Source organism: Urocitellus parryii, chromosome 12 (assembly GCF_045843805.1).
Source record: "Urocitellus parryii isolate mUroPar1 chromosome 12, mUroPar1.hap1, whole genome shotgun sequence".
NCBI lineage: Eukaryota > Metazoa > Chordata > Mammalia > Rodentia > Sciuridae > Urocitellus > Urocitellus parryii.
The window spans coordinates 92,830,878-92,902,966 of record NC_135542.1 but is presented as its reverse complement, the minus strand read 5'-3'; the positions used below and the strand labels follow the sequence as shown (position 1 = coordinate 92,902,966).

Genomic DNA, 72,089 nt, shown 5'->3' with positions numbered 1-72,089 from the left:
AGGACTCCCGATAGGAGAGGCCTTTTAAAATCTGCTTTGTTTCTGTCTCTGTTGATCCTCAGAACCCCGAAATGGCAGTGGAGCTCAGTCTCATCTTTCTAGCCCTATGGGGCCCAGAAGAGAATAGCCCTATTGATAAAGCCATGTGGCTAAGCAATAAGACCATTAGGCAATTTACAGCTGGCTGAGTTTCTGGCACTGAAAGGTGTTAGTTAATGGTGGATATCAACCTGGAGGTGGCAACATGCCTCAGAGCTTTACTCTAAATCTTTCCCCAGGTGACATTTTTATAAATGAGTTGAATGAAAACAGAGAGTACCAGCTGATTGAATTTCTGGATAAAACAGAACTAGGGGAGAGAGTAATATTAAATAGTTTGGATGGAAGAATCAAAATCCAAGAAGATTCAAAAAAGCAGAGAAAATGAGTTAATCAAAGAAGATGAAATGCAGTGGGGTAAGTAAGAGGTTCTACATGTGAGTCTCAATGACCAAACTATGAAAGCTCTTGTTTAGCACCTGTGAGCAGGACCTGGTGTCTTATGGAGTGCCAGCAATGCTATGACCAGGATTAATTGACTAATTTTACATTGCTGAGGAACCTAGGGCCTTGCACAAGCTTGGGCAAGCACTCTACCATGGAGCTATATTTCTCCTACCCTGTGTCCATTTTTCGGGCCCACTTTTACTGGTCAGGGTATGGAGAAGTGAGTTTATAATCACTGCTATTGAGGGTCCTATTGGCCTGCTTTTCTGAAGGGGAATTTTAAAATACTTATGAAAATCCTTAAAAACATACATAAATTTTGGTTGGACAAAAAACACTTCTAAAAATCCCTTCTTATGAACCATCACATGTCTCCTATCACAGTTTTTTTTTTTTTAAAGAGAGAGTGAGAGAGGAGAGAGAGAGAGAGAGAATTTTTAATATTTATTTTTTAGTTCTCGGCGGACACAACATCTTTGTTGGTATGTGGTGCTGAGGATCGAACCCGGGCCGCACGCATGCCAGGCGAGCGCGCTACCGCTTGAGCCACATCCCCAGCCCTCACAGTTTTTTTTTTTTTTAATATTTATTTTTTAGTTGTAGTCGAACACAATACCTTTATTTTATTTATTTATTTTTATTTGGTTCTAAGGACTGAACCCAGGGCTTCGCACATGCTAGGCAAGCACTCTACTACTGAGCCACAACCCCAGCACACAGTTTTTTTGAAATAGTCAAAATTGGAAACAACCCTAATGTTGAAAAGTTACTGAATAAGTAAGTAAGTTTATTAACAGGAACCCACGTACAATAGCAATATATTTAATGCAATGAAAAAGGTGCAAGTTGCTTTGTTAGGTGAAACACCACAGTGTACTCAGTGTTTCCACGTTTGGTGAAATGTGTTTTAAGTTTACGAAATGGGGTATTCTTCATGTATACAGCATCATCTATTTAATCCACACAATGCCCCTGAAATAAGCAATTTTAAATCCTATCTCATAGACTTGGAAACCACGTTGCACAGAAGTTAAAAGAACTTGTCCAGGACCTCCCAGGCCTGGCATCACCCCAGGACAGGTCTGAAGCCTGAGGGTGTGTTGTCCACACCACTTTGGTGAAATTGTCCTAACTTCTCCATGTTTGGTGTTTTGCTTCTGCCTGCCTGTTCCTCTAGAGCTGTTGGCAGCAAAAGCAGTAAAACAAAAGGGTCTGTGTTCTTTCCTCTCTGTGAACCTCTGAGCTCCTCCTCTGTCAGCACCATATCTGAGTTGACATTTATAGCCCCAGCATCTAATTCACAGGTTAGTGCAGAGTAGATGCTCAATAAATGTCGGGTGACAATCTCATCACTTGGTGGACCCATTCCAGTCCTAATCTGCTGTGCCCCTTGGATCCTCAAGTACTTGATTTGAAACCACATGGACACAGTTTTCTCTTCACCAGCTGGCCAATTCCAACCAGTGGTCCACCCTGAAGGGAAGACAGCGTCCAAAACCAAAGGGTGGCAGGGAGGTAAAGCTGTAGCTCTATGACTGTCTTGCTCCAGAGCCCCCTCAGTCCTTCTCTCAGGTGTGATTTATAGTTCCAGTCCCTCTGGCTTTTCAGTTAACCCTTTGCCTCCCTCCTGATGTTCCACATACACAGACAGAATCAGAGCCTCCGACTTTGTTTCCAGGCAGTGTGGCTGCTGAGACAAACCACAAAGCAACTTAAAACTGTCAACAGGACCATTCTGCAGCACTTCAGGTGCTTTAAATCTGTTTCTGTTAAACCAAAGAAGAAGTGAGGGTGGTGACAGCAGGGTGAGGGTTGGTGGCCTAGAGCGGAGCCTCTGTGGGACCCCACAGCACCCCGGGAAGAAAGGCTCTACCCTGGAGTCAGACTCCTGGAATGTCTCTGCCAGGGAAATTCTAACCCTTCCTCAGCTGCTTTCTGGTAATCTGTGGCTAGTCTGGAGCATGTCAGCTGAATCAGAGCCAAAGTCACTGTGGTTTCCTGGGGTCACAACCACTTTGTGCTCGAGGGAAGCTGAGCGGATTGTTCTGGCTCTTTCAGCACACGATACATCTGGACTTCATTGAGGCTTGCATGGAGTTAGAAATGCAGCTTTAATTTATTATTTTCCCCCAAAGGTGGCCAAAAACCCAAACTTAATGAGTGCAAATAATCTCCTCACTCACCCATCTCCCTGGTCAACCCTGACTCAGAGGTGTGAAAATCCCCCCTCCCTACCAGTCTGAAGGAACAAGTTTGACCACAGAACTCTCACATCTTCTTTCTTTGCCCTTATCCTCCCTCCTGGGACACCCTCCCAACACCCTCGTCCATGTGTCCGTCCTGGCCTCCAGTTTCCTGCTCTGGAAATGATAACATCTGTCTCACAAGATGATGAATCCAATGAACTAACACGAATGAAAGTGCTGTATAAATTGTAAACCAAGGTAGGCTGTTTTTGTACAGCCCACAAGCTAAGAATTTTTTTTCCATATTTTTGAACTGCTGGAAAAAGATCAATAGAGTACTGTTCCATTTTACATAAAATTCAATTTCAATGTCTACAAATAAAGTTTTATTGGGACACAGAAATGCCCACTCATTTCCATATTATCTATGACTGCTTTTGTTACAATGGCAGAGTTGAGAGTAGTTAAGACAGAACTTCAGGCTCACAAAGCCTAAAAATATTCACTATCTGGAATACTACATAAAAAGCATATAAACCCCCATTGTAAAGGGCACACAAAATAATAATTCTTATTAATTTCTCTTATTCTTCTCTATCAAAATTTACTCCTGGCAAATTCCTTGCATGTATTATTTTGTCAAATGAACCCCAATATTGTCTAAATATAATGCTCCAATAAAAAAAGAATTCCTAGGATGGAGCTTGTCATATTGGAAAAGATTAAGGTTTGAATTTAAGCCAGTTTCAAAATACATTTTCATTTTAGTGGACAATTTTGGCCCCCAAAGGAAGGTTTCTTGATGGTGGAATTTCACACCATAGTTGGGTATATATTTGGGGTGAGGGCTTCAAATGATTATTGTCTGCCCCTTCCCTAACATATATAAATACTGCAATAGTTTGGATTTTTTAAAAAAATAGCTTGCTAGTTTCTCCCCTGCCACACACACATTTTTAATTGGTGCATTATAGTTGTACAGAGTGGTGAAATTTGTTGTTACATATTCACACATGAACACAATGAAACAATATAATTTGGCCAATAGTTTGGATGTTGAATATCCCCCAAAGGCCTATGTGCTAAACATTTGTTCCCCAGAGTGGCATGTTGGGAGATGGTAGAACCTTCAGAAGGTGGGGCCTAGTGGGAGGTCATTGGGTCATTGGGTCATGCCCTTGAATGGGACTGTGGGACTCCAGCCTCTTTTTCTCAGTTTCCCAGGCCTTGTATAGAATTGCACTGCTCATGGCACATTCTCTAGCACCTAACCATCTCCATCACGGGAGGCTCTGCCTCTTTCTAGCCCAAGGTCTAGTCTGAAAGTGAAACCCACATTTAGATAGTAAAAGTGGGTGCTCAGAGCCTCCCCATGCAAAGTATGGTCCCAGACCAGCAGTCTTAGCATCATCTAGGAGCTGCTTGGGCATACAAATCATCAGTCCCACCCCTAGCCTACTAAATCAGAATCTGGGGTAACTGTGGGGTGATCTGTTTTAATAAGCCTTCTAGGGGATTCTTATAGTCTGAAGACTTATGACCAGGCCCTGACCATGTTAGTCTGAGTGCTGCACTTTATATATTTAGTCCTTACTACAGAGCTAATTAGTATATTGTTACCATTACCCCATTTTATAGGTAAGAAAACTGAGGTTACTCACTAACTTTGGCTACCAGTCTGCCTCCAAGGCCCTGTACCATGACACCAACCTGCCTCAGCTGTTAAAAAAGATGTTAGTGGATTCAGACCACAGAAATGGAATTGGCCTCTCTATCTCACTTCCTTTTGATTCTTTGTGCATGTGTGTGTGTGTGTGTGTGTGTGTGTGTGTGTGTGTGTGTGTGTGTTTGGGGCACCACGGCCTTCACAGGTTATTTTGCAGATGAGTGTGTGTGAGTCTTTCAGATGAGTTGCTTAGCCTCTCTGGACTTCAGTATTCTCATTAGAGGAGAATGAATTAATTGGCTTCAAAGTGCCTTCCAGCCCTGAAACCAAGGACACAGGACACTTGTCCCTACCTTACCCTTGACTTTTCCTCATCTACAATGAACCTAGAACTTTCAGAGATTGAGAAAATTCTCTACATCAGCCATCAGCCAAGCAAGCACAAACCAAAGAACAGAAAGACTTACTTGGAGAATGAAAGAAAATAACTTTGTATTCCCAACATAGACATCTTATGGACACCAGGACCATCAAATACCCTGAGAAGATACTGTTTTTCTGCAAAATATCTGCTTTCCTAAAACACCCTCCCAGACATTCTGACCCATGACAAACGACATCTGAGTGAGCCGGGCAAATAGAGACTACAGGCGCCACATCCCAGCAGCCTCCTGGCCTAAGAGCAGGGAACATGGTTCCAAGCTGCCCCTGCCCCAGGATGCTCCCTGGCCAGAAATGGCTTTTCCTGGCAGGCAGCAATGTGCTTGCAGGCACTGCTGCCACCAAGAGCCTTGATGTTTGTGACCTGGGCCAGCGTCATGGAAGCCAGGCCAATCTGGAGGCTCCTCCTGCACCCAGAGGCCAGGCAGCCCCAGAAAGGAAGAGGCTGCAGAAGCTGTGTGGTACTCACCGAGGGTGTGAGAGGTCCTTCTCCCAGTGACTGAGGGCTGCTGTGTCTTTGGCAGAAATACCAGAGCAATATAAAACCCCAGAGGCGGATCTTCTTTAAACAGAGTCCCTAAAAAGGCCAGCTGACGGTGTGTTAGCAATATTACCATATAAGGTGGTTTTTTCAATAAATTGGCCTTGGGGGGGGTGTAGAGGAGGGGTTGGTAGAGTGAATTATCATTTGAAAAATGTATGCAAAAGGATTCGAATGGCAACAGCCCCAGTGCTGGTGGATTTGTTCCTTTTAGGCTACACTTGCATAAACAAAACTCACACCAGGCCTTATAAGCTGCCCAGAGCAAGGCCAGATGCCGCTCTGCTCCCGGAGAGAGAACCATACCAAGAATGGCAGTGGGCCTCTCCTGTCCACACCTCCCTCCTCAGGCCTGCTACCCACTGCCCTGGGGTCTGCCCAGGACACTCTTTCAGTGTCCCCAAAATGGGCACTGTTGTGCCTTATCTGAAGCAAGCCCAGAAAGCTAAAAGGAAATACCATCTTTACTGGGGAAGGGATCTCATGTGCCCTATTTGCTTGCTGCCCTGGACTTTCATTCTCTCCTGTTCCTTGCTGGATTACCTCTACTTGTCCCCAAATTGCAGGCCAAGGAACCTGCTTCAGGGTTGAGGCATACCTAACAAGACTCTTAAGTCTCAGAAACTTCCAGAATTCTGTGGTTCTTCCTCCTCTTTTTTTTTTTAAAAAAACTTGTGTACTCTCCCTGGGGAGTTGTTTCATGTCCCTCAACATCAGCTATCAGTTCTGTAGCAATTCCAACTCCATGATGCCACAGTCCCAACACCTCACACCTGATCCAGAAGGAAGGCACCAACTGCCTATTTATTGGAGAGCTCCATCCTGGTGACTCTACTCTTCAAGCTCAGCTATCCAAAACTGACTGAGTTTCCCGTATCCACAAAGCCACTGTGTCTCCCCGGGTTACCTCCTTCTGAGTTCTTCCTCACAGTCCTTCAATCTAGAAGCCTCTTTCTCCCTCATGCCCCACAATCACCTGGGTACTTTTCTTGGTGGTCCTGAAGTGTGTTTCCATGGTGTCCTCCTTTTCTCCCTTCTTTAGGCTCTGCACCTGTCTGGCCTGAAGTGGGCCATAGCTTTTTTTTTTTTTTTTTTTTTCCGTATGGGGCATTGAACTCAGGGGTGCTTATCACTGAGCCACATTCCCAGCCCCTTTTAAATTTATTTAGCCAGGCACAGTGGGGCATGCCTGTAATCCCAGTGGCTCAGAAGGCTGAGGCAGGAGGATCGTGAGTTCAAAGCCAGACTCAGAAATTTAGCGAGGCACTTAGCAGCTCAGTGAGACCCTGTCTCTAAATAAAATATCAAAAAGGTCTGGGGATGTGGCTCAGTGGGTTCAATCCCTGGTACCACCACCACCATTTTTCTTTCTTTCTTTCTTTCTTTCTTTCTTTCTTTCTTTCTTTCTTTCTTTCTTTCTTTCTTTCTTTCTTTCCTTTTTTAATTTAGAGACAGGGTCTCAGTGAGTTGCTTAGAGTCTTGCTAAATTGTTGAGGCTGGCTTTGAACTTGTGATCCTAATGCCTCAGCCTCCTGAGCCACTGGGATTACAGGTATGCACCACCGCACCCAGCAGTCCATAGCTTTTTTTTTTTTTTTTTAGTTGTAAATGTACCTTTATTTTATTTATATGTGATGCCGAGAATCGTACCCAGTGCCTCACACATGCTAGGCAAGTGCTCCACCACTGAGCTACTACCCCAGCCCCACCCAGGCCATAGCTTCTTGATTGGCTTTCCTGACCCTGCTCCATTTTTAAACCCAGTTGTTACCTAATTGTGGAGCCACCAACATGTAGCACTAGCATGACATTGGCATTTGTCTAAACTGCCGTTCCTCAGGGTTTACCCAGACCTATTAAATCAGAAGTTGTGGGAAGCTCAGTCATCTGTGTTTTACAAGCCTCATCCCCAAACCCAGGTGTCCAGGAAAACTACCCTTCGATAGAGGCACACACTGGAGGCCCTGGGCAGGGAGTTCTAGGTAGTGGCCTAGTGCAGGTCTAGCTTTCCCATTAGCTGAGAACTCAGGCAAGGGTGAAGTGGAAAAGGAGTGTCCTCTGCTAAAAGACCAGAGGAGGATTAGGGGAGGCTTTACCTGATGGCCTTTAGTCATCATTAGGGACACTGGTCATCATTAGGAATACACTCATTTTTTAAAAAAATATTTTTCTTTTAGTTGTAAATGAACACAATAACTTTATTTAATTTATTTATTTTTATATGGTGCTGAGAATCAAACCCAGTGCCTCACACGTGTTAGGTGAGCACTCTACCACTGAGCCACAACCCCAGCCCCACTTAACTCATCTTTGATCACTGGTCTCAGTGCTTAATGGCCTAAGTCTAAATTCCAGGCCCTGTGGAAGCTTTCCCCAGGGGATGAATCCTGGAGGAAGAGGGCTTCCTGAAGCCTGTTGCATAGCAGAGGCTGAGTGAGATGTGAGCTGTCTAAGCAGGGACAGGGTGCCTTGGCTTCTGACTGCTGGAGGCAGGCAGCTTGACACTAAGTGCTAGGGCCATAAACTCCCCCTTCTCCTGAGTCTTCCTTCCTAGGCAAGGATGAGGACAAGGCAGGGACAAGACACGAGTCTCCCTTGACTTGATCAGGGATCTAAAGGGTTTTAACAGTGTCAGGATTGGCTCAGTTTCCTTCAAATCATTCAGCACCGTGGTCAGGGTTCAGATAGGGACACCAGTTTTTGTGGATATTCACACCTATGTGGGCACAATCTGCTAATAAACAATAAAAAGCATATGTCAATTTAAAAAAATTAATTAAAAAAATAAAAAATAAAATAAAAAAAAAGAAGACAACACATTAAAGAGGAAAAAAACAAAAACAAAAACAGGGAAGTCTGTTGACCCAGGGTTTAAACAGCCCAGAGACCAGAAAGGGGGATGAGCTGAAGAAACTGGAGCTCTCAGGAAGTGCTTAGGGAAGCTGGGGTATGCCAGGAATTGGATAAGAGAAAGGAGGGGGGAGGGCAAACCAGGTGGCAGAGGCTTTCTATGCACTGAGCTCCACCCTCAGGCCTTTTTAAAATTTTTATTTTGAGACAGGGCCTTGCTAACTGCCCAGGCCTTAAACTTGCTATCCTCCTGCCTCAGCCTCCCAAGTTGCTGGGATTACAGGAGTGCACCACTGTGCCTGGCTGACATTTGCCTTTTGATATTGTCCACTGAAATTTGTCTCACTGAAGTTTAATCAAATGTCTTTCCTTTTTGTAGTTTGTCCTTCGTAACATCCTTAAGAAGGCTAAGTACTTCTTTCAATTTTTTTTAAATAAAAAAACTTTAATTGTGGTAAAATACACATAAGAAAACAAAATTTTATCATCTTAACCATTTTTACATGCACAGTTCCATTGTGTTAAGTATTTTCATATTGTTGTTGAATCAATCACCAGAACATTGTCATTTTCCAAAACTGAACTCTAGATCTTTTGAACAATACTGCTCCCTTCCCACCAGTCCCTGGCATCACCATTATATTTTTGGCCTCTATAAATCTGACAACTCTGAGTACCTCCTATCTATGGAATCATACAGCATTTTTTTTGCAACTGGATTATTTCATGTGTATCAAAATGTCCACAAGCTTTACCCATGCCGTAGCTTAAATCAGAATTTCTTTCCTTTTTAAGGTTGAATCATATGTCATTGTATGTATGATCAACATTCAAAAAACAGGGGTGGGGTAATCTACAATAAGGAAACTTTTATTTGGGAATCAAACATGAAAATGAAATTTCAATTTGAGAGACACACACTGTCCTGGATAGCCTCAGGTATGATCAGAGAACAGAGGAAGGTTATTGGGAAAGAGAAAAACTATGTAAATTGTTTTGAAAGTTCATTGGTGCAGGTTGTCACTAAGTAAAACTTATAATCTTAAAAAGTCATAGGAGGCTGTTTTGTTGGCTTGTGAGACAGCATGTTAGGCAAGTGTTCTTGAATAGATAGCTGTCCTTGTAATATTTCCTGTTATCAGGCAAATCATGTGTGAGAGCTCTCACCCACCCCCTCAATGGCCTTCCCTTGCTCTAGTTCTCAAAGGTGACTCCATTTTGAATCTATCAACTTTCACAGTATATACCACATTCTTTTTATGCATCCATCTATTGGAGGACACTGGGGTTCCTTCCTTCTTGGGTATTGTGAATAATGCTGTTCTGAAGGTGTGCATCCAAATAGCCTTTGAACCTTACTTTCATCCTACCTTTGACTTTATACCCAGATGCAGAGTTGCTGGATCATATGGTCATTCTATTTTTAATGTTTTTGAAGAACTGCTGTACTGTTTGTTTTTAAAAATAGCCATCACACCATTTTATATTCCCCTAACAGAGAACAAGTGTTCCAATTTGCCCACATTCATAGGCAAATTAAAAGGACTATATATATATATATATATATATATATATATATATATATATATTTTTTTTTAGAGTAGCTACATGTTCACAGAAACAGTGAGAAGAAACTACAAAGATTTTCCATATAGTCCTAATCAACACAGGTATCCTGTCCCCCATCAACATCCCACATTAGAGTGTACATTTGTTAACAATCAATGAATTTACACTGGCCCATTATCGCCCAGAGTCCTTAGTTTACATTAGGGTTTGCTCTTGGTGGTGTACATTCTATTGTTTTTGACAAATGAGTAATGATATGCATCCATCCTTATGGTATAATAATTTTTAGGGTAGTTTCACTGCCCTAAAAACCCTCGCCTATTTTTTCCTTCTTGACCCCTGATCCCCAACCCCCAGCAGCCATAGACTGCCTTTTCCAGATTGTCAAATAGTTGTATCACACATTATGTAGCCTTTCAGGTTAATTTTTCTTTTTTAGTAATAGGCATTATGTTGCCTTCGATAGCTCATTTTTTTTTAATGCTAAATAATATTCCATTGACTGGATGTACTGTGGTTTGTCAGTTCACCCACCGGAGTACATCTTGATGCTTCCAAGGTTTGATAATTATGACTAAAGCTGCAGTAAATATCCCCGTGCAGGTTTCTGGTTTCTAGTTCTCAACACTAAGAAGTGCAACTTCTGGATCTATTGGTAAGAATATGGGTAGTTTTGTAAGAAACGTCCAAATTTGTCTTCCAAAGTGGCTGTCCCATTTGACATTCCCACCAGTGAGGAGCAAGAATTTCTGTTGCTCTAATTTTTCTTTTTAACATGAAAAGGTTTCTTCCACTTAATCTTCCAATATCTTTAAGGGAAGAAAATAGCTAATATTTATTTCAATCCGCTTTAAAATAATTTTTTTTTATCATTTTATCTTTGTCAAGGTAAAAATGCATTATTTCTTCTGATTCAAAATGAGTAAATAGTCAGAACATTTCAGCAATACCAAAGTGTGAAGTACAAAAGAAAAATCCCCACCATCCAGATAACCACTATGAACTGAAATCTTCCTTGACATTTTCAATACATACACACATTGAGAAAAATGATACCATACCCTAAACACTGTTTAATATGCCACATCATTTATTTTGCTTTTATTATCTTTCACTTGCCACTAGGATGCCAGCTCCAGGAAGACAGTGATTTCTTTGCTTTCTCACTCACGGCTGTATCCCTGTGACTAAGGAGAGTGTGACATATGTAGGCACTCAGTAAATACCAGTTAAATGAAGAAATAAACAAATCCTACTTTTATCACATAACAGAATGTCTCATAATCTCTCTTTTCTGTGTCCATAAATAAAGATTTTCACCCCCATCTGTTTCATTAGTTTCATATGTTTTTTGAGTCAGTCTTTTACCAATTGGCTAAGTGGTTTCCAATTTGTCATTACTATAAACAACAGTGTGATGATGCGCTTTAAAAGTATATATATATATATATATATATATATATATATATATATATATATTTGTAGTTGGACACAATACCTTTATTTTATTTGTTTATTTTTTTTTTAAAAAGGAAGTCTCAGGGTTGGGGAGATAGCTCAGTGGTAGAGCATTTACCTAACATGCATGAGGTCCTGGGTTCAATCCCCAGCAACATTTTGGGGAAAAAGAAAGTCTCTTGTTAAATAGAATACACATTTTAATTGTAAATTATTTTACTAAGCCAGAACTTCATGTATGAGAGTGCTCATTTCCATTTTCTACAACCTAGCTAGAAAGCATCAAAGCTTTTAATCTTTGTAACCTGATAGGTAAAAAATAATGCTGCTCCAGGTTTTAATTTGCCTTTATTTGGTTATTAGTGAGTTACACATGTTTTCTCATTTGCTGTTAATTTGTGTATCTTTTTTTTTTGGAATCTCCAGTTTGAGTGTTTTGAGTTTTATTAGGTTGCTTAATCCCTTCTAATTGATTTATAATGACTATTCAGTTAAAGATATTAATTAGTCTTTTGTATGCACTAATATTGCAAATATTCCTACTTTTGTTAATTCTTCCTGAATTATTTTAGAATAATTTTGAAGAAACTCTTAGTTTACCTCTTTTTCACTTAAGGGAAAACATACATGCAGTAAAATATTCCCATTTTCAGTGCTCAGTGAGTCTAATTGTTAAAAATAAATTTCAGGGCATATATTTGAGGTTTACAACTTGATATTTTGTGGTACTTGTAGATAGTAAAATGGTTACTACAGTGCAGTGGATTTTGAAGTACCATCATTTCACATAGTTACTTTTTGTGATGGACCAGATCAGCGAATCTACAAGTCCTAATACAGTTGCATTAGCCATGGTCCTCATGATGTAGTTAGATCTCCTACTTGTTGACCCTATGTATCTGCTACAGTGAGTCCTTTGACACACATCTTCCCCTTTTCTCTCCTCCTTCCTGCCCCTCCAACCCCTGATAACCACTATCATAACCAAATCAGGCTTCCGTGAAACTCTCCAGACAATCACCCTCCCTAGATAAACAATGCTGTAACTCCTGATGTACTGTCTTATCCTTTATGGTTTCTATTTTGGGGCTGTTTTGGGGAAAGCATTCCCTAACTCATAGTCCTGCAAGTGCTCACAGTGTTTTATTGTGTCATGTTCATTTTTTATTTTATTATATGAAAATCTTTAACCCAACTTTATTCTAACGTAAACTATGAGATAAGATTCAAATTCCCTTGGCTCCTCTAGTCCCCCACGGTTACTACCCAACATCACTCAGTAACTAGTCAACACCATTTATTAACTATTGCTACCTCATGTTTTAAACAGTCCCTCTTTCTATACTTGGTTCTTTCTCTTTGTATTTCTATTTATTCATTTCATTGTTGTAAGTAGAACTTTGGGTTTTAATATCCGCTGAAGTAAATACTGCATCTTTACTCTCTTTCAATTTGTTTTTGGTTATTATTACTCATTTATTCTCCCAGAAAATCTTTTAAATATTTTTTTGAAAGTCTCTTACTTTATCCTCTAAAAGTTTTGAGATTCTAATTGGAATTACATTGAATTTATATATTAATTCAGAAAAATTTTAGATCTTTAAACTGTTGGACATGATATGTCTCCATTTATCCAAAACTTTAGGTTCTTTGTTAACATCTTAAAGTTTTCATCATATAGATTCTTCTACAGAGACCAGACCTTATAAAAACTGCAGTTATGGGTAATCCCAGCTACTTGGAGGCCGAGACAGAAGACTGCCAAGTTCAAGGTCAGCCTGGACAACTTAGTGAGATCCTGTCTCAAAATAAAAAATAAAAAAGGTGGGGATATAGATCAATGGTATAGCACCCTTGGGTTCAGTCCCCAGTACTGGAGAAAAAATTTATCAAGAATATCAGGAAATAGGATTGCGAGAGAAAAAATAGAAACAGACTATAACCAATCTCTATTTTAGAAAAAATGGACATAGACTTTCAAATAATTTAGTTTCAAATAGCCATGATTAATATAGTTAAGAAAACAGGGGAGATCTCACTCTAGTTAGAATGGCAATTATCAAGAATACAAATAACAGTAAATGTTGGTGAGGATGTGGGGAAAAAGGTACACTCATACATTGCTGGTGGGACTGCAAATTGGTGCAACCACTATGGAAAGCAGTATGGAGATTCCTCAGAAAACTTAGAATGGAACCACCAGTTGACCCAGTTATCCCACTCCTTGATATGTACCCAAAGGACTTAAAATCAGCATGCTATAGTGATGGGGCTACATCAATGTTTACAGCAGCTCAATTCGCAATAGCTAAGTTATGGAACCAACCTAGGTGCTCTTCAACAGATGAAGGATAAAGAAAATGTGGTATATATACACAATGGAACATAACTCAGCTATAAATAAGAATGAAATTATTGGGGCTGGGGATGTGGCTCAAGCGGTAGCGCGCTCGCCTGGCATGCGTGCAGCCCGGGTTCGATCCTCAGCACCACATACAAACAAGGATGTTGTGTCCGCCGAGAACTAAAAAAATAAATATTAAAATTCTCTCTCTCTCTCTCTCTCTCTCTCTCTCTCTCTCTCTCTCTCTCTCCTCTCTCACTCTCTCTTTAAAAAAAAAAAAAGAATGAAATTATGGCATTTGCCAGTAAATGGATGGAACTGGAGACTATCATGCTACATGGAATAAGCCAATCTCCAAAAAACTAAAGGCCCAAATGTTCTATCTGGTATATGGATGCTAACACAGAATTAGCAGGGATTGGGATGGGGTGGGAGGGAAGAATAGAAGTTCATTGGATTAGACAAAGGGGAAAGAAGGAGATGGGAGGGGAGATATAAAAAAGAAAGACAGTAGATAGAACTGGATATAACTTTCCTATGTTTATATATGAATACATGACCTGTACAACTCCACAACATATATAACCACAAGAATGGGAAATTATACTCCATGTATGTATAATATGTCAAAAATACATTCTACTGTCATGTATTACTAAAAAGAGCAAATAAAAAATTTTAAAAAAACAGATGATAAAATGAAAATATTGAGTAAAAATATGGAATCTAAAAAACTCTATTGTGAATAACTTAAGTTATTTTTCTGAAATTAAGAATACAAAAATACAGGGCTGAGGTTATGGCTCAGTGGTAGAGCACTTGCCTAGCAAGTGCGAGGCCCTGGGTTTGATTCTCAGCAAGCATATAAATAAATAAATGTCCATTGACCAAAAACAAAACAAAAAAATACAAAATACGAGTTTAATTGCATATTAATTCACATATTAACCTGAACATGTTAATTCACAGTTGAAGTGAGAATGAAATGAAAGGTAGTTCAGTACAACACATCCGGACCAAGGCACAGAGAGGAAAAGATAAAAAATATAAAAAAGAGATTTGGAATATGGCAAATATGGTAAAGAGATATTTGGAATATGGTAACACATGCAATTGCAAGCCCTGAAGGGAAAGAAAAAGAGAATGGGACAGAAAGAATATCAGGGAAAACAAAGGCCAAGAAATTTCTAAAACTGATGAAAATACATTCAGTTACAGATTGAAGAAGTGCTCTGAATGCCAGGTGGGAAAAATACAATGAAAGTCATTCTTAAGCCCATCAGAGGAGAATCAGAATGTTTTAGGGGTGTTATGGAGCTGGGGCCTGCCCGGTTGAGCCCAGGCAGCCACCATAGTCCTCAGGTGCTGGTTCTTGTGACTACCAGAAGGAACTCAAGCAAAACACAAGAGTAGTTAGCAAAAGTTTCATAGAGGGAAAGGAGAGGGTTAAGTACAGCCTGGGGGTTGCTTGGACCACCTGGAAGAGAGGACACAGTGTGGTGCCCACAGGGCTGGAGTTTTTAAGAAATCTAAGTCCTTTGTTCTTGCCTTGATTTCCCTGTCTCCCCTAAATTGGTTTATTACCCTTTGGATAGCCCCCAGCAACTTCCTCTGTGAGGGCCTGGATATCCAGGTTGACAGGGTGGTTGTGACATAGTTGGTTGCAAGAGATAATGATGGCACTTATCTGAAAACCATAGTGCCCCTTGAGGGGTTATAAGGAGCTGTAGCTGGGGGTCTTGATGGACCAGACCCCACTTTTCAGATACTTATCTGTCTTAGAGTCCCCAGGATTTTAAGTAATAATTTCCTCAAGGGATACAGTTTGAAGGTTGGGCATTCCAGATCTCATTTTCTAATGTTTGCCTGTTGAGATAAGATTCCCCACAGTTTCAGTTTTATAGCTTCTAGATTCTTCTTGGTGCATAGGCCTAATGTCTGTCCTTCATTTTACTTTCCCTCTACCCACCTGTGTATGGCTAACTAGCCTATCTAACAGGGGAACTAAAAGAGAAAAACCGAAAAGCAACAGGAGGAAAATGTGACCTTTGAAAGAACAACAATAAGATTCCATAGGATGTCTCATGGTGAAATGAAGTCTTTCAAATGCGGAATGATAATAATACCTGCAATTGATAATTCTATACCCTGTAAAAATATCCAGGAAAAAGAAAGACATTTTCAAAGAAGCGAACACTGAGATAATTCCTCACTAGCAGATTTGCCATGTAGAGAGCTCTTCAGGCAGGAGGAAAATGATCCCAGCAAGAAGTACTGAGATGCAGGAAGAAATAGAAAACAACAGAAAGGGTTAATATGTGTGTAAATACACAGGAGTATTTTTTAAAAAATATTTTCTTAGTTGTAAATGGACACAATACCTTTGTTTCATTTATTTACTTTTATGTGGTGCTGAGGATCAAACACAGGGACTTACACATGCTAGGCAAGTGCTCTGCCACTGAGCCACAACCCCAGCCTTGATCTTTTTTTCCTTTTATTAAGCAGTACCCTTACCCCAACTCCCATGCTTAACCTTCCTGGAAAGCACTTGGGGTTCCTCAGGTGCCTATCCTCACCCTGGAGATAGGAAATGTTGTGGTGACAGTATGGGGAAGGAACACTAGAGGGAAGGTTCTAGAAGTACAGTTAGTCTCCCCAATGAATGCTTTTCTTGGAGGTTAAGCTCTTTACCTCACACACAGGTCTGCCACCCCTGAAGGGTGGCTTTTAAGTAAAAGCAGAACCCTTTCCCTCATTTTGTGTTAGAGACTGTGGTTCCCTGAGAAGGTTTATAATACATATTTTACTGTCTTAAAAATACTTTACTTCATAATATCTCATGGTGACTGCCCCAAACTTTATAAATATGAGGCCAGCCTCTGACTGGTAAGTGCTGGGTCATGATACTTTACTGCCCCAGGCTTTCTGCTTTTAAACTTGAGCAACCTAAAACACACCCAGGCAACTTTGCCTCTGGAGTTGTTAATGGTCCTAAATCATGGACTCAAACCCTCTGTTATTTATTGTCTTATATGTCATGTTTATTATTTCTTTTTTTAAAAACATGGTGTCATTTTTTAATACCTTTATTTATTTACTTACTTATTTTATTTTTAAAAAATAATGTTATCATATTTTTTAAACATTTATTTTATTTATTTTTATGTGGTGCTGAGGATTGAACCTAGTGCCTCACACATGCTAGGAAAGAGCTCTACCACTGAGCCACAACCCTAGCCCTTATTATTTCTTTTTTACTGTATGGACTTGACTCTTTTTGACTAGACCCAAAGTCCTATTTACTTTCCTGGAAGAAGGAAAATCTATGCCTCCTCTAACTCAAATGAAAGATCTGTTTGTTTCATTGGTTATTCTACCCCGATTCTATAGCAGTTCTTCAACAAATTGTGCAAATTGGGCCATATGGCAATAAGAATAATATTAAATTATTTGCAACTTTTATTGGCCTTTCCTCAGTTCTGGGCCACAGGTGAATGGATTGGGTACTGCTATTCTCCTTGAGGGTCAGAGGAGTAGAGTAGCTTTCCTGAGGGCAGAGCTGGGTTTAGTACTGAAACCAAGTACTTTTCTGGTGCTGTGTTTGGATCAGTTCATTGCACACCCCTTTCTGTGAGAGGGAGGGAGGAAGAGATTCTTTTCACTGTGATGATAAGGCCTTATTTTTTTGGACAAGGAATGGTCTGTAACATATACAGAGCCTACTAGCTAATAATGGACAGAAAGAAAGGCTAAAGATCAAAACCTCTAGTGTTAAAGTTAGCACCCAAGTAGGTATTAATTTCCATATTATTCCTGAATTTGGGGTAATTGTTATTCCCAATGTTAGCCAAGTTGTCCAAAACTTGATTCTTGGAATTTGCTTATACAGAAACCCTTGTGTTACTACGAGTTCCTTTTCCACTGTAAAGTGGAATTCAAGGTGTAAGAGGGCCATAGGTTCTGTTACTTCCCATTGTTGAATTTTGTTCAAACAAGCCAAAAACAGTTGAAAATCCAGAGCTTCAGATTTTACTAAGTTGCCAATAAAGAATGGCAGCTACACGCTAGGCACTGGCCAAAGATTACGATTCCAAGCTCACTGTCACTAAATACATTAAAGTGTCAACAAAGAAAAACTTGGAGTTATTTAAAACCCATTCAGTCCAGCTGAACTCCCAGATATGACAAATAATCCCAAGGTTAAATCAGATAGCAGACAACTAGGTGTCACAGCAGGGTTATCTATTGCACCCACCCGAGTTCCCATAGAATTATTGTTATTCTATATTGTGCTTTCATGAGATGCCATCCTTCATATGGAAAATCTGAGCTCCTCTATCTGATGTTTGAGATTATTGTACAAATTATGACATCATACATCATAGGTCTATCCATAGTGAGAATGTAAGTGATCATGGTTTATAGTTTTTCTTTTATTACTAGATCCATTTAGTTGCATGTTTGATTTTTCTATTCCTCTCTCATTCAATTTAATTTCTTTTTGTAATATTTTACATGTCCTGGGAAACTGTCTGAAATTCTTTTTACAAGGTCTCTAGAGCCTAGATGTATTAAATCTGAGGGGACTTGGCACCTATGAGGTATATGGTAAATATATATTGGATGAATTAAAAGGGGAGTAATAAGTAAACTAAAATGAAACACCAAGGTCCCACTTGGGTTCTTTCAACAGTTACAGAGAAGCTGGTGCTCATCTTCCTGTGTACATTCATCAATCATGAAGAAACTGCTCTTGGACTCTGTTAGGAGAGTATGGCTCCTTTGTTTTAGTTTACTACTGCTTCTTGAGGACAGGGAGCATAGCAGAACTTTTTGCATACTTTAAACAGTGGTCTGTTTATGGTAAGTGCTCAGTAAATGCAGATGAAGTGAATGACCCATGGCCTGGATGTATGACCCAGGTTTTGGGGAGAGGGTCACAACCCCATAGTCCAGGTGCTATTATATAAAGACAATAGAACTCTTTCCCATTTACATTTTATTAACTCACTGCCCACAGTGGTGATGGGAAGCCCTAGCTCTTTTTTCTAGGGTCCTGTCATGGATATTGGTTGCCTCTGCCTGCCCGGGATCTACTTCCCTTTCTATTACTAATGCCACTGATTTTCTTTGGAAGTGAATTTTCTGCACTCTTAGTGCCTGTGGCTCAGATGGGGGTACCTGACCCATAGACCCAGGCCTGGCCAATCAGAGCATCCAATCCCCCTGACTACAATGATTGGCCCAAGAGTGAAGTCATGACCAAAGCCATAACCCAACAACTCAATTTCAGAACTATTTCTCCCAGAAGTTCTCTTTTTCTGTTGAATTTAGCAAGATAATGGGCTCTGAAACTACAGTTGTCAAAGCTACTCTAGTGGAATAACCTAAATAAATGAACAAACATTAAGAGATGAATACAAAATGAACCTCGATGGACACTGGATTCAGCTGTGTCTGAATGCCAGATTGAATTGAGGTTTCTGTCAGTGCAATTAAAAGAATTTGAACATGGAATTCTGTTCTCTTTTCATGGTCTTGTCCTGGGCCAGCTGAAGTCTCAAGGGTCATAATCAGAGACCTTGTGCTTTCAAAGTAATGTTGGGACCAAGAACTGAAATATCTGTGTGACATTATCCTGATCCCACCATGGTTTAATTAAAAATAATTTAAAGTTAATAAGTCATGGGAAAGGTGTAGCACATTAGGCTGGGTTGGAAATATTCTAGACACAGGTGTTTAAATATGGTGAGGTGGGCACAAGAGCTGTTCAAGGTGGCAAAGAGACCAAAGCTGTAGATGACATGGAGGGTGTGTTGAGATGGAAATTGTGCTTTGGTATATGCTTTTGATATGATCTTTTGGTAAGATAAGGGTCTCACTTTGTTGACTAGTCTAGTCTCAAACTCCTGGGCTCAAGTGACCTTGCCTTAGTCTCCTGAGGGCTGGCACTACAGGTGGATGCCACCATGCTTGGTGCCATTAACTGTTTTTAAAGAAAAGTGAAATGAAGATAGGAGACTGTGTTGCTGAGGATGGTGAAACTACAGGGAATGGTGGAGGAATATCTAAGAATAGACTTACTTCCTACAGCCTAGGAGATGTTTCCACTTCTGTCACCCACCAATAACCCATTACTATTTGTCCAACATAAGTAACATCCTGTGTTCTCACTTAGGCCCAGAAAAAAAGACAGAAATAAAACATGAGCCATTGTGGGAGTTCTTTTCTGGAGGAGGGTGAAGATGGTAAAAGCGATTCTTCCCCATGAACTGATTATAGAGAAGATATGCCGAATATCCTGGATATCTCAGGACTTCTGCAGGCCACAGACCAGCAATTCCCTGTTTAGGTCAGTTCTTTCTTGGTTCTCTTTCTGCCAGGTTTTGTCCAAAGATCTCCACTAGCTCTTGCAGGCAAGGTTTATGTTGAATGGGTTCCAGCGGTGAGGTCACCCGCATGGAAAGTTTCCATATATGACATGTCTCTGCTTCTACGCCCAAGAGTTTTCCCAAGGCCCTTTCATTGATGCTGTCCAAGAATAAGTCCTTGGCTGGATTCCCACATTGATGGGACAGTGGTGTTGTGGTTTCTGAAATGTAGGAGGTATTGTCCTTTTTGTCTAATTTTAAACGCAATACATGCTCCTGATAACTAATATTAACATACTGATTACTCCTCCTCCTCCTCTTTCCCCCTCTTTCTTCTTCTGGTACTGGAGATTGAACCCAAGGGCATTTTACTGGGTTACATCCCCAGCCCTTTCTATGTATTTATTCATTTTTTTAAATTTTGAGGAGCTTGCTATGTTGCGATCCTCCTGACTCAGCCTCTCAAGTCACTGGGATTACAGACATGTGCCACTATGCCTGGCTCTGATGATTTTTCTTGTAGTTTTTCTGAATACACATGTCTTATCATATTGTAGCAGGCAGTATTGCAGTATAGTTGAGTATTGATTTGGAAGTTCAGTACCACTTGTTTGGAGTTTTATGGTCTTGGGCAACTTAAACACTTTAGATCTTTCTTACTCCCTTCAACAGTAAAATTTGTGAATTCTTACTCTTGGACAGCATCATGTTATTTTAACTTTTAGGTTTATAATAAGAGATATCTGGCAATAAAATTTCCTCTGACATTCTTCTTTTTTCAATTTTTTATTGGTTATTTCTTGTACTACAGATTAATTTTAGAATAATCATTTCAAGTTCAAAAGTAAGGTTTTTTTTCTTTAGTAGACTTGCATTTAAATTTGTGAATCAACACCTGTAAAGCAGTGAGTCTTCTCCTAGGATGTAGTATGTTGGTCTTTCCACTGATTTTCTTCATGCAGTTTTCTTCATATAAGATTTATACATTTCCTATTAACTCTATTCCAAGATGTTTTATATTTTTAGTTCTAGGATGAATGAAAATCCTCTTACCCCAATTACAACTGGCTATTACCCTGTACTGGAAATCTATTTACAAAGTTTTAAAACAATCTCTCGTGGTGGGCAACCTTGCAACTCTTTTTTATTTGGTCTAACTGCTTCCTGGAATTGATTATCTTCAGATTTCTAAATGGGTACTTAGTTTGTAGCCAAAACCTGTGTGTCTCCATTCCAGCAGTACACTCTTGGCTAGATTATCCTTTAGGACACTGTTAGTAGTTAGAAATGGGTTTATAATGTCTGTGACAACACTATTTGTTTACTAAGAATGATGCTGGGAGAAGATACATTTTCTCATGTTAATGAAACCTATTTCTTTTCTAATTTATTGGAGGAGCTTAAAAAAGAAAGAATAGGGAACATAACTCAATGGTAGAGTGATTGTCTAGCATGCATGAAACTCTGGGTTTGATATTCAGTACCAAAAATTAGTAAATAAGTGGATATGGATTTTCTATCTTAAAATACTTTTTTTAGGACAGACTCTTTTTCCTTGTTTGGTCTTTTTACGTGATGTTTTATGCTAGTGGATTTCTTTTAATGAGGCCATAATTCTCTTCTAGGGACAAAATCACCAAATGTATCATGGGCTTTGGGGTCAGGTAGACCTAGGCTGCCAGCTCAACCCATTTCTTACCAGCTAGGGAATCATGGGCAAGTTCTAAATGAGGATACACAAAATGTGCTAGCAGTTATGATCCATTATTACCTTACTATATTGATAAATTTATTAATGTTTAACTCAGGATTTTTGCATCTGCATTATTGATATTGATGTGAAATATATGTGGATCTACATTATTAGGTTATGTTCATTAAAAATAAATTATGTTGGTTTTCTTATTTTTCCCATGCCTACAACAGTTTAAAAACATGAGATTTTGTATACCCAAGTTCATAGGGGCATTATTCACAATAGCCAAGAGGTGAATGAATAAAATGTGGTATATACATGCAATAGAATATTACTTAGCCTTAAAAAGGAAAGATATCCTGTCACATATTATAAATCAGATGAACATATAAGGACATAATATGAAGTGAAATATGCCAGTCACAAAAAACAAATACTGTATGGTTCCACTTCTATGAGGTATTTTATTTTTTATTTTTTTAGTTGCAGTTGGACACAATATCTTTATTTTATTTATTTATTTTATTGTGGGGCTGAGGATCGAACCCAGTGCCTCGCATGTTCTAGGTGAGCGCTCTACCGCTGAGCCCCAGCCCCAGCCCCTCTATGAGGTATTTTAAGAAGTCAAATTCTTAGAGACCAAAAGTAGAAATTGATTGCCAGGAGCTGAGGATGAGGGGAAGGGGAATTACTGTCCAGTTTCAAAAGATGGAAATGTTATAGAGATCTGTTTTACAATAATGTAAATATCCTTAATACTACTGAACTGTGCACTTAAGAATGATTATGTTGGTGCTATGGTTTGGATATGGTTTAAGTGTGACTCAAGGGTTCATGTGTTGAAACTGAATCCTCATTAGATATTAGGAGGATGGAAACTTAGTGACTGGTGGCTCACAGGTGGGGCCTTTGGACATGAGTAGGATTACATAAAGTCATGAATGAAGTTCCTATGATTGAAACTTAGTGGCTTTATAAGAAGGAAAGAGACCAGAAGACAGACAGACAGACAGACAGACAAAATCACCAAATGTATCATGGTGATACACACACACACACACACACACACACACACACACGATCCCCATTTCTTGCCATTTTATGCTCTGAAAGGCCTTGGGACTCTGCCAGTAAGAAGGCCATCATGAGGTGTGGGCCAATGATCTGGACTAAAACTGTGAGCCAAAGTAAACCTAGCAAATTCATCAGTCCAGGTGTACACACAACTTTCTTATATCATGCTTTCATTGCAAACCCTTGCTCATTTCGATTTTGTTTACATTTTTCTTTTTTCTCTTTGGCTACTTTGCTGCTTTTTCAAAGATTGACATAGTGATTTCATCACTATTTTAAAATTTTTGTTTTACCATTTACTTCTTCCCCTTTGGTTTCCTTTTTTCTAATTTGAGCCTAGAGAGCTTGATTCAATCTTTTGACTCTTTCTTTCTTTTAGTACTAGAGATTGGATCCAAGGATACTCTTATCACTGAGCTACATCCCCAGCTCTATTTTTTATTTTGAGACAATATCTCACTAAGTTGCTGAGGCTGGCCTCAAATTTGCAACCTACCTGCCTCAACCTGTTGAGTTGTTGGGATTGCAGGCAAGCTCTACTACCACTGGCAATGTATTTTATAAAGAAATATTTATTTATTTATTTTTACAGCACTGGGGATTGAACCTCATATATGCTAGGCAAGAATTCTGTCACTGGTCTACATTTCTAGCTCTCTTTTAACACTTTCTTATTAAAGCAATCAAAGTTCTAACTTTTCTCCTCTGTGAAACTTGTAGAAATTCTAGAAGTTTTAATTTGTGAGACTGCATTAATCATTCACCTCTCAATAAAAAATGAATGGCTATACATTAGTTTTTATTTTCTAACTTATTTCTTTTACATGATAAACTTCTGTGTTAGTCAGCTTTCTGACACTGTGACAAAATACCTTAGACAACTTAAAAAGAGATGCATTTTGTTCATGGTTTCAGTCCATAGTCCATTGGCTCTATTGTTTTTTTTTGTTGTTGTTGTTTTTTGGCCAAGGTGAAGTAGAACATCATGTCATGGTATGTGTGGTGGAGCAAGGGTGTTTACCTTGTGGTGAAAGAGAGAGAAAAAGGGGAAGGAAGGAAGGAAGAGACCAAATTCCCATATTCCCTTCAAGAATTTCCTTTCACTGGGCTCTGACTCTTCAAGGTTCCACCACCTTCCAACAGTACCACAGGCTGGTGACCAAGTCTTTAGCAATGGGTCATTAGGGAACATTTAAGATTCAAACCATAACACCTTCTGTAATTAACTGGTTGATTTTTTTTGTACTGGTGATTGAACCCAGGGGTACTCTACCAGTAAGCTACATCCCCAATTATTATTTTCTTGAGATACGGTTTTGCTAAATTGTGGGGTTGACTTTGATCTTACACTCCTCCTGCTTCAACCTTCCCAGTCACTGTGTTACTAGTTATTTTTAAAATTGTATGATCTTTAAAATATTCATTGAAAATATGCGCATATTGACTGCTCTATTACCCCAAAAGCAAAGCTTTGCCATTTATTAGCTGATTGACTTTGGACAAGTCTGTATGTTTATTCACACCTTATTGTGTGTCAGGTACTCTTCTGAATGCTGAGAATACAAGGTGAACAAGACAAAGTTGTTATTCTTGAATGGTATACTTTATATATGAAAACTATAAATAAAGAGGATAATTCCAGTAGTGACAGTGCTATGCAGACAGTAAGGAAGGTGATGTAACAGGGTAGAAGATAGAAGGGTTTTAAGTGGGGTTGTCTGGGGAGGCCTCTCAAACTGCAAGATCCCATGGACTTGTTTGGGTTTTAGTCCAGAAAGCCTATTCTGAGCCATCTGGTAGCACTGATGTCCTTTTTCCTTTGCAGTGCTGGGGATGCAGCCCAGCCCCCGATGTCCTCCTTTAAACTATTTCCTTCCTTGTTTTCTTAAACAAGATGTCAGTGTCATGATCTCCTGTTTCCTTCTTCCTTTTTTCCTCCCCCTTTCAGCCTTTGTACATCCTATTCTAACAACCCATTAAATGGGCCAGTTGGGAAGGACAACCACCTGTTCTGGGAGCTAGAAGGAGAGCTCTGCTGTAGCACAGGCCCAAGACATGACACTGAGTCAAGGAGCTGTGATGGCTTTTCACAACGTGGGGGCAGAGTTTCTCAAGGCTCAGGCATGGGTCCAGTTGGCTTCCTGAAATATGATTCAACACAAGGGATACTGTTTCAAGGAGCAGCTAAACAATAAGGAGTGCTATACTGAGTAAAAGGCATTTAACACGGTGTATAAAGCAAACATGATCCTTGTCCTAAGAGAATTTCCATGAGAGTTCAGATATGACTCACATAAGACAATAAAAACAACACAAAACATTTAAAAAAAATCTACCAAATTGTGGGAAACAGGCTATACATGCTATTAGAGTGAATTTACCAGTGAGAAAAATCACCAGAGTATGTGGACTTGAAACCCAGTTTTAAGGGAAACAGTTTTGATCACCAAAGGACACAGCATGCAGGGCTATTGGACTGGATTCTGGATCTAACAGACTCAATGAATGCTGCTAGACACACTGTCTAAGCCCAATATTCCATTTCTAACCTAAAGTAGGCAAAAGCTAACTAAACTTCAAAGCCTAGAAGAAGGAGTAAAGACTTCAGTGACATTCAGGAGCCTGAGGCAGGAGGATGGCAAGCTCAAGAATAGTCTGAGAAACTTAGCAAGACCCTAAGGGCTGAGGATGTAGCTCAGTGGTAGAACACCCTCTTCTAGGGATTTTAGAGAAGTATGGGAAATTAATTGACTTGCTGGGGAATTAATATTAATTCTATTAATTCTATTAATAGAATTAATAGAAGCAAAGTCTTAAATGTTCAACCGGGCGCTTTCTCTCTAGACTATAATGTTCCAGTGGTTCTGATCCAAACAGAACTTCTCAGTGCTCCACACAAAGCTTCTCACAAAAAAGAAACAAGCCTTGGTCTGGGGTTGTGACTCAGCAGTGGAGCATTTGCCCAGCATGTGACAGGCCCTGATTTCAATCCTTAGCACCATATAAAAATAAATAAATAACATAAAGGTTTTGTGTCCAATTACAACTAAAAATAAGTATCAAAAAAAGAAAGAACGAAAGAAAGAAAGAAAGAAAGAAAGAAAGAAAGAAAAGAAAAGAAAAGAAAAGAAACAAGCCTTGACTCAGAAATCCCACTCTGCCAGATGCAGTGGTGCATGCCTGTAATCCTACTGGTTTAGGAGGCTAAGACAAGAGGATCGCTAGTTCAAAGCTAGCCTTAGCAGTGGGGTGCTAAGCAACTCATTGAGATACTCACTGAGACCCTGTCTCTAAATAAAATACAAAATGGGGCTGGAGATATGGCTCAGTGGTTGAGTGTCCCTGAGTTCACTCCCTAGTACTCTGCCTCCCACCCCCCAAAAGAAGCCCTACTCTGGGTTTACTTGCTTTATAGATCCTTGTATAAATGGGTCTCCATACCCAGGAGGGGTTAAAGCATTGAGATCTGAGTTGGTGGATGATACAATACCAAGAGTTTTAAACTATTTTCTAGGAACAACATCTGGTCTGGTCTGTAAACTGTGTTCTCAAAATCCATTCAAAACAGACCAAAATTGCAGGACTCACTGGAATTTGACCTAAGCAGTCTCCATCCTCTCAACCTCATCTTAAAAACATCTCCTTTCACCAGAGAAACTGAAACCCAGAAGAATCCATCAGTAGGCAAAGGGGTAGCACATTTAAAATTTTGTTGTACCAATAGAAAGCTGAAGCCCTTGTCTCTTAGGCCATAAACACTAGGATACTGGCCCAGCTAAATAATGCTTCTCCCACATTGCCTCTGAAGGTGTTTGGTACCCTTCAAAGCACTGTAAAGGCTTAAGGATTTCTTCTTCCTCTTTGGTCCCATTTAACTAGGAGTATGTGTGAATAACCACATGAAAAGCCCAGTCCCACCTTGACCCCCAGCAGCCCTTCCAGAGTTCTTTCAGCACTGGAGGGTCTGTGTTTCTGAGGCCGACTGTCATGCATATGTCGCCTCTGTCTCTCCTCTCAGCTCTGATAACTAAACATGGTGCTTGTACATCTTGGGAGAGCAGAACAAGCTCCTGGCCTTTGAGGCTCAAGAGTCCAGGTGTGTTGGTCTTTTTCAGCTGTGTAGTCATTATCCTTTCTTTTTTCTTTGTCTTTTTTTTAAAATTCTAATTTTATCAATATGGGTTTCTATCTTCGGGTTTCATGATCTGAATCCCACTTATTTACAATATCCCTTTCTTACTTTCCCTATAACTCTAGCATCTTTCTCCCACCAGTCTACACAATTCCCTGCTTCCTTATGGCCTGGCTTGATATCATATCTCTCCCTTGAGGATAGATAAAGAGAGACACTGAATCCTGGGCAGAGTGTCTCTGGATGGCTCGATGGTAGCAGGTGCAAAGAGGATGTCTACAGACTGATTTTCTACACCCATCTAGTCACTAAGGTATCTTGTGTATAGGGGCAATGGTAAGAAAATAGCAAGAATACAAGTAACAATAAATGTTGGTGAGGTTGTGAGGGAAAAAGGTTCACTCATACATTGCAGGTGGAACTTCAAATTGGTGCAACCACTATGGAAAGCAGTATGGAGATTCCTTAGAAAACTTGGAACGGAACCACTATCTGACCCAGTTATCCCACTCCTTGGTATACTACAGTGATGCAGCCATATCCATGTTTATAGTGGCTCAATTCACAATAGCTAAGCTTTGGAACCAATCTAGGTAATCTTCAACAGATGAATGGATAAAGAAAATGTGGTATATATACACAGTGGAATATTATTCAGCCATAAAGAAGAATGAAATTATGGTATTTGCTGGTAAATGAATGGAACTGAAGTCTATCATGCTAAGTGAAATAAGCCAATCCCCCCAAACCAAAGGCCAAATGTTCTCTCTGATAGGTGGCTACTAACACACAATAAGATGGGTGGAGGGAAGAATAGAAGTTCATATGGATTAAACAACGGGGAATGAAGGGAAGGGAATGGGGATGGGGATAGGAAAGACAGTAGAATTAATTGGACATAACTTTCCTATGTTCTTATATGAATATACAACCAGTGAACTTCCTCATCACGTACAACTGTAAGAACAGGATCCTAATTAGAAAAAGTTATACTCCGTGTGTGTGAGTGTGTGTGTGTATGTGTGTATGTGTGTATGTATGTATATGTGTGTGTATGTATGTATGTGTATATATATATATGTATATATATATACATACATATATATATATATATATATGAAATATGTCAAAATACACTCTATTATGACATATACCTAAAAAGAACAGGTGAAAAAAAGAAAATACAGCAGTTTGGTGATTAGTTGGTGATCAATATATGACACATTCAGTTCACTTGGACTTAATTTGAATTGATATTTGTAAATATCAGTGATATGCAAAGATTGATGAGAGCTCCTAATTCTTAGGTATAAAGAACCATTGCAGTGATTTTCAACCCTAGCTCCACCTGAGAATTCTATCAGCTTTATAAACAAATTTTTGTTAAAAAGAAAATAAATAAGAACAATATCCTAGAAATTTGGGGGGACATGAGCATCAGCATCACTTTAAAAGCTCCCCAGGTATTTGAATGTATAGCCACAGGTAAGAAATTTAAGTGGTCACAGGAGGAAAGTTCTGAATAAGGGCTAAATTTGGGCTTTCAGGTGAATGAAAGTCATTGCCGGTTTCTGAGCCAAAGAAAAAATACAAAAATGACATAATATGCAGAATATGGAATGAAGAAATTCTAAAAACAAAGAGGCTTGGTAAAAGCCTATTGTAGGGCTGGGGAGGTGGCTCAAGCGGTAGCGCGCTCGCCTGGCATGCGTGCGGCCTGGGCTCGATCCTCAGCACCACATACAAACAAAGATGTTGTGTCCACCGAAAACTAAAAATAAATAAATAAATATTAAAAAAAAAAGCCTATTGTAATAGTCTAGTTAAAAGGTAATATAGGCTAGGTACAGTGGCACCAGAAACTCAGAAGGTTGAGGCAGGAGGCAGGAGGATCACAAGTTCCAGGACAACTTGAATAAATTAGTGAGACCATGTCTCAAAATAAAAAATAAGCAGGGCTGGGGTAGTGATTCAGTGGCAGAGCACTTGTTTAGCATGTGTAAAGCCCTGGCCTCAATATCCAATACCAGGGGGAAAAAAGTAATATAGCCCTAAACGAAGTGGCAAACTAGAGAGTGGAATACAGGGATGGGTTCCCTAGAAAACATAGGACCAGGCAATTTCAGGACTGTTCAGGGCAAATTGGAAGAGCCAGGCTGCCTCTGGGTTTCATCAGGGGAGTCGCTCTTCCCCTTGTCCAAATCCACTTGGCTCCCCATTTGGAACTATACCAAAAGTGCAGAAGAATTTCTGGTATCTTGGGAGTTAAGAACCCAAGAGAAGAAAAAGAATATAGAAACTTGGTTCTTTGAGGGGAAAGGTTCAAGGACCACGAGCCTAAGCAATAAAAACTGGACAAAATTCAGGACACAAAATCTAAAATGAAGCAAAATTTTATACATTTTCAGACTCCCTACACCCCATGCATTCTGATATAGACCAAATATTCTCTCCAAGGTGTTTACTCTCCTGTCCTCACATGAATTGTCACAAACACCACCATTATTTCTAGGCCACCTTAGGACAACACTAGGCTCAGCTCATAGAAAAAAAAAATGTAGTATCAAGCACAGCTTCACACACCTTCCTAGATGTTGCCCAAGTTGGAAAGAATAGCCAACACAATAAAATGAGCAGGGTAGGTAGCTAGGGAAGATAACCATTTACTTGGAGTGTACCTGGTATTCCAAACAAAGGCTCCACTATCCCCAGATGAAAGCTTGTGGTACAGAAGGAGGAAGTGAATGGGATGACCCACTTGAGATAGCACCAAAAGAACAGAGATGACTTCATGCTCCTGGAAGAAGGCAGTAGGCCGAGAAAAAAACACTGAATAATTAAAAGTGAATTGGGACACACCTTTAGTGTCAGTACCTCTCAAATTCCATTTTCTCCTCCCCTTTCCCAGAACCACTAGATATTTTACTTAGCCTATTTATGTGATGCTTGATCAAACAGATCACTCTAGAACACAACAAAATAAGTTGTTATTTTACTGCAGAGGAAATATATCCCAAAATATTTGTTAAATAACAATTTCAAGACAAAATCATTCATCAGGGTTTGTGAGTCTCACTGTCTGTTCAGATGTAGTGAGATGTCCCCCACCCTTGTAATAAGCTCCATTAATATTCCCATAAAAAGGAAAACCCAAAAGGTTTCTAGATGGCTTCCAAATTTCTGCATAGATGCCCTCATTTAGTTCAAAGGTAGATTATAAACAAGTTGGCAGATAAATTATAAGATAGCTTAAAAGAAAAAAAGGTTAACACTTGGTGAATGCAGAAAGAAGGACATATGGGTGCTCCTCATACCATTCTTTTGACTTAATTTTTGAGTTAGTTGCTTTACTGAGATTATGCTCCTTTCCAGATTTGCCTAAAAAATATAATCAATTATTTCTTTTTAAACCAGAAATAAAAAATCAATTCTTCCCCAGGTGTTGCTACCTTCCTATTCTGTCTTAAAAAACTTCCAAAGCTTTCCAGGAAGCTTAAATTAAGGGGCTACAGTACATTGATATAGTTTTATAATCCTCAGAAGGTGTGTGAGCAAATTCTCATCGAAGGTCTGTGACGGTCACTGCTCTGTCCACAACAGTCACATGGGTACAGCTCTGCAACAGGAAAAAAGAAAGGTGAAGTCCTAGAAAATTCTGAAATGTCACTTTTCAAAACCCTTTATTTAAAATACTCATTCAAGGCCATGGTTTCCTAGTCTGGAGACCAGACTACCACTTAATTGGCGGTTACGGTAACAGGTCTGGGAATCAGCACTACTCACAGACTGAATTAAGGTCTGTCCATATATCTTGTTTATTTTTCAAATGTCCATTTGAAGAAAAAACATTTATTTAAAAACATTAGTGAATTTTTTGGTTATTATGCCAATCAGATAATAAAGTACACCTATTATTACATGGGGGAATACACACTTGTGACATGTGAGTCTATAACTGGAAACCTGTACATTGGTCCCTGTTTTTTTTTTTTTTTCCCTGATGGTGCAGTTTCTATTTCAACATCCCAGAACTTAGATATTTATTATGTTCCAAGGCAGATTGATCTATTTTTTAACAGATTGGTCTGAAAGTTCTTCCTCAAGGAGAATGGAGGAAGGAGAAGAGATGGGAAAAGGATCTGAAATCAAATTCCATGCATATATGATTTTATTGGGATAAACCCAACTACTATATTTAACTCTCTAATTAAAAAAGAAAAAGCTCCTCCTCATATTCAGTTGAAGACTTGTCATTCCCTGAGGTCTTAGTCTTAGTGCTGGGAGTGGTATAAAGAACTCCCTATATCTTTTTTATTTATTGGCTTTTCTATCACTGCAGATCTTCCTGTGGTTTCTCTTCCAAACATCCCCAGTTCCTTTTAGTGACAAGGTTCTGAGTCCCTTTTTCATATTGTCTTTTTTTTTTTTTTTCACTCTGAGCCCAAAAGAAATAGTAATACTCCAGGCCAGTGTGGAATAAAAAACACTATCACATTAGATATGAGGGGCAAATTGAAACAAATTGATTTAAGATCATCATCTAAGCTTGTTATTCACAGGACACAACTTTGGGGGAAATTAAAACAACTTCTGAGGAAGGATATAAAATACCTATTATCTAAGGAAAATTCTAGATCAAATATAGTTAATTTAGCTATCTTAGGTGCTTTTTTCCTTTGCATTCAAATCTCTTACCAAAGTATAGGGTTGGCAATTGGTGAAGAACAAAACTAACATTTAATTAGCCAGTACTGTTTTAGATACTTTCTGTACATTACTTCTTTTGTGTATGTGTGGGGACTGAACCCAGGGCCTCATGCCTGATAAATACATGTTCTACTACTAAGCTATACTTCCAGTACCTACTTTATTTAATTCTCTCAATAACCTTATAAAGCATGTTTTATTATTATCCTCACTTTACAGATAAGAAAGATGAGACCCAGGAAGGGTAAGTAGCCTCAAAGACACACAGTCATTAAGTGGCAGAGCTAAGATTCAAATCTGTTTAGATCCTACAGTGCTTCTCATGTGTCCTTATTACAGAGATCTGAAAAGAGAAGTGACAAAGCAGATCTTCCAGGTGGGCCAGACAGGACCATGCACCTTCCTTGCCTGCAGTACAGCTCTAATTTTTTCTAACAGGATACATACACAAAACAGAGGTGGATCCTTGCTGTGGGGATGAAATCCTTTCTGGCGACATGAAGAAATCTCTTCTAGCCCATGGTCAGTTAATTTAAAGAATCCAGTTCTAAAAAAAAAGGGCAGGTTTAGAGGCAAGCAAAGGACCAGGCATGCACTCTCACACACAGTAGAACAGAGGTCATTTTGAGACAGGTTCCATAGTATGCTGGCTTACAAGTCTCTTCTCTGGTGAATGAATCATACTTAGGGAATGATTCATCACTGCTACCACACTGGTTTTTCTGGGACAACTCATAGTAAACAACAGGTTTTGGAATGAAAAAGAAGTAACACTCTGATATAATGAGTTTGATGTTGAACTTCTGTGTGTCTGTATGGAACCAGGGATGGTACCCAGGGCCTCACACATGCCATGCAAGTGCTCAACCACTGAGCTCTATCCGCTTAGCATATATTTGAAATTCTTTAATCTCAACTCACTCAACTCTTGGAATGCTTATCACTTCAAGTCAAACACTCTTAAGTTTCTTGTGGACTTTTTCTTCTTCTTCTTATTTTTTTTGGTACTGGAGATTGAACCCAGGTGTGTTTTATCACTGAGCTATATCTCCAGCCCTTTTCATTTTTTATTTTGAGACAGGATCTCACTAAGTTGCTGAGAGTCAATCCTCCTGCCTCAGCCTCCCAAATTGCTGGGATTATAGGCATGTGCTACTGCATCTGGCTCTTCTGATTTTCTCTTATAAAAGTAACAAAACTATTGCTTATATATCTTTTAAAACAAGCATGTGTATCATAGGTTTATCAGAAGAGACTTTTAGAAAGCAGCCAATTACTGCTACAATCTAGATATTTTATAAAGAAGAAGTCTCCAGTATAAGGACCTTTTGCTGAGTCTTTCTTTGCTACTGCCTCCCTATAACACCCAGAACCAAGTCCTGTGTACTCACTCCTGAAACTTGGGGGAGCAGACAATAGCTATTGACTCTGGCAGCATCATCTGGTAGGAACAGTGAGTGTGTAGGTCGACACTGGAGAGAAAGGCGGTCTGTGTGGGATGGGTCTGAGAAGAGAAAACAAGCCAGAGAACTTTTGGTGAGGATGGGCAGTCACGCCTGGTCCATGAAGAAAGGTATGGCCAAGGCAGGACATCTCAACAATTGGCCCTAACATCCTTTTCAAGTGAAAAGCTGTTTACAACTATGAGAGGTACACTTGAATTTCATACAAAGTAAGGACACTTCTTCCAGCCTTGTAAACAAATAAATGTAATAAAGTATGTGAAGAGACTCATAATTTCTTTTTTGTTATTATTAAAAGATTTCTTATACAATATGGTGACTGCATAGTTCACTTTCTTCCTCTTCTTTTTATTTCAGAGCTGAGAATTGAATCCAGGGCCATGCATATGCCAGAGAAGTGTTCTGCCACTGGGCTAAATCTCCAACCCCAAACAATATGATTTTTTTTGTTGTTACAGTGCTGGGAATTGAACCCAGGACCTTACCTAGAGCTAGGCAAACACTCTTCCACTGACCCATATACCTAGGGTGACTACATAGTTAAAAACAAGGTATTATATACTATAAAATTGGTAAAGATTTATTTTTCCATTGGGATGGAACCCAGGGGTGCTCTACCATTGAGCTACATCCCAAGCCCTTTTCATTTTGACATAGGATCTCACTAAGTTGTTGAGGGTCTAAGTTGTTGATGCTGCCCTTGATCCTGCGATCTTCCTTTCTTAGTTCCTGAGTAGGTAGAATTGCAGGTGTACTACCACCATGCCCAGCTGCTAAAGAAATATTTTTACATGTTCTTACCATAGAAAAATGATAAAGATGCCTATGTTAATCAGCTTGATTTAACATTCTATATTTAAAACATGTTGTACATCGTATTTATAAATATATGATTTTATTTGTTAATAAAAATAAAAATAAACATATACTTCTATTACACAGTTTCATTTATTTACTTATTTATCTGTCTGTTTGTTTATTTATTTATTTATATTTTTGGGGGGCACTGGGGATTGAACTCAGGGGCACTTGACCCTGAGCCACATCCCCAGCCCTATTTTGTATTTTTTTATAGACAAGGTCTCACCGAATTGCTTAGTGCCTCACTGTTTCTGAGGTTAGCTTTGAACTCATGATCCTCCTGTCTCAGCTTCCTGAGCTGCTGGGATTATAGGTATGTGCTGCTCTGCCCAGCCTATTATATGGTTTTAGAAAACAAGAAATAAGCTGGATGCAGTGGCACACACCTGTAATCCCAGCAGCTGGAGAGGCTGAGGCAGGAGGATTGCAAGTTCAAAGCCAGCCTTAGCAATTTAGCGAGGCCCTAAGCAACTCAGCAAGACCCTGTCTCTAAATAAAGTACAAAAAAGGGCCGGGGATGTGGCTCAATGGTTAAGCACCCCTGGGTTTAATCACCAGTACCAATAAAATAAAATAAAATAGCTTATAGAAAAAAGAGAAATAAGCAAAATTTTGAATTTGGAAGAGTTGTCTATAAGTGAGGAATACAGTGAGAGAGGCGAAGGGGATAAAAGTGACTAAGAAAATAGCACAACTATTAGATCTGGTCTGTCTCTGCATAATGACAACTAAATAGGTGGGGATTTTTCTTGAGAGCAACTGTGGGGAAAATCCCACTTCAGTGTCATGTATCCTACTGTATCAGAGATGCCCTCGTTAGACTGTGCAGAACCACAATTTGGAATTCTTTGGATGGTCTGATAGAGTGATTTTACCCAACAGAAAGAAATGCAGTGTTAAACCCAGGCAAGTACATACACCGCTAGCACATTTCATTTAATTCACCCATAGGACCTTTGCAGGAAGAGAGGTCTGGGAGAGTAATGCAGAATGGAGTTAATAGTAAGCTGAAGACAGAGACTTGAAAGTTTCTCACTTCCTGTTTGAAGAGATTGAAGGTGTTAAGCAGCCTGAACATTCATGATGGGGTTGGGGGGGTGGAGGGGTGGTAGGCAGACAAAAAGAAGGGAAGAAGGGGAAAAACTTTTCTCTGGACTATTTATAATGGAAACTTTTATCCTACTGGTTCATGAGGTCCAATGGGTTCTGGAATTCCTGGTGGCTGGCCAGCTGTAGGCTGTAAGCTGTGGAGCTTGGGGGAGGGGAGTATCAAAGCAAAGGGTGAATAGGAAATCACTTAATTAGTGGGGTATGGCGAGGGCAGAGGGCAGAGCTCAAAACTTCTATCTGGGATATCATAGGGGAAACATACTGATCTACACTGTTAAATTCTAAAGACTATTGCACAGAGGGAGAATTGAATTCTGAGTTCAGAATGGATAAGGCAGAAGTCAATGTTGTGCCATGTTCTAATTACAGAAGTTCGGACCTCTCTAAAGGAAATCCAGATCTAGGTCCCAGGTTTCCCTGGAGTTGGTGTGGGCAGGCCAGGACTGGTGTGGTGAGCCATGTGGGGAGCCCCATTGTGGTCCAAGACACTGGGAAACTGGCTAAGAGACCCGCATCAGGCATGTAGCAGGATTCAGACCCTTACTCTGGATTTAGCAGGTATGGAGTCCAGGAAGGAGATCTCCAACATAGGTGTGGCAGGTGTCAGGGCTGTGGAGTCACATGATATTAATGTATGTGTGTGTGAAAGAGCATGGACATTGATATTAGGACACAGAGCTGCATGAGGCCTGCATTGGGGACTCTAGTGCATCAGGAGCTGTATCTTACACATGAGACCAAGAGACAGGTTCACGGTCATAGGCATTGGGGATATGGAGATGAAAGAAGAGACCTCATTGTGGAAATTGCAGGTGAAGAGACCTCATTGTGGAAATTACCTGTAGTGTAATAATCACAGGCCTAGCAGGACACAAGACCCAAAAAGGCATCTGTGCCTCAGGCTTGAAGACAAGGGAGGAGACTATTTGCTGATATTTCCTGCTCTGACCTCCTGTTTTTGAACCAATCAGGAAGGATTCAAGAACTCTAATGTTGGATTCACCTGGGACCTGAAAAACTGAAGCTTGAAGCTGTTGGTGAAGTCATCTTGGGCATCCACTGACAAGGTAGGTAGGTTCTTCTACAACTGTGAATGGAAGGAGAGTGAATTTCTCCTTTTTATCGTTAAGAAGTGTGAGCATCTCCCTGGACAACTTAGGTTTCAGTTGTTATAGAGACTCATAAGTTCTAATTGACCATCAAGGCCTATTTGGCTTCTGGTGAGCTCTCTCTAATCATGGAGAATCACTCATTCTGAAACAGAGGGCACATGCTGCCCAATATTTCAACATGATAGAAATCAAGGACTTAATAAGCCACAAGTAGATGAATGATTCTTCCCGAAAGGTGTTAAAAGGTCACATGTCAATCTGAAGTTCAATGGACAGTCATTCTGAGGTTAAAGCATTACCCAAGAAAGATATAGGAGGTAGGAAGCTACTCAGATTCCAGGGGCTAGCTAAATTAGGCAAAGGAGTCTCTGCTATTTAGGAGAAGATGTTGAAATTTGAGGTAATGAGTTCAAGTAATATTTAAATGTTCATTCACTTTATTTCATTTGTTACCAACTATTTCATGTTTTATTAAGCATATTTCTTGTATATAAAATAGACAACTATATAATGACATGTTCATCTTAGAGGGGGTATGGTCTTAGGTAACAAAATTGGAAAAAGAAAAGGACACCAACCTGCACTGACAGAAAATAAGTGGAATCAACTAGTATATTCAAATGTGCTGTGCAAAAATTGAATCTCTTGAAGAGCTTGTCAAAAGCATAGACTCCCACACCCCACCCCTGGAAATATCCATCATGAGAGTGAACACTTTTTGAAAGCTCACTAAGTGATTCTTATGTGTAGCCTTCTGTTCTTGAGCCAGAAGAATCACTCCACAGAAGACCATGATGAGCTCACTGGGGTTGGAGGTCTTTTGGGCAGGGTCCTCAAAGGGCATGGAAGAACTTTGGTGACTACAAGGGGAAAAAAAAGTTTCTATCTGATGATAATATAATTCTTTAGACTGCTAGGGAGCAATAGCCTGTGTCAATACCATTCATTTCCCGGTTAGTGCCCAGGATTCTAACTGGAAGCAAACTAGGCCTACAAAATCGAGCTCCCAAATTTAAAGTTGGGTAGCTTGAAAGATTATAAAGGGACATAAGGACAGAGCAGGGGCTTAATAAATAACTGTAAAATTAAAAAACAAAAATAAAAAACCTTATCTTGGTCCCCTGGTCCCTCTAGTTCTAAGCAAGTTCCCTCAACAATAGCTATGTTCACGGTGTCTACCCTGCTGGGGAGAGAGGAAAGCCTTTTCATGAAACAATGTGCCAAAGGAACAAAATGAACAAGGAGAGTGAATACCAACGGCAGCCTCAGCACCTGGATGAGAGCAGAGTGGCCACATGGGAGGGCCAGTAAGGGTTAAGAAGGACTGAGACCAGAAGAGAAGGAGCATCTTCATATGGGATCTCCAATAGCTGGAGATCAACATGTGACTATGAAATTGTTTGACCAGGGAAGGTGTTTTACAGTTGACAAGGTAAAGAAGAAAAAAATGATCTTTTGCATTCCCCTCTTGAAATTTTAAGATCTGAGCAAACCTTATAGTCTGCTTTTTTGTTGTTTTTAATCCTAAACTAGGAAGAAATGGTGCAGAAATATCATGGGAGGTGGGAGGAGCTGAACTACTATCAATTTCATGAAGTCTAAATAGTAATCATCACAAACTTTCCCCAATTTACTCCTGTTTCTAAATCTACCTCTCTCCCCCTCCTGCCCTGCAGTAGACCTAGACTCCAAACCTTATGGAAATCAATTTTTCACCTGCCTAAAAAGTTCCCTTGATTGGCCCAAATATCATTTCAAAAATCTCTCCATATATCCATCTCTCTTCCTTCAAGTCTGTCTTGGAGGAATGGATGCTTTCTACCTCACAGGAAGATGAACCTCCCTTTGTACTTCAGATTTGATATTTTCCTATTGTCATAATACCTTGGCTATCTTGTCCTTTTAACTCTATTCCTTTGGCTCACTGGTCATAAGAACATATTCAGATAACTACAATGAGAATTGTAGAATAAATTGTAGAATGTGAATAAACCTTCAGAGAGTAGAGCAAAAGAAGCAAGACATAAAAAACACATATAATTCTGTTTACAAAAAGGACAAAACCAGGCAAAGCTAAACTATAATGTTTCAGGATACACATTTAGGTGGTAAATTACAAAGAAAGCAAAGAAGGGGTGATGAGAAAACTCAGGAGAAGGCTCACCTTTTCCAGGGAGGAAGTGTGACTGGGTAGGAGCAGGCTCCTGGCAGCATCCTATTTCCTATCTTAGGTAGTATGTGTACAAAGATGTTTACTTTATGATTCATTATAGTGTACATTCAGCTTAGGTACACTTATAAATGTATTATATTTAAAAATCTAAAGCTTTTGAAAAAACAAAATCAAAACACATTTAAGCCTTTTCATACTAAACAATCAAGAAAACATTCTCTAAGTCCACTTTTGCCATAAGCCACCATTCCATTTCTCTTCCTCCTCTAGAGCTAAGCGCCTCAGAATGGTCATGTCCACTTCACTATTGCCACAACCTCAATCCCCATGACTTCTTAAACCTTATAGTCTACTCCCACCAAGGTCTAAAATCCACTAAACTGGGTCTTCAACAACCTCACCAAATCCAAAAGGCTGATACAAATCTTCACCATGTTGGGGCTTTCTAGAGTATGTGGTCTGGTTAGTAGCCTGAAATTTCTTTCTATAATATCCCTCCTCCTGTGGATCTTGTATCCTAACAGGAACCTGACTTTCTCACACATCTCTTTGTCTCATTTTTCACTATCAACTAATTTCTCTGCTCCTCTCAGAAGCCTGTGAATCTCTTCTTGCTCTCAATTCTCCTTAACTTCCAAGGCTAGCTCAATGTAAAAGACTTTCAGATCCCTCTCCTGCTTTGATTTTGCTCCTGAGTACCTGCCTCCAACTACATGATGACTACCTCCAACCATCTGGTGTCTCACATGTACCTTAATTCAACCTGCTCAGAATTGAAACCCACTTCCAAAAATTAGTCCTCCTTCTGGATCCCCTGTGTCTGTTTATGAGATGATCACTGCCACCCCCATGAGCCAGGATCAAAATCTCTGAGTCATCACTGGCTCTTACTCATTATCCTCTATTACTCATTTCCCAAATCCTCTGAATTCATCTCCTCCTTCCCAAACATACTGCCATCACCCCAGCTCTAATCTTATTAGATTTTATCAACGCACTAACCTCTTAAATGATCTCCCCACTTAACCTACTTTAAAACTACCTTTATGTTAAGTTTTCTAAAGTATGGTTTTGATCCTATCACTACTCTGCTCAAAAACCTTCAAGAGTTCTCCACTTACTAAAAGCAGAACCACTTTTCCTGTCCACCCAAGATCCTCAAGAACACAGCTCCAATGTAGCAGATTAAAGCATACCTACCACCATTTCCTGACATGAACCATAAATCCCAACAAACCGTACCCTTAGTGCTCTAGGAACACAGTCTACCTATTCTTAATGCTGTCCCCATCACATGAAACTGTCTTTGGCCCATCTTGCCAAAATTCTCTTAAATTATACGAGGTAGGATCCCTCCTGCCTCTGAATTCCATGGTGCCCTGTTAGTACCTTTCGAGGCCCTCAGCACACTCTATCTCATGTGAAGAGTCAGATCCCTCCTGCCTGTGAATTCCATGGTGCCCTGTTAGTACCTCTTGAGGTCCTTAGCACACTCTACCTCATGTGAAGAGTTGTTCATTGTCTATTTCTATCATCTCTTGTATGAGACTAAAATCATATCTTACATAAATGTGTATTCCTGGGCAGACAGGGGACATGTTTTCCAACCCTCATCTACTACAATGAGGGGGAAGACTACACATAAACAGGTAAGTCAGTATTTACTTCTGTAATTGGATTACAGGAAGATCAAAGGCACATGGGACTGCCTTGTAGGTCACTATTTCTCTAGTTCTGAATTTCAAGTATATTCAATCTTCTCAAATCCAGAAATATGCCAATTTAATTGTCTGTAACTCATGCATGTCACACAATATGAAAAGCAGCTTGGTATGTGAAAGTGAGGGATTGAAAACAATAGAAAGAAAAATTAAGAAATAATCTTTATGCAAGAAATTATATTTTATCTGAAAGTTACAAGAAGTATACCCAAGATATGCAAACACTTGAAAAACTATATTGGAGGCACTTATGGTTTACATGAAGGTACATGGTGCATAATAAAGACTACAGGCTATAAATAAAAAGTTAAAAAATCACTAAGTAGTACTCAAAAATCAATGGTAGACTACAATCAATCAAGTATACTAAGAACTGTATCCAAAGGAGAGAAAAAGAATAAATAACCTAGATACAATCCATTCAAGGAAAGAAACAAGCATTGTCTATAACAAAGAGAAGAGGAGAACCCTCAGTGAGCTCAGATTTGCTTACATGAATCCAGCCCAGTGTGATGAGACCCTGCTGATCCTGTATGAGGAAAAGTTCTTCTTCATTCTCCGTGTTGCAATAATCAGACCCAGCACTTTGCTTGGGGATGAGAACATGGGTAATGGTAAATTCATTCCTCATCTGCCAAAGGAAAAATAGCTTGTCACAATTCTTGGGCACTCCTGCAACCCCACACATTGGAAAGTCAAACTTCTACACAAGCAAAGGTACTTCCCACCACAGCATGAGTCTCCTTCATGTTCCCTGAATCCCTCACCTCAGTGGTTCACAACCTTGGCTGCTAATGTGCATTTCTGGGGGGGCTCTGTGAAGCCAGAGATGCTGAGATCAACCCCAGGTCCCCCTCTGATGCATAGCATGGGTAACTGCCACAGCCCTGTTGAAGTGCACTCATGGTTCTTGAAAAGCTCCAGGTGGAGTACCATTCTCTTCCTTTGCTTATGTCTAAAGCAGTTTCTCTCCACTGTTAAGTCCTTCTCATTAAGACTCAGGTTAAGTTTGTTCCACTTCCTTCATGGATTCATTCAGCAGTTAGTAATGGGTTCTTTAAGCACCTCTATTCATTGATCTTTCCTCCTCAAAATTCCTAGTGATTGTATGGTACATAGTATCAGAATGCTATTCATCTTTTATTGTATATCTCCCATCTCTCCAGAGTGATTGGATACTTTTTGTGGAAATGTACTCTGTGCCTTACATATATTTTACATTCCTAGGGCCTATCAAAAAGTAGGTGCTTAAAACATAGTGATATAGGTAGTGGCTAGATTTTCCTACTAACTTTAGTTAGCTATTTCTAACTATAATACTAATCAGTTCAATTCAAAGGACTCTGAAAAGCAACCAAATACAGAGTTAACAGATCCAAAGTAACTATAATATATAGTTCATGGTTCCTTTCTTGGAGGATTTGATGTAAAGAGACACTGGCCCTGAATAGCTTCTCTGAGAGTCATGGGAGGTCAAAGAAAAATAAACAGTCTCAGTTCAAAGAGTTTTTTTTTTTTTTTTTTTTTTTTACCAGTTTTCCACAGAGAATTCCACATGTTTCTACTCCCCGAGCAGTGTTGGCACTGGCTAACTGGAGAAACTGTGGACACAGCCTCCCAGGCACCACCACATGGCGCAATCCATCGATTGTAGGAACTGTAATCGAGAAGGGAACATGTCTGAGACCATGAAGCTGAATCATTCCAAGCAAACATCACAGCTGCTAGCATTGGGAGAGCAATGCTAAGTCACTGGAATCCCTGCAAATTTAGACACTGAGTGGGCATATCACTCTAATGGCATAAAAAAAGTATTGTAAAGTCTCATCTCTACCCTGTGGCCACAGCTCATTAGGAGATGAGATGGTTAATTATAGGTGTCAGCTTGACTGCATTAAGGAATACCTATAGGGTAAAGAATTATTTATGGTTATGACTTTCATGGAGTTTCTGAAGGAAACTGATGTGTGGTTCTACAGACTGGGGAAGATCTGCCTTCAATATGGGTGAGCATTGTGCAATCAGCTTGGGGCCCAGATAGAAACACAAAAATGGCAGAAGTAAGGCACTCTTCTTTTCCTGACCCTGGGAAATAAAAACTGGCTTTCTAGGCTTTGAACTCCAAGACTTGTACCAGTGGCTCTTAGATTCTCATAATTCCCAGACTGAGAAATATACCATTAGGTTTCCTGATTCTGAGGCTTTTAGATGTTGACTAAGCCACATGATCAGCATTCCAGGGTCTCCATCTTACAAAAAGGCTTTTGTGGGACTTCTCAACCTCCATAGTCATATGAGCCAAGTCCCCTAAGAACTGTGAGACCATGTGATCTCTGTCTAGATTTCAAAATATGTTTCAGATAGCCTGAGGGTCTGGACAGAGACATTACACAGGAGCAGGGTCATCAAAAAGAGTCCCCTGTAGGGCAATGCCTATTAGATCTGTAGGAGTGGAGCAGCTCCTCAAGCACCTAGAACCATAGAGCCATTAGCCCATAACTCCAGTCTGTACAAGATGAGGACAAAAGACCCTAACTCCTATGAGAGCTGCTGGGTGAAATGAATCCAGCAAAAATATAGCAATGAGCTGTCTGAGGTCTTGAGGGGTCCAATCCTTGTCCTAGTGTGTCCAGGATGCAGGACAGGGAATCAAAAGAGATTGTTCTACAACTTTTCAACTTAATATTGTTTTTCCTTTGTTTGTATGTGCCCAAGCTGGCCTTGAACTTGGGAATCCTCTCACCTCAGCCTCCCACATAGTGGGATTATAGGCATGCACTACTAAGCCTGATCCAGTCACTCCATTCTTCATTTGTTTCTCCCTTGACTGTCCTATACCTGTTCCACTCTTATATTTTGGAAGCATGTAACTTATTCACTTCACAGGCTCACAGCTGGAAAACGATGAATTGTGCCTTGAGTCTCATCCATATCTGATTTAGAGAAAACTTTGGACATTTGAGTTGATGCCCTTGATACTTTAGGAAAAGAGTAGGCTTTAATTATTCAAGGTAAGATGAGGGTAAACTACTACATTCAAAAACATTTCTAAGATATTTAGGAATTTTCTGTCAGAATCTAAGAAAAAGATTAAAAAATAACCCCCCCATTCAACTGAACATTTTATTTTTTATCTCTCTTTGAACTCATAAGAATATCAAAGTATGATTTTCAAAGAAGCATACAATGATGTATATATTGTCTTGATAATATAACCTGACTTAGGTAGTTACTTACTTCTGAATTTAGTCTTTTAGAAGAAAGTTTAAATGCCAAACCCCACCCTGATGAAATAACAAAAAACTTAAGTCTGATCCCTCTAAAAAGACATGAACAAAGTAGCTCATAAAACTGCTTCAGGATGTCAAGAATGGACCCAGTTCCTGAGCACCATGGAGAAACCCCATGAGAAAGTCAGCAAGTTAAGGTTAGGGAGCAACTTTCATAGCCATATTTTCATATTAAGGAAAAAAGTTAAAAAGTATATTCTGTTTCTGCATATTGAACAGCAAGGTCTGAACTGCCAGAGAGGTGACAACAACAGACCAGGGGATACTGTCATTTGGTAGTCTGATGATGACATCTAAGGATGATGAATTAAGATCTGGCACAGTCCCTTCCCTTCAATTCAATAAATTCACTTACTAAATGCATACCAAGTAGACACTGTGCTCAGCCTACATAGGGAACACAAATGTGAATTAGACTGAAGCAAGACTCAGGTCCTAACTTTCAGGAAGTGAAAATCTATTTATTGACAAATGACTACATGATCAGGTAAATGATCTAAATTGTATTAGAGATAAAAAGAGCTCTGGGAGTTTTACAGAGAACAGAATCAATCTGATTGAAGGAAGAGGAACTGGAAAGACTTCAAGAAAAGCAGGAAGGCAGAAACAGAAGTAGGCAGAAGGCAAATGTTAACAAACCTCTTTAGGAAGGCAGTGCAGGCAATGTCCTGGGAACATGACAGTTCAATTTCCCCAAACTTAGAATACGTAGGAAAAAACAGTAGTGGGAGATAAGCCTGCCAGAAAAATGGGGGTGGATGTCAAAAGGTCAGGGCTCAGAGCCCAGCCCTCCTTCCCTTCTTACATTGTACCTGTAAATGGGTTTTTAGTAAAGCTGACTTCTTTAAATGACTACTTGAAAGTCGATTCTGGCCTTCCACAGATTCCTCTAATGATCAAGACATACTCATCAATTTACCCCATTATTATTTTCTTGATTGCCATTAAGGTGACAGGAGGAAAGACTGACCACTATACACAATATTTATCTTGACTAAACTCTTTTCTTTTAAGAATCAGAAATGCTTTCAGGGCAAGCCCAATTCAGTAGCCTGTTTTTTTTCTTATTTTTTAAAGTTAGTCACTGAATTGCACATGGTACTTATATTTTAAGATTATTTTTTACAAAAAGCTAATGGTAGTTTCTAACTCACTGACCATTTTAAATCCCTTAAAAGCTCAGGGTTTGACTTTCAAGGATAGCACCAGTTTTTCAAAAAATTGACCTGGCTTCAGGTAAACTGTATGGTTTCAACAAATGCTTCTTTTATAAGACAGCCAGTGTGACAGAACACAGTATGGCAGTCCTTATTAAAGGAAGTTCTATTATTAGAGCTTGGTAAGTGGGATCACAGAGGCACTCCTAGGATGAATCCCCCATAATGACACTGGGGTAGTAAAAAATGGAAGAAGACAACAGTAAATAGACTCACTACTTTCAGAGTTGCTCAGCGCTCCAGGTTTCAAGGACCTGTCCACCACTGGTGGCTTAGCTGGCCTTGCGGTTGTGTTACAGTCTGAAGGCTGTGTGGATGACACAGGCAAGGTAGGGAACCCATCTAAGGAGGGCTTCTCCAAGTCAGGCACCAGTGGGCCACCTAGGCCAGGGTCCACCTTTCCAAATTCCTGTACAATTTTCAGTCGCTCTTTTTCTAGCTCCTGGTTCCGGATCATTTCCTCAAAGGCATGGAACTGTTCCTGTTCCAGCTGTTGCTGCTTCTGCTGTGCTATCCTCTGTCTTTCCTTTTCCAATTCTTGCTGGATAGCCATATTCCGGGCAAATTCCTCCGCTTTCTTCTTCTACAAAGGGAGGAAAAGACTTAGGCTAACACTTCACACCTTAGAAGAAACTCTTCTCAGGGAAAGGGAGATTTCCAAAATGTACTTCTGTGCTGATCTGATTTTCCAACACAAGATCTATGCTTCCCTTGGTACCTCTATATTAACGGAATACAGTCTCCACCCCTTTCTACCCAGACACCATATACCTGTTTTCAGATAAAGTCCCAATCCTTTCAGTTTTAGGTGTAACCAAATGTGAAACAAACCTCCACATTCATCCTCCCTTAATGACTCTACCTATTTTCTTCTGTACTGAAATTTTGATGTTCCTAATTGTCTGTACCCAATAACTTGTATCATGTACAGTTCTGTTCTTTAACTGTGCCATGTAAATATCCTAAGTAAGGCTATAAAATAGAATCAAATCCAAACTTATACCTGCTATATCAGGGGTCTCCACTGAATTTCAACCCAAATGAAGTTTTTCTGGTGATCAGTTCCATGTAGAGTAACAATTAAAACTAATAAGAAATAATAAGTAAGCCAGGTTCAGTGGCGCATACTTGTAATCCCAGCAGCTCAGGAAGCTGAGACAGGAGGGTTGCGAGTTCAAAGCCAGCCTCAGTAATGGCGAGGTGCTAAGGAACTCAGTGAGACCCTGTCTCTGAATAAAATACAAAAGAGGGCTGGGGATGTGGCTCAGTGGTCGAGTGTCCCTGAGTACAATGTCCAGTACCAAATTAAAAAAAAAAGAAATAATAAGTAATAACCTCCTTCATTAAAGTTTTAAGTTACTCAGTGCCTTAGAAATACATACCTCATAGCTGTTCAAACCTCTGCTAATTTTCAACACTAGAGTCCAGAACAGAGCCTGGCAGACAACTACACAATAACATGGAAATGCTTGCAGTACGTATTCACATCTGAAATGACATCACTGTAGATCCCTGGCATTTCCCCAGAGGTTGAACTTTTTTTTTCTTTTTTGTGCTGGGGTTGGAACCCAGGGCTACTCCACCACTGAGCTACATCCCCATCCCTTTTTATTTTGAGACAGGGTCTGCTAGGTTGCCAAGGTTGGCCTCCAGCTTGAAATCTTCCTGCCTCACCTCCTGAGTAGCTGGGATTAATTCTTAACAGGAATCATTTGAAGGCAGCTTGAATAATCAATGATTACAAACAGCTTTATGTTTAACCAAAGGTGAATCAAACCTCCAAATTCTATGATCTTTAAAACCTGTTTTGGTAAGAGTTTTCATTGTTTTTGATATTTGTGCCCGAGATATAGCAGACAGGCAATAGATTTTAATATCCCTCAAGTTACCCTCTTGGAAAAATAAACTAAATCTATGCTAGAATACTCTGTCTAATCATTTATTTTTTGTTACTGGCCTTTGCACCCCCAAAATGAACTATCACATTAAAATCACAATATCAGGGTATAGCCTAAGGAACCAAAATAATTTTCTTTTTCTGTACATTTATATACTGACCTTTTCTTCATTATACTGTGTATATTCTTTGGTATATCGTTTTAACAGCTCTGCCTTCAGCTCTTCTGCTTTGGGAAATGCAATCTCCTTTAATTTCTGAGATATAAAACAGAAACTAAGAATTAGAACAATTCTAATGCCAGCCAGTAAGTAGAGAAAAAGATTTAGGTCAAACTTGTGTGGCAACAATGTTCAAAAAAGTGATTTAAACACCTGCTAATATATCATACCTTCTACCTCATAACTGTTGTGATGAGATGGCCTTAGCACCTATCAGCCGGGTTTGATGCTAAGATGCAGAGACTACTACTTTTGTCTTAAAGTCAGTCTGTGCTGCTTTGAAGTTTTTTGATGGGCAACTATGAAAATGAAGACCCACCTTTACTGTATCTTTCTTTTCAGGAATGACAGCCGATTTATAATCTCGATGCTTAGGTAGTTTCTCAATAAAGAGCCTAAGGAAACAGATCAGAATTATCATGATTCAAGAATAATTTCCAAATATCCATAAGTCCCCAAAGTAATACATTTCCTCTAACTTGCAGACATTGAATGAGAAGTTTCTAAAGGCATAGGACATAGAGAACAGGCATACACACCCAGACAGGGTAAGTGCCCTACCCATCTCCATGCTTGGAAAGCACAAAAAGCCTTTCCCTCTTCTTTCAAACCAGGCATGGGCAGCAAGCATCAGATTCTGTACAATTTAGATATTAGGTGTCCCCCAAAAGCTCATGTGTGAGTCAATATAAGAAGGTTCAGTGGTGAAATGATTATGAGTGTTGTAACCTAATCAGTGAATTAATTCACTTATATGAAGTAAGTGGATGATAACTACAGGAGGTAGGGTGTGCTGGAGGAAACAGGTTACTTGAAGCATGTCTTGGGGTTTATATTTTGTCCTGGTGAGTGGAGATCTCTACTTTCTTGATGCCATGTCCTGAATTGCCTCCTCTATCACACCCTTCTGCCATGATGTTCTGCCTCAACTTGGGTGCAAAGCTATGGAATTGGCTGACCATGGACTGACCCTCTGAAACTGTGAGCCAAAATAAACTTTTCTCCTCTAAATTCTTGTTAAGTCTTTTGGTCACAGTAATAAAAAAGATAACTAAATCAGACTCCTATAACACAAAGGATGGCAAAAAAACTGAAACAAAAACCAAAATTTTGGGTTTTCAAATCAAACCAAACAAAGCCTATCCTGTACCCAAAAAAGTACCTCCAAAGAAAGAGATCCTTTTCATGTTGTGACATGTCAGACTTTCAAAGCAAAGGACCTTTGTCACAAAACATTCTTCAGAGGACAAAAGTTTGGCAGTCATGAGCAGAAAGTTAAGAGAAAACCGTGTTCATTACTATTCTTTTTTGGTCATCTTTTTAAATTGATTTTTAAAAATGACAGCGGAATACATTACAATTCTTATTACACATATGCAGCACAATTTTTCATATCTCTGGTTATATATAAAGTATATTCACACCAATTTGTGTCTTCATATATGTACTTTGGATAATGATGTCCATCACATTCCACCATCCTTTTTAACCCACTGCCCCCTCCCTTCCTCTCCAACACCTCTGCCCTATCTGGAGTTCGTCTATTCCTCCCATGCTCCCCTTCTCTATCCCACTATGAATCAGCCTCCTTATATCAGGGAAAACATTCGGCATTTGAGTTTTTGGGATTGGCTAACTTCACTTAGCATTATCTTCTCCAATGCCATCCATTTACCTGCAAATGCCATGATTTTATTCTCTTTTATTGCTGAGTAATATTCCGTTGTGTATATATGCCACATTTTTTTTTATCCATTCATCTACTGAAGGGCATCTAGGTTGGTTCCACAGTTATCGTGAATTGTGCTGCTATAAACATTGATGTGGCTGTGTCCCTGTAGTATGCTGTTTTAAGTCCTTTGAGTATAGACAGAAGAGAGGGATTGCTGGGTCAAATGGTGGTTCCATTCCCAGTTTTCCAAGGAATCTTCACACCACTTTTCATATTGACTGCACCAATTTGCAGTCCCACCAGCAATGTATGAGTGTACCTTTTCCCCCACATCCTTGCCAATACTTATTGTTGTTTGTCTTCATAATAGCTGCCATTCTGACTGGAGTGAGTTGTGACATTTAACTCTGACATTTTTTCTTTGGAATTCATATTCCTTCAAAGAATATTCCTTTACATCATACTAAGCATGAAAATGCTTAGATAATATATGTGTTATGTATATACTATACATATAGCATGCATTGTGATCTTTGATTAAAGCTGCTTAGATAAACATCAGTTCTACATGTTCTCTTTTAGTTATTTTGTTGGCTAGAAAGCTCAGTGGGGAAAATAAATTGAATCAATTCACAGAGATTCATGGTATCTACTTTGGGATAGTGAAAACAATTAGAAGTACAGCAATTTGTCACAGCAAGAAAGTGGCCGACTCAGAATTTGAACTATTCCATATTGCCTCCATAAGGCTCTTGGAGTATCTGGAACAAACATGTCATAATAGAATAAGGATGTGATATGTATAAACTGAGATCCCAAACAAATAATTCAAGGGTAGCTTGTCCATGGCTCTAAATACTATACTGCAGTTGAGATAAACTTTTTCAACTTTCTGCCCATGGAATAGGAGTACATGGAGGAAGAAGCCTCAGTAAGAAGACTACATCTAAATAAACCCTTTGTAGATAAGTCTTCCTCCTTCAGTTCTCTTCAGTTCTATATTAGACACATGAAAATTTCATTTTAATACAACTTGACCAGACTCCTCACACAAGGATGAATTCTAAAATCATAATGGCTCTAAAAATCTTATACACACACACACACACACACACACACACACACACACACACGGCAGGTTTCTGGAAGATTCATTTGTTCAAACTGCAAAATGCTAAAGATTTGGTAAATAACACTAGTTCTTATATTCTAGAGATTTATAATTCAGTAGATCTCCCACCTTGACCCCAAAGACCAAGGTACATATTTACTACCTTCAGACAGCTGAATCTGCTTGGGAATCTGCTTGAGATTGAGGCCATGAATAGCCATGAAAGCACCATGTCATAGAAATAGCATACTTTGTGCTACCATTACAGAACTAGATGTAAAATTCTTGAGGCCAGAGATTTCTGTCTTTCATGTTTTTTTATAAAAATCTTCTACAACCAGCCCAGTGCCTTGGGTAAAGGGATACTTAATAAAGATGAATGAAAGTGTTTTATAACCTCTGGATTAATTGAGTGAAGATATTTTATGTATGTAGGTATTTATTTTGTAAGTTTGTAAAGAAACAGAAAATATGTTTGGAAGGCAGGGGAAACAGAGTAGATGAGATCAGAGTGGGTGTGAAACTTTTCACATATCCCTTTTTATATCAGTTTGACTTTAACCATGTAAATGGAAGCAAGTTTTATAAGATAAAACTTCCAGGCTTGCATGTGAATACCTTTCCCTTGTTTCAGTCACTGTAATCAACTTTCTGAATGGGGACATATGGGTAAAAATGCCTATACAATGGACAACATATCCCATTACAATTACTTGATGAAACAGAGCTTAACGGACAGGTGGACAGGCTCTGGAGCCACTCTGCCTGGGTTCAGATCCTTGCCTCATCATGTACTAGATATATGAACTTAGGTAAGTCACTTACTCTCATCATCTCTCAGTTTCTTTATACATATAAATTATAGATATGGAGATAAACTAGAAATCCCTAATAGTGTTGCTAGGACATAAAGAGATAATAAAAATAAGGGGTTGGGGGTGCAGGTCATGGAGTAGAGCATTTGCCCAGCATGTGAAAGGCCCTGGGTACAATTCCCAGTACAAAACAAAACCTACATATACAACACATAACAATCAACAACAACAACAAAGAGAAAATAAAAGTAAAGTGCTGCCAAGCATAATGCCTAGCATGAAGCATAAAAACTCACTGGATATGTGCTTATATGATTATTTTTAAGGGAAAAAACCAAAAATATGAACAAGAATGAGCATGAAGATGTGCACACCAGAGTTAGAAACTTTCCAGGCATAGAGTGGTGGCCCAGATGTATACTGTTCTCTGGGGTTATGTCTGGTTGCAGCCTAGAGAGAGGAAATGTACTAAAGCAAACAATGATACACTAGCAAAAAACACAGGCAGAACAAACTAAAAGAATCATGGAAAAATAAGAGACAAATGTAAAAGTAAATATAGAAAGTGAATAAATATGTGAAATGGTGCCCAGCTTCACTCATAATGAAAGAAATTAAATTAAGATATCATTTTTATACTTCATATTGGCAAAGCCTTAACAGTTGGTTATACCTGGTATAGGTAGGTGTGTCGGGAAATGGGTGTTCTAATACCTTGTTAGCAGGATTGTAAATTGATATTTTTTTTCCTTAGGGGAGAAAAAAGATGGGAGACAATTATTCAAAATTTAAAATGTGAGTAAACAATTCCACCCCCAGGAACTTATTCTAGAGATCATGATACAGTAGTACAAAGATATACATATAAAACTATTCAATTGAATTGTTCAGAAAAGTAGGGAAAACAAAATTGAAAGAAAATGTCCATCAATAGGGGCAGTTTAAAAACTAAAGTATACCCAAATATGAAAACAATGTAATAATTTACTCACCCATTAAAAAATATTTACAGAGCATCAACTATAGGGTCAAACATTATTCTAAAAGCAGTGAATGACCAGAAAGAAATTTCTTTCCACCAGGCACAGTGGCATATGCCTATAATTCCAGCAACTAGGGAGGCTGAGGCAGGAGGATTGCAAGTTTGAGGCCAGTCTCAGCAACTTAGTGAGGCCCTAAGCAATTTAGTGAGACCCAGTCTCAAAATAAAAAAGCAAAAAGGACTGAGGATGCAGCTCAGTGGTAAAGTGCGCCTGGGTTAAATATCCAGTACCAAAAAATTTTTTTTCCAGAATAGTATGTACATTATGGTAGGGGAACGGTCAATATAATAAAGTAGTTTAGAGAATCAGCATTAGAAAGGTCATTATTAATAGGAAAGAGGAAGGGCTGGGTATGTAGCTTAGTGATAGAGTGCTTGACTAGCATGCAGTGTAGAGCTCTGGTTGGATCCCCCAGTACTGAAAAAAAGGAAAGGGGAACAGAGAGTAATAAGGGAGAGGTGAAATTTTATTTATTTATTTGTTTGTTTATTTATTTATTATATTTTTGTTTATTTATTTGGTGCTGAGGATTGAACCCAGGGTCTCACACGTGAGAGGTGAGCGCTCTACTGCTGAGTCCCAGCCCCAGCTCGAGAGGTGAAATTTTAGATAGAGCAGGTAAGGAAGGCCTCAATAAGAAGGTGGCATTTGAGTAAGGACTGGAAGAGGATAAGCCATGAAGAGATCTGGAATGAGACTCATGGAAGAAGAAATAGTTCTGAACTAGATGGTTTAGTATGTCCTCATAAGGAAAAATGCTACTGTTAAAAAAGCAAATTGTAGATAAGAACACAGAATGTGATCCTATTCATGCCCCAAGGAAAAAGGATATACACGAAAGCCTCTTTGTGCTTGAACATGCATAAACATTGTCGTGTGTAAGAGACATCACAGTGGTCACCTCTGGTGAATGGGACTTCTCTTTTCATTTTAGTATCTCACTTGTAGCATTTGAAAACAATTTTTATCATGAACAAATGTTAATTTTGTACGAAAACAACTAAATTAAAAAGTCAGCTGGGGTTGTGGTTCAGTGATAGAGCACTGACCTAGCATGTGAGAGGCACTGAGTTTGATCCTCAACCCCACATAAAAATAAATAAAGGTATTGTGTCTATCTACAACTAAAAACAAAAAATTTTTTAAAAAATCAAACAGAAGTTCTATAACATAAATGTATTAAGAACCCTCATCTTGTTTTTTCCTTTTTTCTTCTCTAAATTTTCATTTCTTCCATTCTTAAAAGTTATTCAGCGAAGTAAGCAGTAGCATAGATGAACCCTTCTTCAGTCTATAAACCCCAATCCCAGTAAACGTTTTCAACACAGTTCATATTCTGAAAGAGGATTTGCATTAAAAGAGCAGAGCAGACAAGAACTGCCTGAATACTCTCAGTCCTATCTGTGTAGCCTAGTCGATGACCATAAAAAGCTGTGAAAGAATCCACAGCCTGGTTTATTGTCTGTGCTCATCATGAAAATATGTACTGATTTAATATGCTGAAGATCTTTCTTCTATGCTGGGGTCTGCAAAAGGCAAAGCATTCCTACGCAGAGAAACTACGGAGCAGGAAAATATGTCTGAGATCATTAAGATGCCTGAACTACTCCAGGAAAAATGGCAGAAATGCCTTTTAAATCCTGAAAGTATCCACAAAAGGTCTACAACAATGATTCTCAATAGTGGGGGAGGCAGAGGAATGGTAAGGTAGATTCCTTCCCTACTCTCTCATCTCTTCTCAGTTTTAATAACTAGAAAGTGAGACGCTGTTGCTGGAATATACTAAGTAAATCAAGAAAGAAAAATAGAATCACCAAGCTAGAACATCTTTGCAACTCTGCATTTGTCATTTCACAGAATCAGAATCAGGGTCTTGAAAGCAGCTGCAAGAAAATGGAGGTTACTACACTTATTGCTTCCACCAAACCAACCCAATGAAGTCCCACATTAAACCCCAAATCCAACAAATCAAGTCAATGAATTACCAAATTCCACCCTGCCAGCTCTCCTCCAGACCTAGTTCATTATATTAAATAGTCTTATAAGTGGAACCCCTTATGTAGGGTCAGACTCCCCACATAAATCTCACTGTTAACACTGATAATTTGTGTTACCAAAGTAACACCAGGTCACATTCAAAACCCCTCTTAAACTTGCCTTTTGAGGAATTCACTGCTACATTAAATTCTCTTCTGGACCATCAATCACCCTCTCCTTCACCACTGTACTCTTTACTGATGGGAAAAAAAAAAAACATACTCTAGAATCTCCCATCTTAAAACATACACATACATATTCACATACTCCTTGTCTCCCTTCAGAGACTTCCCCTTTTTCTGTTTTCCTTCCTATCCAAACTTCCCCAAAGAGTTGTCTGCACCAGGGCTTGGCAAAGTACAGTTAGTGGGCCAAATCCAGTTAACCATCTATTTTTATAAATAAAATATCAGTGGAAGCAGCTACACTTTTTCGTTTAAGTTATTACCTATGGCTGCTTTCATATTACAAAGCAGAGGTTGTGACAGAGATTAAATGGCTCCACCAAGTTCCAAATTTTTACGATCTGACCCTTTTTAAAAAAATATTTTTAGTTATTGATGTGGACACAATACCTTTATTTTATTTCTTTATCTTTATGTGGCACTGAGGATTGAACTCAGTTCCTCAGACGTGCAAGGAAAGTGCTCTACTAACTGAGCTACAACCCCAGCCCTACTATCTGACCCTTTTAAGAAAAAATTTGCTAACTTCTAGTGTATACTCACTACCTCCACTTTCTTATCCTCCATTCACCTTTCCCCTCACTCTACTCTAGTGTCTCCTTAATCCTTCTAGTGAAAGTGCTTACCAAGATCACCAGTGACATCATGTTACCAGAAAGGCCGTACTTCTCTACTCATTCACCTAATATTCTCCTTCAAATAATGAACTCTTTAGGATCCCATGATAGGATCCCACTCCTTCCTGGATTTCTTTCCGCCTCTCAAACTTTTCTTCAAAATCTCCTCTGTTGGCTCTCCCACCAACAACCAACCTCATGCTTCTGTCCTAGGATCCTTCTCTTCTTATCAAGAATTTTTGATCCTTCTATGTGTCATGGATCCTTCTGGCATCTAATAAAACCTATGGACCCCTTCACAGAATGATATTTGTAAGGTATAAAGTGCAAAAAAGTACAAAAGAATACAACTGTCAAAACACAAAAGAAAAGTGATATGTGCTGCTTTATTAATGTAGTTATTATATTACATAACAGGATCAAGTCATGGGTTTAATAATTCTGTACCATGATTCTGAAATTGAGGTAAATTTAGATGCTATTCTATGATATCAGAATAACTGTAAAGTGACATGAAAATATCTTGATTTCTATTGGTGACAAGGTTATAAATATTTTCAATATGACTACATTCAAAATGGAAAGAAATGCTCAATTTCAGTCAATGGCTGAAAAATCAAGAACCATTTTCCTCATCCAACTTCATGAATCCCCTGAATTCTATCCATGAATCCCTGAGAGGTTCCTGGACCCTGGGTTAAGAACCTCTACACTAGAAGGTCTCACCCATTCTAATGGCTTCAGAAGCATCTGCATATTGAGGTCACCCTTATTTATATTTCCAGCCCAGATCTCTTAGACTATACATTCAACCTCCTATTGACATTTCTACATGAACATCTCATAGGCATCCCAAATTTAACATGTCAAAAAAACCCATACCTGAACTCTTAGATCTCATCCCAACCTAATCCCTTTCCCTACCTTTTCTTTTCTTTTCTTCTTGGTACAGAGAGATTGATCCAAGGGTACTACCACTGAACTACATCTCCATTTTATTTATAAATACTATTTATTTATATATTTTGAAGACAGGGTCTCAGTAAATTGTTAAGGCTGGCCTCAAACTTAGAATCCTCCTGTTTCAGCCTCCTGAGTAGCTAGTTTTACAAGTGACACAGCACCTCAACTCTTTTTGATACACTCAGGAAACAGACTACCAAGCTGCTCAAGGCATAAACCTAAGGTCAACCTTGTAACCATCTTTTTTTGTTTTTTGAGTATAAGTAAATCCTCTGGAATCTACCTCCATTTACCAAATCCATCTGCCTCTTCCCATGCTGCCATGCCACAATACTCCAAACCACTAGCTTTTTCCTCAATTGCTGAAAGAGTATCCTAGCTGGTTTTCCTGCCTTCTCTGAGTACCCCTCCACCATTTACCACACAATAGCTAAAACTCATATTTTAAAAATACAAGTTTAGGACACAATCTCACTTAAATTTTCAATGGCTTTCTGTTGTTCTCAGGATAAAAAGCAAACTCCTTACCATGGCCTATAAAGTCCTGCAGGATACAGCCCTGCTTGTCTCTCCAACTCACCTGCAATCTTTCTCCCTCTTCACTTGCCACACTCCAAATACAATGATCATTCAGTCCTCAGAACACACAAAGGTCTTTCTTACTAAGACTTTCTGAACACAATTACCTCTGTTTTAAATGCTCTGGAATCCTATGCTCCTGGAATGACTAACTTAATTGCATCCTTCAAGTCTCAGTTTAAAGCTCACCTTGTCAGAGAGACTTTACCCTGAACATATTTAATTAGATACCGTGGTTATTCTGTCACAGCACTCTGTTTCCTTCACAGGATCTTATTTTGTAACTATATATATGTGCTTATCTATTTGCTATCTTCTCCCATACCTATAAAAGATTATCAATAAAGCCATTTTACTCCTTATGGTGTCCAGGATATGGTGCAGTACCAAGTAGACTATAGGCATACTCTATATATTTGCAGAATAAGGTCCTTGTTCTGAAAGCACTCTCTATATAGGGCAGTAGGACCCAGAAGACCTTTCAGAGCATATATGGTAGAGTAATTCTGTGATTCTACTGAACTTTTTCAATTAGTGATTCTCTAAAGAAATTGTGCCCCTGGGTTTCATTTTGAGAAAACAATCTACAAGATAACTGGAAATAGACAAGAATAGTATTTCTTCCAGCAGTCAAGTATGTAAAGAGAAGAGTCACCACCGAAACTTCTCAGGAAAATAAGTACTGTGTCTAGGAATGATAAATTCCTACTAGCAAAGGGAAGCAGAGTGTAATGATAATTTTATGAAAATTTATTAACACTAAGACCACATGAGAGGGTATGATAGCATTACTCTGAGGAAATGGGCAATACTTCTGTACTTAGACAACAGCAATCCCTTTTTTCCACTCTAAAATTATGAGTCCTAGGCAGTCCTCTGGCCACATACTTTTCTTCAGAGCATTTGTTCTCAACCAGGATAATTTTGTATTATGTAATATCTAGAAGACTTTTTTGGCTATCACAGCTTGGAGGCAGGTGTTGCTACTGGCACCTAAAGGGTAGAGAACAGGGATGCTGCTAGACAGCAGCACAGGACAGCCTATAACAAAGAATTATTCACTTCCAAGGTCAGAAATCTTGCTTCAGATGAGTATGTAATCAAAAAATTAATGTGACATAATTGATACACATAGATCTCTTTGGGAGGACATATAAGGAACTAATTAGAGCGACTTTCTCTGGGGAGAGGAACTGAAGATTGGAAGGAAAAACGAAATGGTTACGGAGATTTACTTTTTAAATAAATAAATAAATAAACAAATATACACACACATATACATATATATATATATATATATATATATATATATATATATATATTCTTTTTGACATCTGAGTTCTATATCATAGGTATATGTTATCTTTTCAAAAAACAATAACCAAAAAATATAGTGGCTCATGACAATGATCTCAAAAGAGTAGCTTCAACTGACAGAATATTACTATATGAAAAACAAAAAACTTATGTTATAGAGTGAATCCTAAATTGGGAATTACAAAACATAGGTTTTGTCACTCTAACCTGGGGAACACAGATATATCACTAAACTCTGATTACCTCCTATGTAGAATGGGAGGATGATGTCCTCTACTCAGTGCTCACTGAACTATGAAGACCAAAGTGAAATTATGTAGGTGAAATGACCTATGCAGTACAGAGAGATGTACAGATTCATGTAGTTATTTTTAAAGGTCCTGTTATTATGAAAGAACAAGACTTGAAATGATCAATAAGACTTTCAATAACATTATCCCCTTTATAAATTACATGTCACTTCTTAGTCACTGGGGCTTTAGAAGTTGTTCCCTGTCAGTAGTACAGAAATCTTCTATCCATACTGCCTACCCGAAGATGATAAACAACTCAAGGGAAAGGTCTTATTATGATGAGCCATGCAAATTGTAGGTGGTTGATAATTATTTGAAGATTTTCAGGATTGTGATCAGGTTAAGAAGAACAACTTCTTCCTATATTACTCAATTTGCTACAAAATAAGTAGAGGCAAAGAATTTTGGTCTGCTAGACCCTAACAATAATACCATTATCAGCTGCTTTAAGAGAAAAAGAACAGTAAAAACATTCATCAACACATAACACATCTAGTTTAACTACCAAATCTTTTGTCTAACAGCTGGGCCATGTAGGCATAGCCTGAAGGACTAAGTTTCTTACTCATGAAATCACTGAGTCATGAAAACAACACCTTCAATACTCATGTCTTTGAATGGCAAAGACAAGCAATATGTAGGAGCTGCTAGCAAAAAATGATTAATACTGATGATGCTATAAAGTTCTCTCATTTTAGCAATTGTGAACAGAAAAAGTGAGTACAAGGGCAGAATAAGTGAGGCATCAGTCACCAGAAAAGAAAAAGGAAACTGTAGGTGTCTTACGTGATGTACTTGTTATAGAGGATGAAGGCATGTTCGATGTTGCCTTCCTCAGAGTAAATGGATGCCATTCGGATCATCTCAACTCCAGAGCGGAAGTATCGACGGGGTGGAATGTCTTCATTCACCTCCACAGTACTTCCCAACTGGGACAGAGCTCTCACCCGGTCTTCGGGTGGGAGGCTCACATCTCCATGGTCAGACATCAGGACCAAGATGTTCTGAAACAGAAAAGTGAAAACAGATGGCATCAAAAACAAGGCCCCCATCATGCCAGCACAATCCACAAAGTGTGTTTACCTCACAAACCTCTACTTTAAGAAAACATATAAAGAAAAAAATATACTGTGGTTTTAATCAAATAAAGTCTCTCTCCTACAAGAAGACTGAAACCCTCCAGGAAGCTCAAATCAAGATTGGCAGATTCAAAAATCCTTGTGCCACAACTAGGCATTATTATGAATATAACAAGAACAGGCCAAGGGGGTTCAGTTCTACCTTTCACGTCAGTCATTCCCTGTTATTAGGTAGTCCTGCCTAGAGCATCATAAAAGTAGGTATAGTACCTTGTATCTCTTCCATCATTTCTCCTTCTAGCTACCTACTTGCATTTACCCCAGTACCTGAAAGAGCACATTCAGTGAACTTTCAGGAGGATTGTTAAGTGACTTCATGTATGGTCATTTTAATTTACAGAGTATCTGACATTTTCTCTGCTATACTTTTTCATATTTGTGTACAAACTTAGTTAGGGAAACTTGTTTGAGGATGAATGTTCATAATTATAATTCTGCTCACTAAACCACTATTCCTTTCAGTATAAAACATTGTGCCTCATGGCAAGGTATTTACTTTTTTTTTTGCACTGGGGATTGAACCCAGGGGTGCTTTACCACTGAGCTACGTCCCCAGACTTTTTAGTTTTTGTTTTGAGACAGGGTCTCACTAAGATGCTTTGGACCTTGCTAAATTGTTGAGGCTGGCCTTAAACTTGTGATCCTCCTGTCTGAGCCTCCTGGTTCCTTGGGATTACAAGCAACATGCCCAGCTGAATTTTACTGTTTTTTTCCCCCAACTGGAGAAATATCACCCTTAGTTCTAATTATAAGTGGAACCCATTCTTATTTATTCTGCCACTGATTGTTATGACCACATATCCCAGTCATCAAATGCTATTTTTTCAAGGTGGGGGGAGGCTGGGATTATAGGCATGTGCCATCATGTCAGCTTGATATTTGGATCTTAAGACAACAATTTATTCATCTTCAAAAACTAAGCACTCTTTTAATAACAAAAGGGCACAAAGGTATTTTAGTAATGTGGAGAAGCATGGTTCCCAGTCTGGAAGTTTTCCTTCCCTGTGTCCCAAACTCCAATAATTCTACAATCTTTCCAGGTATTATTGCTGTTAGACTCTAGATTTCCTTGAGAGTATTTTCCATAATCTCCAAAAGTAAACTGGGTATTTGATATGCATTGAATTGTAGTATACCCTAAGCAACATGCCCTAGAATGTTCAAGCTATACAATTCATCTTGTAATTCACAGCCAGTGTCAACTGTCTCTTGTTTTTTCCATAATTGTATCTTACTCCTCCTGATTGTAATGCACCCAGGAACCTGCACATCTCTGCTTCATTTGTCTGGGCAGTTTTTCTGTTTTCTACGCCAACCCTTCCCTCAGAGTTTGTCATCTCCAGGCCAATTCTATTTCGAGGTTTCCTTAATATTCAGGTCACATTTCCTTCATTAAACGTCCCCTCTAAAACCCTTCATGACCATGAAACGCTGGGGAACTGCTAGTAATGCCAAGGCACTGCATCTTCCACAAAGCCTCTTGCAAATCTAAAACCTCCCCAAGTTGCTTCATTGGTAAACTCAGTATCCAGTCTATCAGAGCTAACGGAAACAGGATGCTCACTGCATCTCAGTACCTCTACGAGGAGGTAAATTGTGGGTGAGGTAAGGACCCCTCCCCTGCAGAGGCCACCAAGCGGCACTGGCCAGCAGGGGTTGAGCAACACTTCATAGAGGAAATATAGCATCCACAAATAAGGGGGGAGGTGGCGGGAAGAACCGGAGGGAGAAATTACAGAGGCAGCGAAAGGAAGTAGCAGGAATGAGCAGAGGGGGCGTTTACAGTAGAGAGGGATGCATCCACAACTGCTTGGGGTGCCCTTCTTGAAGGGACTCAAGCCCAATTGCCATTCCCAGGCAAAATCATCCAAGGTTGACGGGTCTTTCAAATGTAGTCGATAGGAAAGCGCTGGGCCTTGCTGGTCAGGCGCCAGCCCGCGGGGACCGGAGCCTTCAGTGGCCTCGCGCGACAAGGGCCGGGCAGAGGACACGAGGAAGGAGAAGGCTTCAGGGCCCACACTCACGGCGGCCGCTCCTTTCAGAGTTCGACAATGCTCAGAGAGCCTACCCACCACATCCCGGACCCTTCCCCACCTTTCCTCCAGGATGACACCCGGCGCTTCCGGAAACGTCACATCCGGCGTCACGCCCACTAGGGGCCGGTCAGGCAATTATACTCCTAAGGACTTAGGACCGGAGGTGGGAAGTTGGTGGGTGGGGCTATAACGTCACTGCGTAAAATGTGACCTATGAGGAGCGAGATCCATCTTGGTAAAGGAAAATAAACCCGGAAGAAAGCGGACCCAAGTTAAAGAGACCTATGGCCAAGCTGACTCTTGTTTTTAAAATCATTTTGGTTTTGAGTAGGGGTTTCCCAACAGATAGTCCCTCCGATACACTCACATAAACCTCATATTCAAGGAGGGATTGCTGATTCAAGAAACACTACAGACTTGCTAAATTGACCAGGGATTGAAACCCAGGACGGGAAAATTTTTTAATTTATTTTTCAGTTTTTTTTGTGTTATTTTCTGCGCAAGATTTGTCGCCTGAGATATTAGGAAATAAATTTTGTTGCTCGAAAGAGAAAGTAGGACTACGTAAGAATACCTATAAAATGTGTTGAAAGTGTTTAATCTTTAAAAGTTATGGTGCAACAGCACCATAAAAAAAGTTTGCACAGACCTGTATGATATGTATGATAAAATATCAGTGTCTGAAAACAAGACAAGCTGGTTAAATACTCAAGTGCAAATAGAGAGGCAAATTCTACATGTAGGTATACATATACACCTTCTTTCCAATAAAGTTCTGCAGGCTTGCTACAGCACCATTCTATCTTACGGGACTTTATATATCACCAGTCTGAAAATTTATGCTTTGGTTTTAGAGTTTTACTCTCTGGGAAAATTTTATTAAAATTTATTTGGGAGCTCCCTGGGAGCTTGTTAACCTCTTTGTCACAACCTCTTTGAGCTTAAAGACCCAGTTCAGGTGTTACCACCTCCAGATGTCTTCTTTCTGCCAAACCTCATTGTGGTGTATCTCTTGGGATTTCCTAAGGTGGCTGTATGGTCATTGAGTTTTATTTTTCCTATATTTTATTTTAATGTGGCGCTGAGGATTGAACCCAGTGCCTCACACATGCCAGGCGAGTGCTCTACCTCTGATCCACAACCCCAGCCCTGGTCATTGACTTTTAAGACTACTGAAAACACATTGTAGGTCATCCTTCCACCCCCAATAAATATTAACATACATGCCAATGCTAGGGTTCACTATTTAACTCATGGATCCTTTGCAGAAAAAATTGGGAAGACAGTTGTACAGGGCACATAGTAGAGAGTACCTAAGGTAAACTGTTCCCCAAACTACTTCTCTGTTAACTCTTTTCCCTCAGAATCTGAGTGTAGTGATTTAGGCCTAAAGAAATTGAGACATTAGAGATAATGGTCAAACAGAAGGCATAGAGCATGAGTCAGGTCCTGTCAGGAGCCAATACAGGACAAATTCCAATCCATTCCACCTCTTGGTAAATGCTGATGGAACATCCATGTGGCTGGTTCTAGGTGTTATGAGTATAAAAATGAATTAATCTAACAGGTGGATACTGTTATTGTGGAAGGGCTGTTCTTGTGGAAGTAGAGCTGGTAGGATAGAATCAGGCTCATCTGCTCCCATTGAGCACAGTCCCCAAAGTAACTCTTTTTTTTCCTAATGTTTTACTTATCAGGCTAACATATTTTTCCACAATCTTAGATGTTAATATTATGACAAGAAGATTTTAAGAAGTCCAGAGAGAGACACAGAAGAGGGGTATGAATAATCAGAACACGATAATCACCACACATAGGCTGTTCTTGATCATACAGAGTAAATTAAAAACTGGTAGAAGTTCTTGGGATAATGGTTATGAGACTGTAGGAATCAGGATCTACTTCTTTGCGGGGGAGAATTTGTAAGTTGACTAGAGTTTTTGGCATCTGTGGCATAGTTCAGCATTCTTGTCTTACTAGGAACCAGTTATTACAAACAAGAAGACCTTGGGAAGATAAACATTGAAAACTGGACAATTTTGTACATGCAGCTAGGAAACTAAGGCTGTGAACATTCTCATATCTCTTAGCACAACTGAGAAGTACAGCCTATCTACCCCTGCCCAAAGATTGGAGGCCAGGCATTGAAAGTATTCAGTCAGCAAATAGGCTTTGGAAGATCACCTGGTAGACCAAGGATAGGATAGGAATTGAGGTGATCTTTCTTACTGGTACCCACATCTCATCATGAACAATTTCCTTGAATATAATAGTCTCCATCCAACCTCTTGCCTAGTCCACATCAGAGTCCTCTGCACTTCTGCATGTTCATTCCTAATTGCTCATTCCTGGGCAGCATCAAGAGACTCCTAGAAGATTAAATTCCTAGCTTGTAATGTAGCAACTGCATATAAAAAAAATACATGCTCAAAGCCTGGCATGATGGCGCACTCCTCTAATCCCAGCTATTAGAGAGGCTGAGACAGGAGGATCACAAGTTCAAACCAAACTCATCAATGGTGATATGCTAAGCAACTTAGTGAGATTCTGTCTCTAAATAAAATATAAAAATGGACAGGGGATGTGACTCAGTGCTTGAGTATCTCTGAGTTCAATTCCCAGCAGCCCCCCCCCCAAATACATGTCCAAAGATGACTATGGGGAACCCCCAAACAAAGAAGATTCCAGGCCTCTGTCACTTGCCTACTTTTTACTGCTGTGATAAGTGCCATGCCTAGAGGGACATCCTAATTAATATGGAAGAGCATACTCCTTACTTAAATACAGTGGATTCATACAAGAGCAACTAATGATCTTTTTAAAACAAAAATTAGATTCCATAACACATGGACTTAAAATCCTCCAATGCCCTCACATGATGCTTAGGACTAGAAATTCAAACTCCTTGTCATAGATTGCAGAGTGCTTCAGCCACTATTGCCTCTCTGAGCTCAATTCCCACTTTCCTGCTTCCTTGCTATTCCTCAGTCACATCATCAGAACATCTGCAGTTCCATCTTATCATTCATGGCACCTCCTCAGAGAGAACTTCCCTGTCCATCCATTCGAAGTAGCTACCTAGTCACCCTCTATCAGTTGGTTTTGTTTCAGCTTTCTTGATAGTCCTTACCACTCTCTGATATGCTTTGGGTTTATTGTCTTTCATTCCCTACTAAAATATGATGTCCAGAAAAACAGGAGATTTTCTGACTTCCTTATAGCTCTCTTCTCAATTCCTACATTGTTTTGTGACCCCAGTGGATAGTCAATACATATTCCTGGTCATTCACATATTTCTGATAGAAATGTTGTCCCACTGTGCCTAAAATCAATTGGATGGGCTAGCCAATTATGGTGATAACCAAGATATACAATGAGAAACCAACTTGTAGGTTCTTGGGACCAAGTCTTCTGCATAAGAGAGTCAGAGTTATAAAGCCTCAAAGCTAGATGCCTTCATTAACTATCGTGGTCATGAATCCATGTTAGCCAATGGATCTACAATGAAAAAGAATAGATCCTGCAGTTTTAAGGATTTCATCAATGAGAACTTAGAGCCATCAGAAGGACAGATAACTTTAAAGTTGAGCAAGATTCTCCAGGGAATGCTAGGTGAGTTGCATGCATTGCAATGCTACAGCAGCCTATGTGGAACATTGTTAGGGAATAGGGGTGCTCTGAAAGCAGAAATGGAATGAAATTATTCACAAATTGTTCACCCTGGTAAAATGTTTGCTGGGAACCCATTGGGAATATAAAATGATATTTTATATTGAGAATACTTGGAAAGAAATACTTGGGAAGAAAAATAAATAAATACTTGGGGAAAAAAGGTGGGATGAACTGGTTCAAATATAGGAAAGTGTCTCAAATGCATTGGATTTTTAAATTGTACATTATTATAGCATGCAAATTATGTCTTTTTACTTGGAGTTGGAATTACCTGATGAAGTTGTCCCTTAAGAAGAAGGCATGTGACTTCATGACCAATATGATTCTATAACATGTACACTCAAAAAAATTAGAAATTATATCTCATCTCTGTATGATATATCAAAGTGCATAAATGCATTCTATACTGTCATGTATAACTAAAGAAAGAAAGAAAGAAAGAAAGAAAGAAAGAAAGAAAGAGAGAAAGAAAGCAAGCTACAGTAAAACCAGCATGGAGATTAATCTGTGCTTTGGAGCACCACCTATAGTTTCTTTAAGAACTGTATCTCCTGTCATCAAGAAAAATGACAAGTTAGGAAAACATATTCTTATGCATGCCTGGAAAGATCTTTAATATGTGTGTCTGTTAAAATTAATGATTAAATTTGTACATGAGGAATCAGTTGTATTTAGACATATTTTGTTCCTTTGTTTCTGGCTAGTTTGCTATGAGTTATACAATTTATTTCTTAAAAATTCAAATTTTTGTTTTAGGTAAGAGTTCCAATCTCAAGGTTGAGAATGTCAAAAGGAGTTAAATGACATAAGAAAATTTAGGGTCCTTTGGCGCACTTCAGGTTAGGGATCTATGATTTTATATTTAGTTTACACATTTATTTTGTAAAGTGGCTTATAAGTAGACAATGTAACTTTTTTGTATTTCTAATTATTAACTTTAAAAAAATTTCTTCTTTTTAGTTATATATGATAGTAGAATATAATTTTGGGGGGGTGAGTACAAGAAATTGAAGTCAGGGGCACTTGACCACTGAGCCACATCCTTATTCCATTTTTGTATTTTATTTAGAGACAGGGTCTTGCTGAGTTGCTTAGCATCTCGCCATTGCTGGATCTGGCGTTGAACTCGGGATCCTCTTGTCTCAGCCCCTTGAGTCACTGGGATTACAGGCGTGTGCCACCGTGCTCAGCGTAGTAGAATGTATTTTGACATATATACATGGATCATAACTTCCCATTCTCGTGGTTGTACGTGAAGTGGAATTACACAGGTTGTGTATTCACATACGAAAATAGAAAATTTATGTCTGATTCATTCTACTGTCTTTCTTACTCCCACTTTCTCCCTTTCCTTAATCCCCTTTGTCTAATCCATATAAACTTCTATTCTTCCCTCTCCCACCGGCTTTGTGTTTGGGGATCTGCATATCAGAGAGAACATTGGCCTTTGGTTTGGGGCGATTGGCTTACTTCACTTAGCATGATAGTCTCCAGTTTCATCCATTTACTGGCATATGCCATAATTTCATTCTTCTTCATGGCTGAGTTATATGCCATTGTGAGTTATATGCCATTATATACCACACTTTCTTTACCCATTCATTTGTTGAAGGGCTCCTAGGTTGGTTGCATAACTTATTATTGTGAATTGAACTGCTATAAACATTGATGTAGCCATGACACTATAGTGTGCTCATATTAGATCCTTTGGATATATGCCAACGAGTGGGATAACACTATAACTTTCAGTGAGACAGACAGAATTGCATACCACTCTATTTATACTCCTTCAAAAAGTTCTTTTATTCAGTCATTCAACAAACATGTCTTGATTACCTCTATGTTCTAGACATCGTTTAAGTCATGGGGCACATCAAAGTGAACAACACAGACAAGAAAATTTCTTGCCTTCGAGTATGTTACATCTTAGTGATGGGCAAGGGAGTGATAGAGAGTATAAGCCATAAAGATAACAAAGAACTGAATTACATAGTGTATTAAAGTTTAGAGCACTATAGGAGAAGTGGGCTGTAGTGAAGAGAATCAGGCAAAAGTCATGGAGAAAAAATGAGAGGTGATTGCAATTTCAAATAGAGTAGTCAGAGAAATCCTCATTGAAAAGATTCAATTTGACAAAAGGCTTGAAGGATGAGAAAAGCGATCCAGCCATGAAACAGCAAGTGGACTCAGTAGGTCTGGAGTGCAGTGAGTGAAGGGATCACAGTAGTAGATCAGGCGGAACCAGTGAAGCAGTACAACATGTTTTTGTGAATAAAGTTTTATTAGGACACAACTAATGTCCATGTGATTAACTATTTTTCATGGCCACATTCTTTCTACAAGTGCAGAGTGGAGTTGTAGAGACAGAGAAAATCTGGCTCACAAACACTAACATATTTATCATCTACCCAGCATTTTATACAAAATATTTGTGACCCCTAAAATGGGTAGAGACAGGCAGGAAATGGTTAGGGGTTATGTGAGAGTAGAAATGAAGCGATGTAGTCAGAAATGGATAGGTTCTAGATGCAATTTGAAGAGGGCAGATGGTATTTGGAATTTGCTAATATTCTGAGTGTGCAGTTGGGAGAGAAAGATAGGAGTCAAATGATGTCAAAGGATTCTGGCCTGGGCAACTGGAAAGATAACATTAACTAAAGGAAATTTTGCATAGACCAGATCACCCTCCCTGACTCCCCTCCATCAGTGGAAGGAGAACATATTGGAGATTGCTTTTCATACATGTTTAGAAAGTAAATACAAAGAAAAGAAAAACACACATTTGGACTAGAGGACATGTCCCCATTCTCCACCTGTGCAGCAGACTACTCCCTCTTCCTGTGGCCAGATGTCCCTCCCCCTGAACCCTGAGATTGTTGTTGTAACTTCTCATTTAAAACATGAACGGAAAGCACAAACACGAGATGCTATGTTAGAAGGGACTCACAGTGTGCCTCAGAGTCTTAACGAGTTTTCTTTAGGGAACTGAAGACTACAATATCCTAAATGTAAAATAATTATGTTAAAAGATTAATCAGGATTTCAGAAAGATGGAGGCAACAGTGCAGTTTTGAATGTCCCTAAACAAAGAAAAGAAAAAGACACATTTGGCCTAGAGGCCATGGAAATAGAAGAAAGAAAGCCAAACCCTGGCATAGCATTTACCACAAAAGTATTGAACAGTTCTTCCTAGGAACCTCAGAACAAGAGGATAGGGAAAACCCCCAGCAGGAGGCACCAGACCTGCATAGCAGCAGCACTTGCAGCAGAGGAAATGGGAGACAGGAGGCTTTCAAAGCTCCAGCAGGCATTCCTGCAAAGCACTGTGGGCCAGCAGGAGAAGAGCAGCTGACACACAGAGGGGTTAGCTGACACTAACCTGGAAGTTAGTACATTTGGTCTCATATATCCATAGGTTCTACATCTGTGAATTTAACCGACTTCAGGTCAACAATATGCAAAAGAAAAATCACATCTCTACTAACTATGTACAGATTGTTTCTTGTTATTATTCCCTAATCAATATAGTACAACAAGTATTTACAAATTATTGTCATTGTATTAAGTATGATAATTAGAGATGATTTAAAGCATACAGGAGGATGTGTGCATTGTCTATGCAAATACTACCTCATTTTAAATAAGTTTACATAATAAGGATACAGTTTCTAATGGAATGGAACAATGACTTCATCCCTTTCTCTCTCTACCTTTTCTCTCCCTGTTCCCACCACTCTGCCTCCTCTACCCTACTTATTCTCTTTCTGGTCTCCTTCTCCTCCTTTTTCTCCTTTTCCTTCTTCTTTTCTTCTTGAGTTATTTGTGGATTTTAGTGTCTGTGAGGGGTCCTAGATGCAATTCTCTGTGGATACTGAGGAGCAGCTATAAGTACAACTGTTCCACGTTCAAACCTAAAGGGCTGACACTGTCCGGCCCCTAAACTCTCTTGAAAAATGAACAGCCAATGCTCCTTTTCAGAACATGGCCCCCGCACAGAAGAGAAATTGCTGGGAGGAAAAATAGACACAAAGGATAAAACTTGCAGGTGGGAAATGGCCAGAAGATCTTAGAAAGCAAGCCACCATGTTTTTGAATAGTACAAGAAGAAGGGGAAGAAGCAAAAGGAGAAAAAGGAGGAGAAGAAGACCAGAAAGAGAATAAGTAGGGTAGAGGAGGCGGAGGGGAGGGAAGAGGGAGAGAAAAGGAAGAGAGAGAAAGGGAGGAAGTCATTGTTCCATTCCACTAGAAACTGTATCCTCTGACACACTTTTACAAAGACAACGAATTTCACATAAAAATGCGTAGCAAGAAAAGATGGAAACCAGATCCCATATAAAGATATTCTAAGAAAAAGAATTGCATTCTCTCAATGATAACAAGTCCAAAAAGAACCCACCAAGCAGATCAGATGGTAAACAACTCTTTCAAACCTAGCTCAAAGACATTACATAAAACAATGCAAAATGTGACAGAACATGAAAGAGGAATGGGGAATTATTATTTCATGGTTAGAGAGTTTCCGTTTGGGATGGTGAAAAGTTTTGGCGATGGATAGTGGATAATGCTTGAACAACATTGTGCATCTACTTAATACTATGCCATTATCTACTTAAAAATGGTTGAAACGGTGAGTTCTATGTTATATGTGTTGTTCCACAGTAAAAAGAACAATGTAGGGCTGGGGTTGTGGCTCAGTGGTACAACAGTTGCTTAGCATGTGTGGAGCACTGGGTTTGATTTTCAACACCACATATAAATAAGTAAAATAAAGGTCCATTGACTACTAAAAAAAAAAAAAAAAAGAAAAACATAAATGGAAATTAGATGAGATGGTAGAACTCAAATGACAAAACGGGAACACAGAGAGTAAATGAACATAAAAATAGTACCTAAAAGATGATTAAAAAATATTCCAGAGACAATGGTAAATATAAAATGAAAAAAGCCAGGCAAGTTCTACAAACAATAATGCAAACACACATAGGAATTTAGTATGCCAAAAAAGTGACATTTCAAATCAGTAGGACAGATTATTCAACAAATTGTGATACATATATTTTGGGGTTAAATAAATAATATCTCTGGAAGGATCCAAAAAGTAGGAAAAGGTTATGTCTCCTGTGGGAAGAGTGGTGAAGATGGTGGGTGGAAAATTGGAGGGAATGGGTGGATTTCCATTGAGTACTCTTTTGTATCTTTTTAAGTGTTCTATTGTGTGAATATATTACTTCCAAATGTTGAATGCCAGAGTTCAAATCCCACATTCCCAATTAAATGGTAGTCCTTAATCTTGAGCAAATATTGACATTATCTCTTAAAAATCAAGAGGCTGAGCATAACTTTCAGCCCCAAATTCTCAATGAATGAAATTACTAGTGAAAACAACCCAATGCCCACAGGGGATGTATGGATAAACAAAAGATGGTGTATCCACACAATATGATATCAGGCAGTCTTAACTGGGGAGGAAAGACACTTCACAGCATGGATGATGATCCTCGAAAACAGTCTTCTAATTGGGAGAAGCCATATATAAAAGGTCACATATTGTATGATTCCTCTTATATGCAATGTCCAGAAAAAGGAAACCAGAGGGATTAATGGTTGCTTGGGGCCAAGGGATGGTGGGAGTGGGAATGACCACTAACACGCACAAGTGTTTCTTTTTGGGATTATGAAAATGTTATGAATTAGAAAGTGGTGATGGTTACACAACTCGTGAAAGTCCTTAATGCCCATGTACTGCACGTTTTTAATGAAGAATTTTATGCGAATTTTATTTTAAGAAAAAATTTAAAAATATAAAGTACTAATCTTTCCATGGTGATGGTCTGCTGCCTCCATCATCCTCTTGCCCCACTCCATTTCTTCCCTTTTCTCCCGCCAGCTCCCTCACTGGGCATCTGCGCCCCAGGACTCTTACCTGGCACAGAGGCTGCGCAACTAACCCAACCGTTGGATTGCTGGGTGCTGCAGTTTAGGTTGCTTCCTGCGCATGCGCACTTTACTCGCGGCGGGTGGAGATAAACGCCAAGAACTGATTTTTTTCTTGTGAGTTTCGGTTGATGGCAATGGTCTCCGAAGGGGCGCGTGCCGGAATCAATGGAGGAAGACCTGACCGCCAAATAATTCAGTATTTATCCCCCATTTGAAGTGTGATCTCTCTACTGGTAACCTCTGGAAGCTGTGCTCTGAAAGCCAGGTTGGTTGCCTGCTGAGCACTTGCCAACCCTGAGGATTGAGGCCACAGGCCTCAGGTTGAGGCCTTGCTTCTCTGCGTACAATTTGATCCTAGAGCACTAGATCATTAGTGAAGTGTCAGAGTGATACTGGCCTTGTGTGTGAATGTTAATTGAAGTAGTGCCTCTCTGCTGCCCTGGTGCATGAGTGTTGGGTAAATGATGACTTATTCCAGGCCATGTTCTGGGTGGGCCTCATGCTGCTGCAGTTCACTTGGCCAAGTCTCAGGTTGTCAGCTGCCCTCAGGATAACTGTGAATCCTTGGGACACCCCTGGTAGATTCCCCATGTTTTGTATTCACCTTTCCCAGCTGGGATCTTCAGTGACCCAAATATGCTGGAATATGCCATGAATCTTATTTTGTAAAATGCCTCTCAGGTAGGTCATAAGACCTAGGCCATTCTCCATGAGAACTTTTGGTTTGATTTTTGCATTTTTTCTGGTCAACATGAACCCATCTTCTGGCATCTTCAAGTTGCTTCACATTTTATGCTTTTAAACCTACCCTCAAACTTTGTTTTTTACTACCACCATTTTGCCTATTCCTGATTCTTCCAGTAAGCTCATACGTCTCTCTCTTTAATGGATCATATTCCTTCCTCTTTCCTCAATTCCTAGCCTTTACCCTTATAATCCTAGCCAAGTTTGAGTTCCTTTCTTCTCAGGCAGACTGTGATCCTCACCTCTACCAAACAATACCAGAGTTAGTGGCAATTCAACCTCAAGAGTCCTCTTTATTACTTATATATTAATCAATTCCATTACATTTCTTTATTCAATTTTATTGTTTTAAAAGTATACCTGTGTGAATAAGTTTTCATACCTCTATGAGGAAAAATATTTTACAGCCAAGTGGTTATAGAAGGCTTCTTTATTATCTGTTAACCAATTCTATTACAATTCTTTATTCAAATTTGAATATTTATTGGAATAAATAAATTTGTACCTACATAACTACACATTTAAAAATATTTGTATGTACATATACGTGCAAAACTATGTGGTGCCTAAGTGGTGCCAGGAAGCCTCTTTTTTTACTTACCTCTCAATTCTATTACATTTCTTTATTCAACTATATTAAGTCTTAAAAATGTATAAGTGAATAATTTTGTATTTATGTACCTCTCTCTATATATATATATGTAGAAAACTATTTGGTATTCAAATGGTACCATAAGGCCTCTTTATGACTTACCTATTAATCAATTGTATAGCATTTATTTTTTTTTAATATTTATTTTTTAGTTTTTGGTGGACATAACATCTTCGTTTGTATGTGGTGCTGAGGATCGAACCCGGGCCACACGCATGCCAGGCGAGCGCGCTACCCCTTGAGCCACATCCCCAGCCCCAGGTATAGCATTTCTTATCTCAACTTTATTACATTTTGAACAGTGTCTTAATGAAAGAAGTTCTATCTATCTATCTATCTATCTATGTATATATATGCCACATTATTGGTACCCATGTAGTAGCCAAAGGCCTCTTTAATTTTACGAATTGTCAGTGGTACCAGAAGTCCTCTTTATTATGTATTAGTGAATTATATTACATTTTTATTTAATTTTATTAAACATTGAATGTTTATGAGAATAAATAAATGTGTATCTCTCTATCTATATACATGTGGAAAACTATTTGGTCCCTAAGTGGCACCACTGATCTTAGCAGCTCTTACATTGTGTAGCCATAGTAGCGAGAAATCTCCATCTCTCTTTCCCTCTCAATGAAACACTGCACTCTCCCCAAAGCAGTGTACTTGGCAGCATTCTCACGCTCTT

The 72,089-nt window shown here is 39.2% G+C and overlaps 2 protein-coding genes and 1 pseudogene across 2 annotated transcripts in view; all 3 read right to left on the bottom strand.

The window, feature by feature from the left end:
• The window catches only part of Actg2 (actin gamma 2, smooth muscle), a 22,683-nt gene extending 17,375 nt beyond the window's left edge, over positions 1-5,308 (bottom strand). Inside the window, exon 1 of the mRNA XM_026397432.2 lies at positions 5,249-5,308. The gene's annotated coding sequence lies outside the window, so the exon portion shown is untranslated. The remainder of the gene's footprint in view (positions 1-5,248) is intronic.
• Positions 5,309-29,796: 24,488 nt separating this feature from the next.
• On the bottom strand, positions 29,797-60,523 carry Stambp (STAM binding protein). Its single transcript, XM_026397470.2, has 10 exons — positions 60,455-60,523; positions 58,008-58,225; positions 46,909-46,984; positions 46,530-46,625; positions 44,688-45,054; positions 41,497-41,621; positions 40,458-40,595; positions 32,916-33,028; positions 31,972-32,071; positions 29,797-30,433 (listed from the first exon to the last, which is right to left on the bottom strand). The coding sequence occupies exons 2-10, from the start codon at positions 58,208-58,210 to the stop codon at positions 30,377-30,379; spliced, it is 1,275 nt and encodes a 424-aa protein (XP_026253255.1). The 5' UTR covers positions 58,211-58,225; positions 60,455-60,523; the 3' UTR covers positions 29,797-30,376.
• An 11,459-nt stretch (positions 60,524-71,982) lies between these two features.
• Positions 71,983-72,089, bottom strand: part of LOC113188878 (uncharacterized protein C2orf78-like) — a 7,237-nt pseudogene continuing 7,130 nt past the window's right edge.

What these genes read in the sequence shown, in the direction of transcription:
- Stambp (XM_026397470.2), bottom strand. Translation starts at nt 58,210, where the DNA reads ATGTCTGACCATGGAGATGTGAGCCTCCCACCCGAAGACCGGGTGAGA. An exon ending in GAATTCTCTGTGGAAAACTG is followed by an intron (nt 40,596 to 41,496) that starts GTAAAAAAAAAA and finishes TTCCTTTGGCAG; the next exon opens with ATGAGGAATGAATTTACCAT. An exon ending in TCACACTGGGCTGGATTCAT is followed by an intron (nt 33,029 to 40,457) that starts GTAAGCAAATCT and finishes TTCTCTTCTCAG; the next exon opens with ACCCATCCCACACAGACCGC.